This window comes from Cygnus atratus, chromosome 2 (assembly GCF_013377495.2).
Source record: "Cygnus atratus isolate AKBS03 ecotype Queensland, Australia chromosome 2, CAtr_DNAZoo_HiC_assembly, whole genome shotgun sequence".
NCBI lineage: Eukaryota > Metazoa > Chordata > Aves > Anseriformes > Anatidae > Cygnus > Cygnus atratus.
In genome coordinates, this window is record NC_066363.1 from 159,122,226 (window position 1) to 159,191,414 (window position 69,189).

The 69,189-nt window shown below is 52.5% G+C and overlaps 2 protein-coding genes across 4 annotated transcripts; one reads left to right on the plus strand and one right to left on the minus strand.

The window, feature by feature from the left end:
• Window positions 1-5,863: 5,863 nt before the first annotated feature.
• Window positions 5,864-20,153, minus strand: TOP1MT (DNA topoisomerase I mitochondrial). Of its 2 annotated transcripts, none has more exons than XM_050708908.1 (14): window positions 19,590-20,153; window positions 17,175-17,290; window positions 15,074-15,195; window positions 14,245-14,367; window positions 13,526-13,713; window positions 12,631-12,775; window positions 11,603-11,746; window positions 10,896-11,081; window positions 10,236-10,304; window positions 9,184-9,298; window positions 8,593-8,720; window positions 7,739-7,833; window positions 6,677-6,826; window positions 5,864-6,299 (listed from the first exon to the last, which is right to left on the minus strand). In XM_050708908.1, the coding sequence occupies exons 1-14, from the start codon at window positions 20,060-20,062 to the stop codon at window positions 6,197-6,199; spliced, it is 2,157 nt and encodes a 718-aa protein (XP_050564865.1). In that variant the 5' UTR covers window positions 20,063-20,153; the 3' UTR covers window positions 5,864-6,196. The 2 variants fall into 2 exon arrangements, with proteins under 2 accessions (XP_050564865.1, XP_035422285.1); XM_035566392.2 differs by lacking the exon at window positions 19,590-20,153 and adding an exon at window positions 18,412-18,851.
• Window positions 20,154-29,399: 9,246 nt separating this feature from the next.
• Window positions 29,400-56,209, plus strand: RHPN1 (rhophilin Rho GTPase binding protein 1). Of its 2 annotated transcripts, none has more exons than XM_035566378.2 (15): window positions 29,400-29,610; window positions 37,959-38,074; window positions 41,863-41,991; window positions 44,075-44,150; window positions 44,542-44,619; window positions 45,757-45,881; window positions 46,168-46,334; window positions 46,809-46,996; window positions 47,118-47,274; window positions 48,624-48,743; window positions 50,692-50,886; window positions 51,052-51,128; window positions 52,361-52,507; window positions 53,459-53,617; window positions 53,942-56,209. In XM_035566378.2, exons 1-15 carry the CDS (start codon window positions 29,509-29,511, stop codon window positions 54,134-54,136), a joined length of 2,031 nt encoding a protein of 676 aa, XP_035422271.1. In that variant the 5' UTR covers window positions 29,400-29,508; the 3' UTR covers window positions 54,137-56,209. The 2 variants fall into 2 exon arrangements, with proteins under 2 accessions (XP_035422271.1, XP_035422270.1); XM_035566377.2 differs by having other exon boundaries at window positions 29,509-29,610; window positions 37,956-38,074; window positions 53,942-56,198.
• The last annotated feature ends 12,980 nt before the right edge of the window (window positions 56,210-69,189 follow it).

Consider the following 69,189-nt stretch of genomic DNA (forward strand, 5'->3'; position numbering starts at 1 on the left):
CCCACCCAATTCTCCTTCTCTAGGGCAAACCAAGCCTTCAGGGGTTGAAGAGTCCAACTATCCCTTGAGAAATGGATGGAGGAGATTACACAAAAAATAACAAGTTTAACAAACAAAGAGCTCATTCATGTGTAGATGACCTCTGGGAAAGGATCAGAGACTTCCTCATCTGACCCACCCTGACAGATAAATAACCTGCCCTGTGTGCAAGAGTAGGGGTGGTCTGTATGCAATCCACCAAGCTAGAAACAGCATTTTTTGGAAGGCCATCAGCTATCCACTTTGTCATCCCTCCTTTGCAAGCCTGCTCCGACACAAGACAACCCATTGGAAATTTCCCAAAACCAAGGAAATTACCCTGTTTTTGCAGAGATTTCACATCCTGCTCTGCCCAGGTTCGTGGCAGCAGAAGCAATACATGAGCCCTCTTGCAGCTGTGAAGGCAGTTATTTAAGGGCTTATTTCTGAGTCAAACTGATCACTTATAATTGCAGCCTAATCCAGGCTTGGATTAAGAATTGTAATTGAGCAATTTATTGGAATTCCTCATGCCCCAGCTTGCAGCGGCTCAGGATTAAGGTCTGGAGAAGCCTTTCTCAGAGCTTGGGATGGGCTCAGCTGGGCTGAGCTCTTCCTTAGAAGCCCTTTATTGTTCTTTCAAACAATGCATGTGCTCGGCTGGCCAACAATATCACAATTACAGCTAAAATGAAGCTGTAGGAAGAACTAGCCTATGTGCCATCTACTCATTCCCTGTGGGACACCAGCGTTGGGCAGCAAAACCTTCCTCTCCCTGCCCCAAGTTGCACTCCATGCCAGCAAGTCTCCTCTGCAATGCACAAATCCGATATCCTGGACTTTTATCCTCACAGTAAAAGCCCTTCCTCTGCCCCTCATTAGACTGCCCTTCATTTTATCACGGGGATCCAATTTCTCATAGGTTAATCGTTTACTTTCCTTTGCAGCCACTCCCATTGGAGCCCGTCCCGCTGGAGCTTATTTTAAGTGGTCTGAACTTGGCTGACTGTCGATGGATGCAGAGCACAGCTGCGTAAGCCCGGGAGAGCTCCTTAAACACGTGTTTTATTTATGCCAAACCACAGCCGTGATCTCCTCCTCCTGCTAATCCAGGCTGGGAAAGGAAGCGCCTCCATTCATTGCACTCGGAGGGAGAAGCTCTGAAGCACAGCAGCAACAGGAAACGATAACGTTTAAGCAAGACTCTCACATTGACAATATTCCCCTTTAAAGTTTCTGTTTTATTTCTCCCAAATTTTGCAGTTTTGCAACATCAGCCCTCAAGGGAAGGATGTGGGGGAAGAGAGAAAAACCCTCCGGCAACCCTTGGGGTTTCTCTTCCCCGCGTCCCCGCAGGGGGTTCCCACTTCTCCCACGTCTGCCTGGCTCCAGCTGTTTTGCTTTCTCCTTAATTTGATGGCTCACCGGGGAGCAGACGCAGGGGGTAAGGAGCAGTTCAGCAGCAAACTCCTCGCCGAGGAGCTCTTATCACACCCGCTTGCCTCTCTGCACCAATTAAGATGAATCATCCGAAAGCCGCTGCTCCCACCCACCTACAAGCGAGCGACAGCCCTGTCATTAAGTAAATGAAAGAGCACCCGTGATGGGCACCCACCAGGTCCCCTCTCCACCCCAGGAAGCCGTGGTGGGCAGGGGAGCAGTGCTGCCCACCCTAAAACCAGCCCCGATGGACACAGAAAGCAGGAGGCAGGTCCAGGGAACGGGAGGCCGATGTGCGGCCTTTGGCAGCGAGGATGGATAAGGTTGGCCGAGCATCAAGACATTGACTCATCCCCAGGAAAAAGCACCGTGTGGGAAGGTTTCTGATGAGCAGAGGCTCAGACCGAGGGCTTCGGTTCCCGCAAAGGGTGCCAGCATGTCAGCTTTCTGTTCCCATCTCTCTGGGATGGTGACACAGAAGCAACAGGCAACCGGAGCCCCGTTAGAGCCTCCAGCCTCGGGTGGCTTCCCATGGTGGCAGAGGCACTCCTCGTATTCCCCCAAACTGTAGGATGAGGTGGTCCCAACACCTCCAGCCACCAGATGCCACCCCACGCAACAGGGCAGGCTGGAGAGGAGCAGGCTAAGAGGGAATCAGGTCACTGCCTTCAGCCATTTAATAGGGGGGTGGTTAGAAGGAGGGCAGAGCCAGACAATCCTCAAGGAAAATTATGAGGAAGGACAAGCAGCAGGTTAGAAGATACAGCAAGAGAAATCCCAACCAGGCATACAGGAAAATAAATAAATAAATAATAAATAAAAGGACAAAAAAAAAAAGTTTGCCTGGGCAGCGATTAAACACCAAAATAGATACTGAAGGAAATGGAGGAGGAAATCTCCCTCCGTGGAGATATAAAGTTTGCCCTAGAGCAACCCAACCAAAGCTCGCCCTGTTTGAGCTGGAGGTTGGACCAGAGCCCTCAGAGACCCTCCCAGCCTCAGCATTTCCACGGAGAGCCTGGGAACAGCAGATGTCAGTGCAAGAGAAACTTCTCACCGCCTCCTGCCACCCACAGGCTTGTTTTAAGGAGCAGCCACTGCACCAGTGCTGTCCTTCAGCCATCACACAGCATGGGACATCCCAAGCCTGCAGGCAGGGAGACTCCGGCCACCAAGAGGCTTTTGAGCACTGTTATGAAATGAGAGCAGCCCTGAGCCCATCCCAGTATCAGCGTGAGCAGCCAGCTTTGTTCCCGGTAAATTTGCCTTGAGGTCTCCTCCCAGCCAATATGAACAGCAGGCTTCTGTGAAAAGCCCATTAGCGGCCCAAAAAGTTACAGGGGAAGGCACCACTTCTGGTTTTGCCTGAAACCAGATCTTCCATTTCTGCATTTTTTTTTCCCACTTTTTTTTTCTTTTTAAGTGATTGCAATGAAAAACACTGAAGCTAACAGCTTTTTTTTTTTAAAAAAAAAAAAAACAAAACTTTGGGCTACCAAATATCTTAGTCATCAAAGCACAGGGTTTTATGTGCCTACAAAAAAAGTCACTTCATTGGAGAAATTAAGCTGAAAGCGTCCCTGGAAGGACCAAGACAGGCAGGGTTTACTGAGCATGCAAGCATTGCTTTGAGTCCCCAGATAACCCCAACCTGGTGCCTGGAGGAGAAGGGTCCTGCTCTTATAGGCACATGTGATGGGGTCAAGTTCCTGCTCCTCAGGGGTCCTGAGCAGTGGAAAAATCCCTGGCAGAAGGGGAACTGGGCCAGATTGCTGCATTACATGATGTCAATAGTGAGAAACCCAGCTTCTCCAACCTGTGTCTTCCTTGGGTATGGCCAGAAGCCAGGAGGACCCTCCCCAGTCTTATCAGCTTCTCCCTTTAAGGCTGGTTCTGACATATTGCATTACTCAAGCCAGCAAGGAGTAAAACACACAACCCATCCAACCTCGCCTTTGCTCCCTTGGCTTTCCCATTTTCGTTTCACTGAGCTTTCTGACAGAACTGGTCACGCTGTAGATTGTAGTGCAAACGATGGAGGTTAACACCCTCTAGGGAAAAACGGAGCTGCTTTATTTAAGCTCCTACAGAATAGTCAGTAATTATTTAGCTGACACTGACAGCTCTTTCACAGCCCTGACTTCCAAAGCATGGCCAAGGAGCCTTCTGTATGACACGGAGCCCATGAGCCACCCTGGTGCTCCTCAGCTGCTGCAGTGCAAGAGGAAAGCGCGGGGCTTGCGGCTGCATTCACTGACGTCTCGATGGGTTTTGCTCCAAGCACAGCCTTTTGGAGAGAAGCAAGATGAATGGAGGCAGCCAGGGGAGCTGCCAAGGAAAGCAGAGCTGTGTAAGCAGGCAACACAGCCAGCATCCACTGCATGGCTCCACCATCCCACCAAAAACAGGATGAAGGAAGACCAGCCTTTCCTTCACATTAACTGCCCCAGGCAGAGGATGACGGCACTGATAGAAACCTGCCCGAGGAGAGACCACAGACCGAGTTCCTCGCTTCCCCCCAAAGCTGCAGCAGAATTTGCTTCCTTGGCATGATTTTTCCACTGCTTCCTCAGCAGCTATTCAGATTGCTGCAGCTGTTCTTACAACTCCTTCCCCTCACATGGCTCCTGAGCGACTTTTTCCTCTAAAAGATACTTTTAAAAATGGAAAAATCTACTGGTCCTATGGAAACACCCACAGTGCTCATCCACTTACATCTTGCTCCTTTTTCTGCAACTGAAAATGAGTGTTTTTCCCTCTACGGGCTTGCTAGATGGGACCTTTCCCCCCCAGTTAGTGGTGATTAATCACTTCAACACTTTTTAAAGCCAGAAAGCATTTATAACAGAGCGGGCAGGAAAATATCTCCATGCAGTGGATCCAAACTAGGTCCCTTGTGTTCACAGGTACAAATCCAATAGAGGGGTCAATGCACGCTGGGCAGCTCCTGTCCAGTTGATAACTGGTTTAGCTTCGTCAGAAAAAGTAAATAAATCCCCTCTCACTTCTGCCATCAGGTTGTTTCAGATCCCTGTTGTAAGATTCACTTGTCTCTTCAAACCCTAGATAAGCACTTACGGCTTGGAGAGACAGTCCTGGTTATCAGAGTTTCATAAGCTGCCACATCTCAGCCACGTGGCAGAGCACTGCACATGCACTCCCACTGCAGATGCAAGATAAAAAAAACACACATTGGTTTCCCTCCTGCATTTCTCCTCGTACTTGTCCCATCTCAGCTAACGCACAGCAATTCTAGGGCCTCAGCTTCACATATGGGCCCTTAGGAACTGACCACAAATTGTTTTGGAGATCGGCAGGTAGGATTTTTGCTTGAAGGCAAAGCACTTCGTATCAAAAGCCTAATCCCTGCGGGCAATTGAGCATGCACGCACCCATTCCAGAGACCAAATTCCAGCTTGGACTCTGTGCATCAGCTCTCAGCAGAGCCACATCTTGGATGAGTTGCAAGAAAGCCTCTGGCCTCCAGTCTCCCATATTCAGACAGATAACTTCCAGTTTTAATGACTCCCAACTGAAATAACAATTTAAAACAAGAACAAGTGGCTGGAAGTGAACACATGGGATGCACTGACTGCTTTGGACTACCGCAACCTGAACATCAGCCCTGAGATGCAAGAAAATTGTGCTGCCAATGCGACAACTTACTTACGCCTGAGATTTACTGGCAGCTAGGTTAATTGTTGCCAGGTACATGCAGATCTCACCTATTTTTTTCCTCCTCTGAAAAGCAGCCAGCTGAGCAAGAACCAGCATTTTATGGAGCTGGTCTCTGCCTTCTCCACATCCATGGCAAGGAAGCAGCCCCGTGATGGAGATGTCATCCCACACAGGCACAGCTCCAGCAGGACTGGTGCCGCTCCCCAGCACACCCGTGTCCCACCGTCGCCTGGTCCAGCCCCACAGCCAGCACCACCCTTTCCCAGTGTGAAGTTAGTGGCTAAACACAGCTTATTTCTAGACCCAAATGAGACCTTCTCTCACAGACCAAGGTTTGACCGTACAGGAGTGGGTTAAGGTAGATGTCGCTCATGCCAAGGGGATTTTTAGCCCTCTATCATGAAACCCACCTTCTGACCCAGCACTTCCCATCCCTCCTCCCTCTCAAGGATGGAACTCCTTCTATAGCAACACTGGCTCCCTCACACAAAGTGTCTCCCTTTTGATTATGTTGGTGCAATCGCACAATCCTCTCTCATCCTGAGGGCAAAATGGCACAAAATACCCTCAGATTTTTCCTTTTCCTCCCAGTGTATCCCCTGACCCAAGCCCAGGCCTTATACTGCAGCTGCCTGTTTCAGTGCTGTCATTGCCTCATATTTCCCCATCAGGCTAATTCAGAGTAGCTAAAAGTGCAGCACATCTCCATTACAGCAAGGAGATGGGATTAGACGCTGTAATCTCATTTATTGGCACTGTTAAGGCTCTCAATCTTCTTCCCAGACTCTCAAGGAGGAGGAAAGAAGAGATCCACCAGAGCACTTGGCAGCTCTGGAGAGGAATTAAAAGTTCACAGCAACGTTACTGCACTCAGAACGAGTGTCACAAGTCAGTTGTTTTAAAGATCTGGTTTCTAATTTTTATACAAAAAAACAATATGAAATACATAGATCAAACTCCCTTTAGGCAAGCACCCCACATCCGTAACAACTGCTGCAGCATGTAAAAAAAGTTATCAAACAACACCTAATGAGCATGAGGTAACAGGAAAGGCGCTTTCTCAGAATTCAAAGTCCTCATCGGCCATGTCGATCGCCCAGGCAAACTTCTCCCTTTGTGTCTTGTTGTAGATCTTCTCAATGGGCACACCAAACTTCTTACACCTACAGAGAGCACAAGGCAATGAGGGGACATCCCAGGGGCTGCACAACCCACCCTACCTGGCTCCCACCATGGTAGTCCTCCCTGTTCACCTACACAAACTCCTTAGCTCCCCTAATTACCTTTTCACCTTGCCACTGTTCATAAAGACATGCAAAGTCTTTCTTGCCCTAAACCCAGAAGGGACATCCTGCAAATAACTGTTTGCAGGGAGGCTGCAGCTTTGGACTTCGCTCCAACATCTGCAGAGCTTGGACAGGTCTCTCTGGCCAGCTAGAGACAAAGTTTATTCCTTTTCCACAAAGGCTCAGACACGTGTTTGTTCCCCCCCAAACAGATTTTCTGCACATCTCTCTACAGCAGCATGCCCAAGGCTTACCAGGCTATGCTAATCCTGGGGTCCAGGTAATTCAGCTTGGACGTGCCCAGAGCTATCTGCTTGTTCTCCTCCTTGTCTGTGGCCTGGACATTCAGCTTGGCCAGCTGCTCTTTTAGACGCTCCAGCAGCTTTTTTTTCTTCTGTACATTGCTGAGGGCAGAAGAAGAGCAACACAGCAAGTTAAAGGGAAAAACAAGTAGCAGAGGCAAAACACAGCAGTTCTCCTGGTTTGATGCTGCCTGGGAGCATGATAGGAAGCTAATGAGCTTCAGCTCAGAGCAGTCTCTAAATTCACTCTAAGTCCTGAGCCTAGAAATAGCTCCAGAATGGCAAAGTGGAAGATGTTACGTAGTACTAACCTATCAGGTGAGAGTACTTGAGGGAAAAAAAAATAAAAATCACATCTTAATTATTAGTACCAAAGTTGTGCAAGCACAAAAGCCTGCAGCCAGCAGAGACCACCTCCTCAGATCCAGAATCCGTGAGCAATGACCATCTCAGGCAGCCTGCTCTGCACCTTAGCAGCACAAGCCAAAAGCAGAAGGACAAGAAACCCCACAGTACAACATAAAATACGAGCCTCATTTCTCTTCACCAGCTGCCCTCTGTCTCTAGGCAGAAAGTCACATTTGGGCTCCGGGAAGGGGCATAAATTTAGGCAGTCCCCATGCAATGACTGTTGCAGAGATCAGATGTGTGACAATCTTCCACCCAAAAGTCTCACAAGAAAACTTGCATTAGGGCCAGCTTCAACCCCAAGTCAGACATCCTATGCACCACGGCATTTGTAGGACAACCCAGCAGCTTGGGCTGAAGTCCAAGTATTCAAAGAGATGGGCCCTATCACACAGAAATGCCCCCGCAAGGAACTCTTTGCAGTCCTACTGTTGCAGACAACCACAAGACCTCCACCCATCCACTAGACTCCCCTAGGACAGGAGGCACCCAGTACCCAATTCAGTTCCCATGAGCTACACATAGGGTGTTGGACCACACCATTCCCACCCGCAGGTCCCAGACAGACCCCTCTGCAAACAGGAATTGTACAGAAGATTCACTCACGCCTCTGCTTTGGCATCTTTTGTCTCTTCAAACTCATTTTCAGCTTTTTTCAGCTCTTTTTCAGCTTCCTCCAGCTGTTGCTTCTTGGCATCAATCTGTGAACGCAAACACAGAGTGAGCCCATGCTCCTGTCCTCCCTAGGGATTTCAGCTGCCTCTCCCTTACCATACCAAATTGCTCCTCAGCTTCTCATCAGCCCTGATCCAGACCCAACAACTGCCTGAGACACATGTAGATGTAGAGCTCAGGGACATGGTTTAACAGTGAGCTTGGCAGTGCTGGGTTAAAGGTTGGGCTTTGTGATCTTCGAGGTCTTTTCCAACGTAAATGGTTCTGTGATGTCAGAAAAACTCACAGCTCTTTATTTGTTCATGTTGTGCAAATGCCTGAGGTTGACTGGCTCATGACAATACTGGACCCTACTGCAAAGTCCCAAGCTCAGTGGTAGAGCGTGAATAAAAGATCTGAGGACAATTAAAAGTCAGTTTGTGGAATTTCCATAGGAGACCCATTAAATTTCAGCTGATTCTCCTACAAACAGCCAAATAGGAAAACTCATTTCCATAGTCCTGAGCTGTGGCATCACTAAAGGCACCCAGCTTGGTCTGAAGACACCAATCAGTGAGAAGACCTCAGTGCCACATGTGCTCCAACCAGCACTTGAGCTTATTCCACCCCTCTCCTAGGTTGTGATGTCTCCACACCACCACTACTTCTGGTACATTTCCTAGATGCCACACTTGATCAGTGCAATCTCTTTAGACATCAGGTTATTCACCCTCCCTTCTCCACATCCAAGAAAGAGATCAGTGAGGTGGGAGCAGGGTAAGGGCTCTCAGTTTGATACTTCTCACCTTACTCTGGAGGTTTTGCATTGACTTCTCAAAGGTTTTTGGCGTGGACCTCTGATGGTTGCACAGGATGGCCACAGCTCGGTTAGCTCGGTTGTAGGAGAGCAGCTTTCCTGCAACGCTGTCTTCAGCTGGAAATAAAGTGCAGGATCGTTATTTGTCTCCGCTCTGGGAGTTGAAAAAGACAGAGCAGACCAGAACAACAGCAAGATGTTTGTCTTTCCCCATCCTTTCTCAGGAGAGAGAAATACTGGCTGTAGAAATTGGTAAAGGACACCTGAGAAGCAACAATTTGAAGGTGCATCTCATCGCTAGAAGGCAGGACAGAAATAACACAAACAACACAAAGAAGGGGAAAAAATACACTCCTATCTTGGCTGTCAGACTACCATTGAGCAGGTAATTTGATTTTGTCACTCGGCATGGCTCCCAACCTGCTGCATGAACCCATAAGCTACATACCCCCCTACAACATGGTTCACGACCAGCCAAGGAGGAGCAGGCAGTTACGGGGACAGCAAGGCAACGGATGGACATCTGAGCCCACTGCCCCCACAGGGCAGCTGGGAGCAACACAAACTCTTAAAAACTCACAGTTAGTGAGGGCCTTGAGCTGCTCCTGCAGTGTGATGGAAGCGTTGTAGGTCCTGAACACTTTGGCAGTCAAACCGTTCATCAGATTCTGGAGGTGTTTGTTCAAGATGACCGTCTGGAGGAAGGAGGAGAGGACAAAGTGAAGAAAAAAATGAAGAGAACAAGCAGAAGCCAGGACAATAAATCACTTCTCAGACCATCATATTTTTGCCTAAACAAACCCATTAGGCATTTAGAAAAAACAAACTCAAAAACCCCTCACAGATCTTATGTAACTTGCAGATCTACCTATTGGGTCAGGCCTTCAACTATTGAAAATTAGGTCAAACAACACTAAAATTGACAAAACTTCCCTCAAATTCAACAATTTCTGCCTATTTATGTCCAAGAGGACACATCTCACACCCAGTATCACATCTCACACATATCAAATCCGATATCTTTATTCTACAGAGCACACGGGGCTGCAGTCAGAGCAGAAACAGAAGATGCTAAAATGACTCATTTGGGGTTTGGTGGAAGCCTTCCTTGGAAGGAGAAGGCCCACATAACCATACAGGAGCAGCTTCTTTAGAAGCAAGATGGACGAGTGGGTTTGTGGGCATGTGACAGAAGGGGAGCACAGGGGGCAGCAGCCCATATTTCATGCTAAAGAGGAGGTAGACATTTTTCTAAGAGGGTTGCCTGGGAGGAGAAGGCTGCAGCACATCTCTCCAGCACCCCTATGCTCCAGCAGTCTCTCTCCCTTTTTTGTTGAGCCCCAGCAAGGCATGGAAATGTCAAGCAGCTGAGATTTGACACCTCCAGTAATGCCCTGGGCAACATGCATGTGGGCAGGTCTTCCCAGGCTAAAAAAAACCCAAGCAGATCGGTTCCAGGAGGGAAGCAGCAGAAAAACACCTCCTTAGCAGGGATATGGGTTAGCCGTGGGCACAGGCAGACAGACGAGCCTGCATTTGGGAAAGGAGAGATGTTGCCAATGCTGAGAAGTGGGGATGTTGTGACTTTTTTTTCTATCAGTGGGGTTCAAGAGAAGAGAGGTGACAACTTACAGTGAGCCTATCAAAGAGGTCATCTCCTGGGTCCTTGTTCTTCATGAACAGCTGCAGGTTTTTGAACACCTAGAAAGGAAGAAGGGATGGTCCTGGTCAGGGACAAGGAGCAAACTTCTCTCAGACACCTCCCTCATCTCCATCTGTCTCCTCATCCCCTCATCCAGGTACACTGATTTGTACGCATGGAGCATGCATCCTACGATAGCACCAGCCTGCTCAATTTCAAGGACTTCCACTGAGACCTCAAACACTGGTGCCACAGACATCTCTCCATCCCTGCTACCCCTGGCACTCCACTTTCCCCACAAACACCATTATCTCACAGGCAAAACAAAAAGCAATAGGAACATTTTCAAGCCTTAATACCCACTCGGTCAACTGAGGATGCTCCAGCAGGAGGCAGGACTTCTCTCATAGTTCATGGGCTAAAACAGCCTTGAAAGCCCTACCCCAAAGTTTCTACTGCCCCCTCTAGGCTAGGATCAACATGCGTGTCCTCATCCCACAGCACCCTTGCATCTCCTGCACGTGCTGTCACAGTGGGGTTGAAACACAGGGTTCAGAGGCAAATTTGGGACTGATGACCACCAAATGAACCAAGGCCCCCTTGCACCACATCGCCACAATGGCCATGACACCCATCTCTGCCACGCTCACCGGCTTCTCCACCGACACTTTGTTGTAGTAGCGGATGGAGTCTTTCCCGAGGAAGTCAAACTCCACCACGTGCTCCTGCCCGTCCAGCTCGGGGTGCAGCTTGATGTGCTCCACGCGCAGGGAGCAGCAGCCAACTGTGTCCGCAGTCTCCCCTTCCTCTTTCTCATTGCCAGCTCGCAGGGCCAGCTGGAAGGAGCCACAGGAGACCGTGAGTCACCCACTCCGACCCACCACAACTCCCCTTTCTAAAGTGGGCATGGACATCAGGAAGAAAGACAAACGAACCAAAAAGAAACCACACCACTTTCTCAGACAGTGTCTCACTGAACAGCTGCTGGGACGCTGGTGGAAACCAAGCAGTGGCTCGCTCCAGCAGGAGGTTGTTTTCTTATTCTATTAAACTCTAAGATATCTCCCCAAAGTGAAGCCATCCAGCTCTCATGAGGCCCTTGTCAGCACCCAGAGAACACTGGTTAAGCCCAGGGAGGACAGCACAGCTCCTGCACTGCCACACAGCTGTGTCCTCACACAAACAAACATCGGCAGATATCGGTAGTCATCGTCCTCCTTGATCGTTGCCAGATTCCCTGCATGGAACAACTCCAGCTAGTAGTGACCAGAAGACACCAAAAAAAGAGTTGGGTGGATCAGGTGAGCTAAACCCTTGCCACACCAGCAGTGGGGGGCCAGGGTGAGGCCACAGGTACCTTATCAATGAAGTAGAGGGCCACTGCTCTTTGCCGCTTCTTCATCTCCTTGGACTTCCAGTCAGCCTGGTACTCAGCACGGATTTTGTGGACAACGTCCTTTAACTTCCGGGCTACCTCGTACTTCTGCCAGTCCTTTTCCCCCTGGAAAAAGAGGCCAAGGCATTCCCACTCAGTGCCCCATCTTATTTCCATCTCCACCAGCCAGACCCCACTGTAGAAAACACAACCTCCAGGGTCTAAATATCACTCAAAACCCAGTGCTTTCTTGAGAAAAATCCATGAAATGAAAAATAATTAAAGCAGAAACAGCTCAACTGGGGTTTCTGTGCCCTCTGCTGGCTGCACTGGTCTCAGGATCCTCACAAAATCTGAGCTGTTCATAGTCTGGATGAGTCTTCCACCAGCTGGTGGCCAGCACAGGGCACGCAAGGAGCCAACTGGTCCAGCACTGCACAGCCATGGCCACTGATGCTTGCACACCACTAGCCCTGACTGGCACGATGTGCTTGCTTGGCTGTGCCCAACTTGCATGCGGTTTCCTTATTTGCTTTGAGGACTGGAAATAGCTTTAAGTCACCTCTCTCTCCCCGCTGTGTTCGCTCCTGCTCTCCCACAGGGCTACAGATGGTGATCCCACCTCCTCCTGTGCTCCGTTTGCTGGCACAAATGGACCAAACCCCATGGGATCTCGTACCCTGCAGATCCCCTCTGCCCCTGCCTGGCTTTTACCAGCCTTCCCAGGATGCACACGAGCAGCACGGCACAGGGACAGCTCTGCCAGCAGCAATCTGTCCCTAAGAACAGGCTCAATGCTTAAAAAAATTTATCCTTTTTTCCCCCCCAACCACAACCAAGGGCATCCCAATTAATCTAGTTTAATTAATCTAGTTTACCTCCTTTTTCTTGGAAAGGAAAGTATGTTTTTGTTGACATGCCACATCTCTTTTTCCCTAGCCTTTCCACCTGGCAAAAGGCCCGTGGCCCACAAGGCAACAGCCCTGCACAAATGGCAGCACCTCACTGACCTTCAGCTTGGAGCTGGGGTTCAGCATGATGTACTTTAGGGAGTTCTGGATGTTTTCGGTCCACGAGGCCAGCCAGGTGACCGTGTTGTCAAAGCGCACCTCCTTCCATTTGTGGCCCGCAGGCGGTTCGGGGATCTTAGAGTCCCTGGGGACAGAGCAAGAATAGAGCCCTCGTACCAGAGAGACCACGAAGGAGAAGAAACGGGTCAGCATCTCAACCATTTCTTCACAGCGAGCAAAGGATGGTCAAGAAGCTGCAGCGCTGCTTACAGAAAGCACACAGCCTGCCCCAAATTGCTCGACAACGCAATCGGTCTGTAGCCTTTGGATGCTGAGGACAACGGGAGAACTTGCAGGGCTGGTGGGGACTGATTTGAATCAAGGCCATGAGGTCTTCCTGGGGGTGCATTAAGACCAACCCAACCAACATCATTTATAGCAAATACACTCTTAACTGATCGCTACTCTTCCTCCCTCCAGTGAGAACAATCCCAATGCTTCCAGCCAGCAAAAAGAACCCGTGAAGTCAGGAAGAATGACTTTTTTTTTTTTTTTTTTTTTAAAAAGAAGCGTATCAGAAGCAATACATAGTTGTCCCATCTTCAAAGAGACCACAGAAGCACTGCTGGGCTTGCAGCTGATATCCTGCTAAAGGTGCTGGCACCAATGAGAGATGGGACTGCTGACCAGCCTCCCTAGCCACCGTACATCCACGGAGAGACTAAGTCAGACCTGACTGCAAAGCGGATGCCTGGAGGTCCCAGGAGGTTATAGGAGGGCTCCAGTTGCAGCAGACAGCAAAATCCCGTGGCAGCTCCATGTAGAGGAGATGTGCTGTTTATCCCAGTCCCAAAAGGAGCCCCCCCCAACCTCAGCTCTTCTCTTGGCAACTCACTTGCTGCAGTTGATGACCACATCCTCTGGCATGATCCTCTTCTTGAGCATGCCCATTTTGGGGTGGTCACCACGGCCACGGAAAAGCCCCGGAGGCTCAGTTTTAAAGTTGCCTATCTTCTCCCGGTGCCCATCGAGGATGCAATACCCGTACTCTTCCTGGATCTTGTCTGCCGCCTCCTTCAGTTTCTGAAACGAGCACCATGCCACCATCATCCCACAAGACATAGCTGAAACCCCATGACTTGTGCTTGCCCACCATCCTCCCCCTGATGAGAGCAAGGCAGGAAACACAGAGCTCAAAGGGCTGGAAAAGAGTCGAGCACAAGCCCAAGTTCACTCCAAACACACAGATTATCTCCACCTGCTTTGCAAACCCTCGTCATGATGCTGTCCCAGCATGAGATGCTGATGAAACAAACCTTGGGTTTCATTAGTACCGTATAGCAAGGGTCCACCACCTCCTGGACGGGCAGGACCCCAAACCATGGCCTGAGGATGACTGGCACTTTTCAAAGCCAGGAAGCATGCACTGTCTGCAGAAAAGCTCAAATGAAGAAGGGTGTGATGGCCCTGGAGAGATGGAGCTGGTCAAATGGCAGAGAGGTCCCACGTGAGGACATAACCCACCAAAAAAAGAGCCCAGCAGGGGATAGGACACCTGAAGCTGGTCCCAAAGCATATCAGCCAGCCTCAGATATCATGAGAAACAGTCCTCACCTGCTTCTCCTCTTTGGGGAGTGCTTTCCGTGCCTCGTTTTTGTCTACAAAGTACTTGTGGATCTCTCTGAAGTCACACTTGTCCAGGTGCTTGATTATCTTCTGCTCCTGAGGGGTCATCTCCTGAGGGAGAGATGACAGGGACTGGGTAAAGACAGTTGGCAAAAACAGCTCTGCACAGTTCTGCTGGCTACGTCCCACCCCAGAGAACAGGAAATACAGAGCTGCACACCAGTTCTTCAGAAAAATCATAGGGAAACAGCCACACCAGCCGCATCCACCCAAGGGTAGATAAAGCTGCCCCAGCAGGTGGCCAGGCTGCTCTGGACACCTGAGCTGAGAAGCAAAACACAGCCAGCTTTGGGGTGGAGCAGCCTCAAACCTCTGCTGCAGGAACAAACAGTCCCAAAGGTGACTGCACGCAGATGTCAGGGTCTGAATAAGGGGCACTGAAAGTTGAGGTAAGCGCTAGGAAGGGTCTTGCTCGTGCAAGGGGACTGAGCCATGGTGCTGCAGGATCTCGACATTAATCCTTCAGATAAAGGCACACCCCCAAACAGTTTGCAAGGCTGTTTGGTAGACCCCGTGCCTACTTTGCTAGATGCATCACTTAAACTCAAAGGGAGCTCAAGTGCCAACGTGAAGTGCTCAAGGATTCCTGTAGACAGCAAGCCCTGGCCCAAACCCACAAGAAGCACGGAAATAAAGAGCTAAACCTCCAAAAAAACATCCCCTTCCTCCCATGCTATGCCTGCAGATGACAGTTTTAATGCTGGGGGGTTTAACGTAGAGGATGGACAGCAAGAAAGCCCCCCTGCAGGGAAGGTACCTTCCTCCAGTCATTAAAAAAGTTGTTCTGGAAGATCTCCTTGGTGGTGTACTCGTGATCAAGCATTTTGGCATAGAAGGTAGCAATCTCCTCCGTGGCCAGGCTCAGCTTCAGGGGTTTGCCTGGGAAAAGAGAGGAACATTAGCATCAGCTCTGGGGACAGCCCCACACCGCAGCCCCAGGAGGTCACTTGGTCAGTCCCCAACGCTCAACATGGTGCCAAAAAGGGACACGGGCTGAGAATGGACAGTGGCACCTCCATACACCAAGCAGTCTTGTCTGTGGATCAATCCCCTGAGCACTCAGCACAGCAGGAGGCTGCCACGACTAATTTGCAATCACATTTCATTTTGTTCTCCGTGAGAGCCCAGTTTACGCCGAGGTCACTGAGCCACGAGGCTTTCAGCAGCTGTTGTGCAACGACAAGTCCCAGATTCTCGGCTTAACAAGGCAACACAAAGGTTTGTTTTCCAACCGTGATCACTTCCAGGACCACGCTGAATAGTCAGGATCCTACTCATGGCAGTTTCATCTCAAAGCATTTCCTGTGCAGATGGAGCAATCATGGGAAGCTCAAAGAAAATATGCACGAAATGGATACAGGTGCAAGATCCTCTTGTGGTTGTCCAGTGAATTTTGGATCATTTCTTGGAGGTCACAAAGCCACCACCAGCCTCTCCTGAGCTTTTTGGCTGCAGCAACTAAGCCCAATGAAGCCAGGGAACATCCTGGTTCTTCCTGGGAAGCACACCTCTTTAAAATAGCTTTTCTAGGCAAGCCACGGGAAAACTACCCTTCAGAGCTCCAGGGATGGTTCGGATCCTGCCCACGCCAGGCGCTGATTTCGGGGTTTTGACCTCCACCTGCACTGCAGAGCATGGTGAGTCACAGCCTCACCGCAGCCTACGTGCACCAGCTCCCTTCCTACTCGGGGCTGTTGCCTGGGCACAAACACGGGTTTTCATCCAGGAACGGTGACACCTTTCAGCAACCGAGCCAACGGTTCCCCAGCTGCCCAGCCAAAGCCACCAGCCCGGATGCACACAACACAGACGGGTCTGCAAAGGAGCAGAGGCCGCAGAGGAGGTCTAAACCCTACACAAACTACACGCAGCTGACAAGATTCCTCCTCACTGAGCCAGAAAACCACAAGTCTCCAACAGCCCCATCGATATCCCAGCAGTGCCCTCTGCTGACAGCGTTGCCACACACCTCATTTTCCCAAATTGGCCTTTTCCCACCCGCTATGTATAAAAAAATGAAAATTTAAAATTAAAAAAAAAAAAAAACACAAGGAATAGGAAGCCTCTGGGAGAGCCTGAGAGGGAGCAAGACTCCATCGGACTGTGGTCCCTTCCCATCTCCAGCATCCCTTGGTTGAGTCCCATGGTCCTTCTTGCCTCCTTCCCCCACTCCAGAGGGAACAGTTTGGGGCTGGAGACAAGAGTGGGGAAGAAAAGAGCCCAACAACCTCAATGAGAAACCCAAAAAGGACAGCAGAAGCCTGGATCCATCCCGCCAACCTCTCAGCCCCTCAATGATGCGCTGGGTTGCAGTAAGATGAAACATGGTGGCTTTGGGGACAACACAGGGAGCCGTGACCAGGAGCTCAGAGCAGCCTGGCCAGATCCTGAAGTGTCCCAGAGGGCAAGTGACATGTCACTGAGACCATGGGACAGCGAAGCTGCAGCTCTCATCAAAAGCAAAAACACTTCTTCCCCCGTGTGCAGAGAAATAGTGCGTCAGCTGACTTAAAGCTCAAACCCAGGAAGTATGTTAATCAGGAAAAAATGCTATACATAGGCTGGGAGGGAAAAATATATATATATATATATTCACAGAACGTACACAAGGTCTTCAGGTGATGGCATCAAGATGCACTGCTTCCCCTTGAGAAACTCAGGGTCCATGGCTGCACACCCCGCACCAGAAAAAGCGGTGAGCAGAGGAGCAAGCCTCAGCCACGACTGAGGATATTGCAATATTTCAGCATTTAATGATTCATCCTCTGCAGTATGCCCCCCTTTATATAAGAGGAGATAATCATCTCCTTGGCCGTGCAGAGGGAAACTCCACGTGCCTCCTCCCAGGGTGGACATACCATCGTAATAAAACTGAACATCGTCAGGCAGCGGCTCGTAGAGGGGGGCGAAGTAGGGTCCTCGGTGCTCCAGCTGCGTCCACTTCACCCCGTCGGCTGTCTTCTCCTCTTCCCACCTGGGACAGAAGCACACAGACCCATGAGAGGCACACAGACCCATGAGAGCATCTCTGCTTCAGGGTTTGAGATCTTCTCCTGAGCGCTGCCAGAAAACTCAAGTGAAATTCCATCACCTCTGTCACTGCCTCAGTTTCCCCACTCTTTCAAACATGGAAAACAACGACCTAACCAAGGGAAAAGCATCCTAAGGAGGGAAGGGATGTGCTCACTGGGACGTGGAGGGACTCAGGGGGAGAGCAAAGGGATGGAGCCACCAGACAAACCCATGGGGACAGCCACCAAGATCCCACCCTGGCCCACAAAGGCTGCTCAGTTTGTACTAAAGAGGCTGCAAGGGTTAAAACACACCCCAGCCCTCACTGCCTCCTTTAAAAGGCACCAAAAAAAAAAAAAAGGGTTCAGGAGCATCCACCACCCTGTCCTGCAATCTTAATGCAAATAAGATCTTAAAGCACCTCTCTCCACCCCCCACAGAGCAGGTAAGGTTTTAAAGGCACCATAAACCTCGGCTGCAAGATAAGGATTTAAAAAATAAAGAAAAAAAGAATCAAGACACCCACCCTGAAGAGCATTTAAAAACATGAACACTTTAAACATGAAATTAAAAAAGGTAACCAAGGTCTGTGGCAGAGGAAGAAGTCTGTCGGAGCATTTGGGGACAGGCAGGGGATCTGCAACCCACAGCTCAGCACCAGCTGGGTGGGCAGCGGCAGGACCCAGCCCGTGAACCCCAACATCTCCAGGAAAATGCAAGAGAAGCAGAAAAATTTTACCCCCGGGGGAAAAAAATAAACAAACGTGTTTCTCATTCAGCAGTGCCCCGGAAGTATTTCAGAGCTGTCTCCTCCCCGCAGGAGGAGATTGCATCAAAAGGTGGGTAGATTGCATCAAGAAATGCATTGCACTAGGAAAAATATATTAAAAAAAAAAAAGATATTTAGGAAAATATAAACGTATTATTTTATAAAATGCAACAGGCTGCAGAAAACATAGCTGGAAGCACCTCTGAAAAGCAGGCATCTACAAGAGTGATTTGTGATGTAAGGAGCACTGGCAAGGTCTCCATCTCTCCTCCCAAATCCATGCAATCCTCCGCCTCAGCACCACCTGCACTTACCTGCTGCAGATCCCCGAGCCTGCACGGAGGCCGGGGGGGACAATCCGGGGGCGAGGGACCCCCCGACCAAGCAGCGAGGTGGTGAGACACCAGGACATGCCACCCTGTGCCCCCGGAGCTGGCGAGGCCGGTGGGTGCCACGGTCGCCCCCCAGCATCCCACCCCAGCACCCCACTACCCGCCAGGGCAGGGTGGCATTGCCCAAAGCATCGCCAGGGAAAGCCACCGGCACCGTGGCCAAAAGGTCCAGGTTGTGGCACTCCCCACGTGTCAGGGCTGTGTAGCCTTATGGGAAGTGTAGTCCTACATGTGTTTCGAGGCAGTTCTACCGCAAATTAAGTTTATGTAGCGGCATTGCTTAAAAAAACAAAACAAAAACAAATACAACAACAACAAAAACACTCTTCTATTTTCAAAGGACCCTATGCCCCAAAAAAGCTGTCCCAAAGGTCCAGGATGTGGGTGATGCCCATAAGCACCACAATCTGGGATAACTGGGATAATGCCCAGCAGCCCCGTGCTGCCCAGGCTCTGGGGTTTGTGACAGGCTGCAAAGCATCCAGCCCCCCCTAAATGCCCCTTCCCTGCCTCAGGTATTGGGGGTGCTCTGGGACGCAGTGACACCGAGTGGCTAAAGCCACCAGTCTCCACCTTGAAAAAATATAGCAAAGGGACAGCATCTATCAGCCCCATCCATGTGCTCTTTTCTGATGGTCTCCTAACCAAAAATCTTGCCTGGAACATCCAAAAAACAATGCAAAGAGGAAAAACTGCAGCCCCTTTATGACCTCCTTGACATGGTTCCCGTTGATATGGAAGTAGTTTTGTTACACAGGGTTTTGTGGGTTATCTCCTTCCACCAGCTGTGAGCACATCCCTTGCCTGGCCGGACACCAGCAAAGCCAGTTGAGGAGGAATTTATACTCTTATAACAGCACACATCATAAAAATACCATATAAATACTATTTTGTATTTGGGACCTCCCATTCTCTCTCACCCCACTCCCTCCTCCTGCTCAGAGTGCTCAGCTAAGTTCAGGGCTTAGGAAAATACACCAAGCAGTTAATAAAAGGATTAATATAGTTTTTACAGTTTTATCCTAAGAAATAAAATTAAAAAAAAACAATTACATTCAAGTTAAACCTGCCCACAGGCCAAACGCATGCAAGACATTTACCATTTCCACTTCTTTTCTGCCTCTTTCTTTTCTTTCTCTTTTTCCTCCTTTTTAGCCTTTTTGTTCTTCTTCTCCTCTCCTTCCTCCTTAGATTTTCTTTTCCGGGTTTTCTCTGGGATCTCCTCATTTTCGCTCTTCTCTTTACTTTTCTTCCCCCTCTCCTTTTTCTCTTTTGGCTTTTTCTCCTTGGTTTTCTGCTTTTTCCCTTCCCCTGGCCCATCTCCCTTCCCTGCCTCATCTTCCTCCTTCACCTCCAGCCCAATCTCCATGCTCTCAGCCTGTCCCAATCTCTCATCCCCTTGCTCATCCACCTCCTCCTCCTTTATTCCTTTCCCATCTTCACTTTCCTTTCCCACCACATCTCTCCCCTCCATCCCTCCTGGTTCATCTCCCACTTCTAATTCCTCGTCTGTCCTTTCCAACTTTTGCTCCTCTTCCAGCATTTTTTCCTTCTTTATTTTCTTCCTCCCCATTTTCTCCTCCCCCTCTGTTTTCACCTTCTTGCGTTTCTCTGCTTTCCCCTTCTCCTGCTTTTCCTTCTCATTGCTCCTTCCCTGGGCACAGCTGCTCCCTCTCTTGGCTCTTCCTTGTTCCACTCCCCAGTCTCCACTCCCATCAGCACCATCCTCACCCTTGAATCCCTCCATCATACCCCCAAGATCTTCCTCAAATTCATCCATCTTGCTCCCTCCTTTTCTCTGCAACCCCTTCTCCCTCTGCTTCCTTTGCTCTTGCTTCTTCTCTCTCTCTTTTTTCCTCTTCAGGTCTCGGGCAACCCCTTTCTGCTGTGGGACAGAGGGGTCCAGCTCCTTCTCCACCTCCTCCCTCACAGCAGTGACCCCCAGAAATAACCCTGAACCCCCAGGCTCTCCAGAAAGGGATGCAGCCATGCTAGCAACACCACCACTTGGTCTCAGGAGCTGTAGGAAGCAATGAGAAGGGAAAAAAGGTTGATATTAGGAAAGGAAGGCAATTATCCTAAAGTCCAGGCGCACAGAGGAGATGCTAACGGATGCATCCCACTGAAAACTGTGTGTTGGGAGCCAACTGTACCCCCTAGGTTTCCTACCCCAACTCTGTCTTTGGTCTCCAAGAGCTGCTGTCCCACTGCAGGTCCCTCACTCCAGATTTTGGGCTGTGACCTGTAACAAATGCACAGACAACTCTCATCACACAACGGCCAAGGTTGGAGGCACTTCTGGAGGCCACCTGGTCCAATCCCCTGTTGAAGCAGGGTCACCCAGAGCAGGCTGATCAGGACCACGTGGAACAAGAGGCTGAAAAGCAGCCCCATAAAAAGAGATCTGGGGGTTCTGGTTGGCAGCAAGTTGAAGATAAGTCCCGTGACAACCATATCCTGGGGTGCATTAAATATGGCACTGAGAGCCAGTCAAGGGAAGTGACAGTCCTGCTCTGGTGTGGCCTCACCTCAAGCTCTGTGTGCAGTTTGGGGCACCAGTGTAACAAGGACATAAAAACTATTAAAGAGCGTCCAAAGAAAGGCTACAAAGTTGGTGAAGGGTCTGAAGGGCAAGATGTATGAGGAGCAGCTGAGGTCCCTCGGTTAGTTCAACCTCAAACAGAGCAGGCTGAGGAGAGGCCTCATGGCAGCCTGCAGCTCCCTCACGAGGGGAGCAGAGGGGCAGGCGCTGAGCTCTGCTCTCTGGGGACAGTGACAGGACCCGAGGGAATGGCTTGGAGCTGGGACAGGGGAGGGTCAGGCTGGGTGTTAGGGAAAGGTTCTGCACCCAGAGGTGGTCGGGCACTGGGACAGGCTCCCCAGGGACATGGTCATGGCACCGAGCTGCTGGAGTTCAAGAAGTGTTTGGACAGAGCTTTCAGACACAGAGCCTGGTTTTTGTGTGGTCCTGAGTGCAGCCAGGAGTTGGACTTGATGGTCCATGTGGGTCTGTGTCTTTTGAAAATCTCCAGGGAGGGAAACTCTACAACCTCTGGGCAGCCTGTGCCAGGGCCCCAGCACCAGCAGTGCTGCCTGGGGGCCAGGGGGAGCCTCCCGGGCTCCAGGCTGGGCCCGCAGCCTCCACTGCTGGCCCCGGGCCCCCCTGAGCAGAGCCCGGCCCCGGCCTCTCGCACCTCCCTGCAGGGCCGCAGGGATGTGGGGGAGCTCCCCCGGAGCCTCCTCCTCTCCAGGCCGAGCAGCCCCAGCTCTCGCAGCCTCTCCTCATGGCAGGGGGGCTCCAGGCCCTGCCGCCCCTCAGGGCCCTGCGCTGGACTCTCCCCAGTACACCCAGGTCCCTCTGGTACTGGGGGCCCAGAACACTGGCAAGCAGCAACCTCCACCTCTTACATGCAAAAAACAGGGGACTGCTCCTGAATCAGTCTACATTTCCCTTCAAGCACAGCAGGACCCCCTGCTGCAGCAGATGGAAATATCCCAAAGCAGCCCCTGTAGAAACGTGGTGGTCCCAGGCTGTAGCTCATGGCATGACAAAGCTCAAATAAGCAGGACCACGAGGTCTCCAGATCAAAGGTGGGAGGCCCCAAGGTAACATCCCCAGGGACATTCCTGCCCAGAGAACAGGACAGGCTCACAGGGTTTGGTGATTAACAGCAGGACATGGAGGTGGCATCAGGCTGAGCATCACGGACATGGATGAAGAGGCAGTCTTTGGATGAGACATGTCTCCTGGGACTGTGTGGATTTGGGGACAGGCACCCTCATTCCCCTCACAAATAGGGGACCTGAGATTCAGCACGTTGGGGAACGATGCAGCCCCTTTATCACAAAAGGCCACAGGACCAGAAACATCCAGATTTGTAGCCACCACTGGCAGCAACATGGGTGGGGAAGGCATGAATATTTCCCCAGTCAAAGAGGCCAGGTGAATTCTGGGGAGCTTTGTGGCTTGTGCCAACACCATAAAGCACCAACCTTCCCCTGTAAAATCACTTTTACCCAAGATTTCCTCCAAGACAATGTTTTAGTAAGGAAAAGAGTTTTTCTACCCCTTTCTAAAAGGATGATGCTAAATTACTGGGCTGCAGGACTTGAGAGCAACGCAAGCATAGAACCTTCAAACTTGCTCAGGATGGAGCAGATTCCCCAAAAAGGAGCAGCTCAGGGACCAGCATTGAGAGCCCATTCAGCATTGAGAGCCCATTCAGCACCAAGCAGGAACAGCCTTGCCCATTCAGAGCAAGCCCTGGTTGCTGGCATCAACAGTTCACCGTCACATTGAGCCATCAGATGTGGCCCTATTTTCAGACCCCTATGCAGAGTCATCAGTCCCAGCTCTTCACCAGAAGCTCCCCATGGCTCTCAAGCCCTATTAAACTTCTAAATGGCCCCTGCATGTCCCACCGGGCTCCTCCATGGGTGAGGATCAGACTTGAGCCAAGTTGGAGTATGGCTTTGCGGTGTAACAAATCCCTTGGAAAGAGCCCATTTTCCCACAGCCCAAGCCCCAAAGCAGCTTTGAGGAAATAATGCCAGGGAGATGGCTGAGACCGGATGCTTTTTTGGAGCGAGCATTGCACAATTTCCACTAAACTCATTAGTGCAAATAGCTTGGCAAAACACGCTCCAATCTCATTAGGAGCCAGTAGATTTGTGACTCAGAAGGCAAAGTCCTGCAGCCTTTTCGGACCAGCTCCTTCCCCAAAAGGTCTTATTAGAGGCTTCTCGTTGGACATGAAAGCCCCCGCCTCTACAAGGTGGAGAGGATTATCCTGCTAAAGGCCAGCATAATGAATTCAGGCTTCTATCTCTGCCCAGATCTAGCACAGGGCGAGGGAGAGAAACACCCTTTTCCCAAGCTTTGTGGGGCTGGTTGTCCCCCCTAGCATTTCCCCACCGCCTACCTCTGCATTTATGTAGGTATGTGCGGCCAAACGATCGCACCTTGCTGACTCGAGCATCCTTCTGTGTTTCGGGAGGTTGGATCAGGCCAGGAGCCTTCCTCACCCACCCAAAACCCAGGATAAAGGCTCAAATCCCAGTTGTGATGTTTTCTGGCAAGCTTTTGGGGTCACCAAAGGCACCAAGACATGGCCAAGCCCCATAAAGGCATCAACAGGGGGATGGTCTCAGTGATAAATGAGGGGCTGCACAACCCCACAGCAAGAAAAAGTATAAAATTCCAGTTCTTTAGGCAGAAAAAGCCATCAAGAAAGTGGCTTGACTTACCTGGAAGAGTCCTCCAGCCCTACTGATGACCCTTGGTGAAGGCTGGATTCAGTCTCCTCCTGAAAGAGATTCATGGCATTGATGCAGAAGTTCAAAAAGCAGAGCTGGCACAGGTACCCCAACAGCAGCATCACCCCCAGGAAATCACCCAGCCAGGTCATGGTCCCTGCATCCCAACAGCATCGCCCTCCCCTTCCTCAGCCGTGAGGAAATCAGGAGCTCAAAACAGCAGGCCTATACTAGCCTGACTTCCCCAGCCACGGAGGAAGTTTTAAAGTTTTATGGGGTTCAGAAACCCATATCTTATTTCATCAACGCTAAAAAAAGTTTTTGTGGATTTGCCCTACAAAATACATCACCCCCCTCAACCACCTGTTCCTTAGATATGCTGTTGTTATTGGGGACACGGGGCCAGGATGCCAAAAGGACGAGAGGGCTCCAAAAAGATGCTTCTAATCACAACTCATGTGCATCCAGGCCAGTTTATTCCACAGGAGATTAAATGGCCATTGGAGCAGACGGCAAGAAGGAAAGAGGAAGGAGGCAAAGCCATCGGTGGGAAATACAACAAGAAACAGCAGGGAAGAAAGAGAAGGAAAAAGAGCAAGAAGTAAGGAAAATGGGGACAGGATCTGGAAGAAAGTGAGCTCAGATGGGATTTGAACAGAGACCCCAAAAGCTTCCAACCAACCACGCAGTGCCCTGAAACCCATTCCAGCCTCCTCCAGCTTTCACCAGGCATTGAGGCTCTCGTTAACAAATTCTGACTCCCCGAGTTTCTCTTTCCAAGGCTTTCAAGGGAGGCCAAAACCACACAGGGATTTTTCTTGAAAGCTGCTCATGAGAAGCAGCTGGGTTAACTCATTAAGTGGAAAAAAAAAAGCCTGAGTTAATTATAGGTTGGCTATGGCAATGTGCACTTTCGTTCCCTGGGAATACTCCTGCTCTCGGGTTCACAATCCTTCAGCTGCTGTCAGCAGTCAGGGTGGGCCATTCAGGAGCCACATTCTTCCCGCACGCAAATGCCACCAGGAATGGTGGCACTACCAGGGCACCAGCCACAATGCCCTCGGGGGGTTTCACGGCTGCAGTTCAGCTCTGATCGCATCGGGAGAGATCGCTGATGTTTCCAGCGGCATTTACAAGAAGGATGGATTGGACAGCCACCTCTCCTAGGAGGAAAGTTTGAAAGCTGGGGATGTTCAGCCTGGAGAAGAGAAGGCTCTGGGGAGACTTCTTTGAGACCTTTCAGTACTTAAAGGGGTCTAATAAAAAAAAAAAAAGACGGAGAAGGACTCTTTGCTTGGGTAGATAATGATAGGACAAGGGAGAATGGTCTTTAATTAAAAGAGGATAGATTTAGACTAGGCATTAGGAGGAAATTCTTCACTGTGAGGGTGGTGAGGCACTGGAACAGGTTGCCCAGAGAAGCTGCGGTTACTCCATCCCTGGAGATGTTCAAGGCCAGGCAGGATGGGGCCTTGGCCAGCCTGATCCGGTGGGTGACATCCCTGCCTATGGCAGGGGGTTGGAGTTAGATGATCCTTAAAGTCCCTTCCAACCCAAGCTAGCTCATGCTCTTGGTCCAGCACCAAATACATTGGATTCAACCCCAACACCACCCCCATCCACTAGCAGGGCACCCAAGCCTCAGTTAGTTTGCTCTTTAATTTAATTCCAGATGCCCAAAGGATCCCTTCTACGGGCTCACACCAAGCTGCAGGACACCACCCCCACAGCTCCCTTGGGAGCAAACCACGCGAGGACTCTTAAATCCCTTGGCACAGAGACCACCACCTACCAACCCAGATGCAGCTGCCTCCTTCGCTCGGATCCCATCCCACTGGCTTGGGCTGAGACCTTTACCTTCCACAGCCTCGTGCTTTAGGGAGCTTCCCGGCCAAAAAGGAGAGAAAAGGCATGGTTTTCCCATCAGTAAAAAGCCTTTCAATAACAAGAACCCCAACAGCAGGTGGGCAAAGCCCCGCAGCTCCCATCTCCTTCCCACAGCCACCTCCAGCCCTTCCATCCCGTTGAGGAGTTACCTGCTGATGATGTTCTCCTGCAGTGGTTTCTCCTTGACTTTTGCAGATTTCTTCTTCCCTTTCAGCACAGGGGGCTTCGTGCCAGGAGAAGGGAAGAGAAGAGAGCTCGTGCAATGGGTTTGATGACCACAAAACACCAAGGCAGGCACAAGGATCATCTCCAGAGCCCAAACTGGAAGAGGGCTGATGGTACCTGCGCCACGCACGGAGTTTCCTCTGGCTCCTTCTTCACAGCCTTCCCCTGGGGTGCCTTCAGCACCTCCTGCCCCTTCTCTGCCTCACTCTTTCGCTTCCTGGGGACAACAGCAAGTTCATCCCACCAAGGCCAAGCAGGCAAAACCCCTGCAGCCCCCTTGTGGTAAAAAAAAATAAATAAATAAGGTATACTACATAATCTTTATGCCCAGCAGCACCAAAAAAAAAAAAATCACCAAAATCTCTCCCAAAAGGAGATTTGGAGGGTTTCCGCTGCTGATTATTTTAGGGATGTGCTGCCCAACACAGCCACCAGCAGCACCACAAAGCCAGAGGGTCCCCAACCCTCGTACCCCCATGGTGCCCACCGGTTGCTGCTGTCCTTCGTCCCACGGGCCCTCGAGATCCCCATGGCTTTGTCACCCGCCGGCTCTGCAGGAGGGGACGTGGGGTTACGGCGGTGGTCCTGAGGTCAGGCACTGCAACGAGATGGAGATGGGGGGGGCAGCACCCTGGGGTCGCTCCTGAGGGAAACCCCCACAGCTCAGCCCTGAGGTCTGGAGCAATTCATGGGAGCAAGCTCAGCTTCTGCAAGAGCCCAAAAGGAGCACTGGGTGCAAAGCGTTGAGCTCAGCACCTAAAATGCTGTTAACGTAGTAAAAATAAGGCTGTCCTAAAATAAAAGGGATCCCCAAACATCAGAATCCACAGACCCATATGGGTAGATGAGGGCTTTGTGCTGGGGTGGGCTTGCACCCTCGAAGCAGCCTGGGTGGGTTATGCACTACCCAAGGCCCTTACTACACCCTGAAAACGAGCATAATGAAGAAAAAATACTAGGTCACAACAAATAAGTAATAGTAAAACTGAGAATTTGACTCCCCCCAACGCACACAGCTAGGCCACCATCATCCAGCAGTCCTCTCCCCTCCTGCGCAGGGCTGGGACAGACAGACCCTTCCCCAAAATCACTCTGAATCCCCCCCCCAAAAAAAACCTCAAAGCCTGAGAGGACGCAAGCAATAAAGCTCAGATTTAAGCACCACGACAGTCCTCATCCATAAAGGTCCTTCCCCACCAAGGAAACCAGGGGAATTCCCAAGGATCGAAGGGCAAGCTGCAAAGCACCACGAGATACCCCCCACAAACTTCGCAAGGAACGAGAAACACGTTGAAAATTTCAGTGTTTTACCAGCTGGCGGTGGGACCACACTCACCCAACGCACGGTGACATGCTCAGAGCCACCCCTGGCTGGAGAAGACCTCCCTGCCTCCCCAGGGGAAATGTCCTCCAGCAGGCAGTCTCCTTAAAGCCTCCCTCGGTGCTGATTGGAGGCCCCCAGCCCAAGGTGGGCCCTGGGAAATGAAGTTTTAGCCCCAAATCTGAGTTTCAGGAAAAACCTCATAATTTTGGCCAAGGGATTTGCTGGAGGGGACAAAACCCCTTTGCGGTGCTCAGCTGCGTTGCTTCAAAAATAATGCTGTACAAACACCTCCCTCCCAGGGGACACCACCCCTGCAATCAAGCGATAAAATAAAACCCCAAATCTGACCTTTCTCACCTCCTTCTACCCCATCAGAGCCCCATGGCTGGCTTCGGAGGGGTCTTTAAGCCCAGGGAGGGGGGGGGGGGGGGTAGAGAGGCTGGATCCCAAATAATGCTGCCCCCCATAGCTCTCCCCCTACAGCACTCCCCCATCCTGCCCCTCTCCAGCCCTATTCATGCGGGCGACCCTATTGCTTTCACCTGCCCTAGTCCCCATCAAAACTTTCCCAGCTGAGCCTCAGAAGGGTCTCTTAACCCTAACCAGCTGCCCTACAGCAGCACCGGGGCTGGCGCAAAGGGGCCGCACCGGCTGCAGGGCCCATCCGCCACGGGAGCTTTGCCTAATTGGAAGAAACACCCCGCTTTTCCCCCCCCAAAAAAAAAAAAACAAACTTTGGCTTTTGAGGGAATTTTGAGGCATCGCCCCGCGTTCGGGGCGAGTTAGCGGGGCCACGTGTTCCCTTGGGAAGGTGCCGGAGCGGAAACCCCCCCCGAGGCAGGGCTGGCTCGGGGAGAACCTCTTTGATCCCCGTTGCGCCACCCGGGGAAGAGGCGCCCAAGCCACCTTTCTGGCTGGATGAGAAAAAAAAAAAGAAAAAAAAAAAAAGAAGTCGTCAGGGGGTGGGAGCCGGCCCCAGGGCAGGAGACGGCGGCGTGCCGGGCCTTGTTTGCTCTCCTGCTCTCCTGCCAGGCCGGGGACCGGAGTATATTTGGTTTCTTTGGGGTTTTCGTGGCGGTCCCATATGGGTTTGTTCAGCCCCGGTGCTGGTGAGGGTTGTCCCTGCTGGGAAAGGACGGGGTTTGCACTGGGAAAAGCCTGTTCCTACCCAAACTCGCTTCGGTTTGCACGTACATCCCATCCAAACCCAGCCTGGGTTAAAAACCTTAATAATCGAGGTGGGTTTTACATCTTTTCCCTTTCTGGGCACCAAAGCTCTTTGCAAGGTGGGAGCAGGACGGCTCCGTATGAGGCTCTGCACTCAGGAAACCCACACCATAAAAGGGGTCCTGCATGGTCCGGCGATGGTCCAGGACCCTATTGATACCCATAGGATTTACGGCGCACAGGAGCAGTTTCATCCACCTCGTTATAGGATCAAAGCCAGATCCTGGGGCAGACCCCAGCCCCGTTCTGGGGTGACCCATGCAGTGCCAACCGGCTCAGCATCCCTATGGGGGCACCGCACCCCAGGGATCCCACAGGCACCCAGGGAACTGGCGTTTGCCCACCCCTGGGCTTTTTTACTCTTTTTCAGGATGGGAATTTCCTGGAAATTCCCCCCAAAATTCCACCCGGCTCCTATTCGGGGAGAAATCCTAAAAGCCAGACCCCACCGGGGCTCAACAGGATGGCTCAGGGGGGGCGAGGGCAGGGCGGGATTTGCCCAAAAAAAAAGTCAAAAAGTGGCTTTTAGGGTTATTTTTCAGGGTATTTTGGGGGCTATTTCTCAAATATTTTGTATTTATTTTTTTAAAATTAAAATATTTTTATACATTTTTATTTATATTTATTTATTTATTTTTATGTATTTTAGTTTTTTTATTATTATCATTTGTGTGTTTTCCCGCACTAATGGCTGTAGGCAGAGGCGCCGCAGCCCCGGACGTGCCCCCCCCCCCATCCAGATGTTTTCGGGGGGGGGGGGGGGGGGGGCGCTCCCAGATGTGGAGGGGGGCGTGGCTTCCAGCGAGGCCACGCCCCTCCCGGTGACATCACCGCGTTCTAATCCCCACCGTTGCCACGGGCGACAACCCCCCACTCCCCTCCCCGATCTCTCCCCCTCCCACTTTACCGCGCTCCCATTGGTTAAACCCCACGCCCGTCCGCGCCGTTCCCCTTTCCCATTGGCCAGGAGCCCTCTCCGCCCCGCCCCGCCGCCCTGCTTATGCCCCGCGCCGCTCCCGGGGCCCGGCTCCGCGCTCGCTGCCGGGGCTGCGGCGGGGGGGGGGGGACCCTGAAAGGGACCGCGGGGGGGGTCCCTCAAAATGGTGCCCCCTGAGGACGACGAGAGGAGCCCGGCCGGGGCTGGGGAGGGGTCTGGGGGCTTCGTCCTCCTGCGAGCCCCCAGCTGCGGCAGCGCCAGGAAGGTGAGGTTACGGGGGGGGGGGACTTTGGGGGGGGATTTTGGGGGGGGGGGGGGGGTCAGGGTGAGGACCCCCACCCCAAAGTGGTGCCTGGTGGGATTTGGGGTTGGGGTCCTGCTGGGGTCTGCGCTGTGGGGATGGGGTGTGTGTGGGGGGTGTCCATATGGACCCCCCCTAGCCTTTTTTTTTTTTTTGGGGGGGGTCTTGATTTTTTGGGGTCCCCCCCCGGATGTCTCCCCGCTGTTCGTCACCCCCTGGATGCCTGTGAGGCTTTTAACCCCTTTTTCCCCCCCCATTTTACCCATGCCACTTGTGGGAGCGGGTCCAGCAAGGCATCAGCTGGGTGCTCCCCCCCCCCCCCCCCCTCCAAATCACCCATCAGCTGGGTGACCCCCCCCCCCAAAAAATCTCTGTACCCCCCAAAATGGGGAACGATGACCCCACTGGCACCCCTTATTTAATGGGTGACAGGGGGTGCACCCGGCAGGGACCACCCATGGGTGCCACCGACCACATCACCCCATGGGTGCCCAGCTGGGCTTGCACCCTCCTGGCTTTGGGGCGGGGGGGGGGGGGGGGGCACAGCAGTGATTAAAAACTCCCCAAAAACCTTTTTTTTGGGGGGAGTTTTTAGGCGCCTCACTTGTTAGGTCCATCCCCTGGGAGCCAGCTTTATGAACCAGCAGCGGCTTTGCCCTGCAACCGCAGCCCCCGTCCGAGGAGGTGATCTCCCAAACTTGTTCTTCGGCAGGGAGCCGCTGCCTTTCTCTTTAAAAAAAAAAAAAAATTATAATTATAATAATAAAAGAAAAGCTCAGCCAGGCTCTGGAGGTGGCTTTTCGTCAGCAGGGGTTGAAACTGCAGCCGGTGCCGAGCAGGGACCGAGCTGACCCCGAGCTGTGCCAGGCTGCGACCCTAAACCGGGCTGCACTTACCCCGCTGGCAGGTGCCGCTTGCAGGGCTCCCTTTTCCTGGCTTCTTACCCAGATTTTCCATCTGTGAGCCCTCGGTTCATTCTTTTTCCATCCGTCGGACGGTAGAACGGGAGAGGATAAGGCAGGAAAGCGTCCCGAAGCTTTACCAAGGTGGGAAAAACTGGCAGAGGACGTGCGTTATCTGTGGTTACACAACTTATTAAAACCACCAGCCTGGTTGGGTTTCCTATTGCTTCTCTCAATTTCTATTTAAAAGGAACCCTCAGCGTACCCTTTTTCCAGCTGTTTCGTTTCACTCTGGCCGCGTGGGAGGCCGTGGACGTGGCCCCACGTGTTTATCCTCGCTTTTGGGCGATCAGAGGCGCCGCGGCGGTGCCCGTATTTGCTGGGGTTGGCGTTGTGGGGCCGGAGGTTTCACACAGCTGTTTCCTCCTGGCTCCCTGCCCCGGCTCCCGGGACACACAGGCAGCCTCGCCGCGGCTGCACCTTCCCAAAAATACAAGCTTTGGATCAGGTTTATGGGTATTAAGCCCTTTAAAAATCCCAGTGCCCCATTTCCCCTGTTTTTTTCCCCCTTGCTGAGTGCATTAGCCGACGGTCGGGGCACTCGGGGAAGTTTAAAACCTTAATCCTCTGCTCGTTTTTTTTTTTTCTTTTTTTTTAAAGGCCGTGTGATGTAACCATATTCCCAATAAAGGTTTTAGGGGTTTTAGTCTCCCACAGAAAACCAGCTTTTGGCCGGAGTGCTTCATGAGATTAATTCCGTGATAAGGACTTTTTGGTATAAATAGACCAGAAGGGAGCAAAAACCTGGGAAGTGACCTACCTGTCGCCTTGCTCTAGCAGCCCACGCTTTCTGAAATGAGCTTTAGCTGGCAGGAAAAGGAAATTAACGATGCTTTCCTGAAAATGAGCATTTTAAAGTCCTCTTTAGCGAGTGCAGCGGTTCCCTGGGGTTTGTTGTCTCTGTCCCACAGGCCAGCTAAGCCGGTGTCACTTGGCCCGGGGCTGGCCTGATCCGTAACTCACGGGTTGCAAAGGGGGAAAAATAATGCTGGCTGACAGCTCTGCCTCCAGTGAAATAGCAGGGCTCTCACACCGTGGCTCAGAGTTATTTTGGAAGTCAAACAGAGCTTGCCCTATTCCCCCAGCAAGCTTCGTGGCCCCGCAGAAATGTCTCTTTTTAGGGACAAGCCTGTGTGCGTGGGTATGTTAGGAAAGGATATCGCTCCTGAGAGCGGATGGAAGCTGGTACCTGGCCTATTTGTGTGCTGGAGCTGCTGTCAGCAGGTGCTGGAGAAAACTCTGAGGATGAGGGCGGCTGGAGGCTGTGCTGTGTGCCTGGCGTGCAGGGTTGGGGTCTCAGCCCCGGGTGCCTTGGCCTGAATGTCTGTAGGATTCAGTTGGTTTTTGGCAATTCAGTTTGTGCGCAGGTATCTGGCTCTGGTTCCTACTCCCGAGCAAATTCTGCAGCGCGCCGTAAGGCGAGCTGGCTGTGTGCACCTCCAGCAGGGAGGCAGCTTTACGCTCAATAACTCGCACGGCGTCACCCCCTGCCTGCTCAGTGCTTCCAAAACAGCTCTTTGGGGTCAGCAATAAGGCAAGCCCAGCACCGGCATGGCTTTGGTACTGCCTACAAATCCTGGTCCTGCCTGGAGGAATCCCTCTTTGGACAAGGGGACAGAACCGCAGCAAGGCATCGTGAGCTATCTGGAGCGTGTGGCTATCGGCTGTCGGGCCAAGATATCACAGTCTCATTTTGGGGCCTCGCTTGGCTTTGGCTCTGACACGCTCTTTATTTCTTTTCTTCTGACCCTGCTCTTTTAATTCTGACCCTACAGCTCTTGGTGCGTGCAGAAGTAGAGCCTGGGGTGGCTTTTTGAGTAGAAGGCGATGAGATGAAGGTGGGTCACGGAGAGCCAGGCTCCTGGCACTTACACCCTGAGCCTTATCCTCAAGGAGAATTTGGTGCGGGGAGGGAATAGAACAGCACTGGGGAGGTCAAGGGATTGAAACCTCCGCGGATCATCCCAGTGAAATCAGCACGGATCATCCAGCAGAAGTCAAACCCTGTCCTGCTGCTCCCCTGGGGATGGGTCGAGCGGTAACACTCCCGGTGCCTTCTGGCTTCCTCCCTTAAATGTGTAATCTGTTCCCTGGGAGGGATAATTTATAAAATACAGAAACTTAAGGCTTTAAGGAAGGTATGCAGCAGCCTGGGATAATGAAAATGCTGAAGGCAGCCGAGACCTCAGGGCATGGAGCGGAGCAGGATGTGCATCACGGGTCGCTTTGCTAACTGCAGCTGGGCTGGGCTTTCTGTATTCCTGCTATTTGACATCTCCTGCCTTGGTTTAAGCAGTGCAAGGGTCTAATCCTGCCGTTGGTCCAGGGTCCTCAGTCGTATGCCTGCCAACAGCATCGCCCTGCAGTGAAGGGGTGGATCTGAGCCTGTGTTACCTGCCTCTGAGTACTGTGACTGCAGCAGGGACGTGCTGCTCATTTTTAAGCTTGTTTTAAAATACTTTTAGCTTTTTCCTGCTGTTCTCTGGTCCATGGAGAGCCTCTTGTGATCCAGCCAAGCTCTCCTGGGAGCTGTTGCTGCGGTTCCTGTTGGGGCTGTACCTAAACTCGCGGCCACAGACCCCGTTCCCACTTCTCTTTTTGACAGATCCACGCCTGGCTTGTGTCACCGTGCTCTGAGCTCCTCTGGACGGGGATGCAGCAGGATCTGCCTTTCCTTTTTTCTTGCTCGTAACGGTACCAGCACATCCTAGGGCTGTCTTTTTCCTTTCTGACGGTGTCACGGTGTCCTTTGATCGCTTCATGTGCTCTTTTTGTTCTTCCCCAGTCACTTCTAGCTACCAGGCTCCTGTTCTTTTACCCGAAATGAAAGAGAAATTAGTCCTTTAGCACACGCCTTTGTTCTTTGGACTTGCTGGCCTCCACCTCTTCCCACAAGTGCTTGGTGTTGCCTGTTACTGTCTGGAGCAAAGCTGGCAGGCAATAGCCCTGGTTTTGCACCCAGGTCACAAAACAAAGCTCTAGGTGTGCCCTGTCATCCGAGACACATCCAGGCTTCATCTCCCGGCGTTTATTGGAGCCACGAGGAGCAAAGTGAGCAAAGTGCACCCGATGATCATCTCCAAACAAACTTTCCCTAAGGACTTGCTGCGAGGAGGCAGCCTAACCGCGTAATTGCCCTATTTAACACCCCGTATGGGTGCTCGTGAGCTGAAAGGAGGAGTTGCTGGCACCTTTACACCACCCCTACGTGTTCCCAAAAACCTCGACATCCCTCTTGGGGGGAGCTTCCTCTGTGCCTCCATGTTAGGAGGCACGGGTCGAGCGCTCTCTGCCATCTTTGCATGCTGAAGGTTGAACGTGATGTTATTTGGCCGATGACTTCGAGGCATAAAATGCCCTTGCTTATTATTATTGCAATAATTCTGCCCATAATCCTGCTTTGTCATGGGCAGTGATCTTTGGAGCGGGACACAGCTTGGGTAATTCGGTGGCACGCACCTCGCTCGCCTTCAGGGCTTTCGCAATGAGCGCTGCGCTCTCTGCACCCGCAGGCTGTGCCGTTCCCGGGCTGCTCCGTGATTTATAGCCCCTCGTTGGAAGAGCTGTGTGCTGGCTTCCTCTAGTTTAAAGCTTTTACAAAGAAAGGCTGAGAAATCCCACGTTCGGCCTGGCTCCCTCTTAGGCACCCAACTTTGCCCCGGCATCGATGTCCCTGGGCGCACCCAAGAGGAAAACTGAAACACCCCCTCTTTCTTCCGACCTTTAAAGGGTCGATCTCAAGAGCTTGCGCAGAGAATTAAGCGAGGAAAATCCTTTTTATGACTTAACAGTGGGTTTTGGGTTTCTCCTTGTATGCCCTCTTACGTAAGGCATTCTTAAATCCACCCCGACTTATTTAGGAACTCCGGTTTTAAGCCTTCGGGTGCAGCTTGAAGAGGGCAGGCACAGCTCTGAATGCCAGCTGTGGCTCCTCGTGCCAAATTCGCAAAGGGTGAGGAGGAAAGCAAGGCACGGGGAGGCCGGATGAAGTCCCTAAGGGCAGCGAGTCTCGGGATCCTGACCTGACATCCGCGCGAGGCTTTGGTGTTACGACAGGGGCCCCGGTACCTGCCTTTCCTGTACCTTTCTGCAGTTGGAGAGGAGCCCGGATGGGAACCGATAACCATCTCGCTAAATCCGATCGAGGAGACGGCATTCAGGTGGGGGGGGGGGAAAAAAAAAAACCCTTGCGGCTGTACAAACGGCTCCGTGTCTCGCTCGGGGAGAAGTCTGGGCAAATCCCGACGTCCGGGCCGCCGTCGGAGCGTGTTCGCTCCCCGGCCACATCAGGGCTTGCGAGAGTTCCTGGAGAGCTCCTTTGTTCCTGGGTGGAAAGCCAAAAATGATTGATGACTGTCAGGGTTTGCTGCTGTGTCTGCGCGCTTGAGGAAGGTCTCGTTCATCAGCTTCGGTGTCCCGAGCTCTGACACGGCGGTGACTGGAATTTTGTCCTGTGGGGTTGTCTCAAGCTTGACCTGGGAGAAGCAGGGAGGGAGCTGCCAAGCCAATTAGTTACACCTCCTAATTACGTTTTCAATTTCTGAATGTCCTGTAGAGCCCTCCTAGCATCTCCTTATACCACACCACATCTCACTACTTGTTTTTTTCCCTAATTTCTTCTCGTCTTGCCTCCGGACAAGGTGTCCCTTCTGCAAGGTTTTTGGGTGGTCCTAGTGCTTTTCCTCCATCCTTTCTGCTTTTTCCATCCTTTCTCAACCGCAGTTCCTCTGGCCTCCTGCCCATGCAATTCAGGTAGTCCTCGCTCCTCTTTTCCCCCAGCACCATCTGAAAAGCCTCTGGCTAATTTCAGCCGAACCTTTGAAGGACGTGGGGGCATCTCGAAGGTGATGGAGGCTCCTGGAGGAGGAAGAGCTCGAGGCAAGGGCGAGATGCTTTCCGCCTCCCTCCCACACAGAGGACAGGACGGGATGCTCAGCCCTGGTGCTTTGTCACCTGCTGCCAAGGCTGCTCATGTTTTGGGTGGATTTTTATGGCTTTAGAGGCTTAAAACAGAGGGAACCTGCTCACCAGTGTGTATTTGGAAATATTTACTAATGCTTTCGGCTGTCCCTGGTGCAACAAGCGTATGCAGCTCTCATCTGGAAACCCAAGGGGCTGTTGAAATCTTAAGCACCACTTTTCCTTTAATGCTTTTTTTTTTTTTTTTTTTTTCCCGGACATCCGATACACAGGGTAGTGCCTCGTGCTGTCTGGAGAAGCAACATTTGCAGGATCGTGGAATATCCTGAGCTGGAAGGGATGCACGAGGATCATTGAGCCTGACGCTTGATGTTTGTAATCAGCCCTTTTTTATCAAAAAAAAAAAAAGGCAAAAAAAAAAAAATGAACAAATAACACCAGAACTCATAAATTATCTTGGACTTGGTCTGCGCAAGCAGCCATTTCCCCGCAGAGAGTTTGGTGCTGTCTCCTTTGCTCTGAGAGCCTCTGGGTGCTCAGATTTGAGTAGTTTTCGCTTATTTTGCAGGACGGGTGGAGAGAACTTCCCCCGGGGAGAACCCAGAGGTGGCCCTTTCAGAGCAACCTCTTGTGTTTGCTCCTGAACGTCTCAGACCTGGGATTTGTGCAGCTGTCTTTCTTAACATCCCCCGTAATTTGCTTTTGCAGAATAATCGTGGCTCCGTGCTTTCGGGCCGGCCCTTTAACTTGCACAAATTTGTGGATTACTGTAAAGGACTCAGCCTGCAGATTTACGGACCAGACGGAGCGGCTCTGATTCCTCGGTCTCCGATGTATCAATTAGGAGCTCAAATCTATCACTTAAACGACAGAGGCGATGTTAATCCCAGGCCCTTTTCAAACTGGGCACCTGTTATTGGATGTCAAATATGAGAAATGAGTTCCCAGAAAGCTGAAATCCATGAAAATGCAAAGTTTTTCATTCCCTGCTTGCCAGTCACAGCTGCTCTTGTACTGTTTCCCCTCTTCCGTGCCTTTCTGGCATCCCAGAAAAATAATTTGAATAAAGCATTCCAGAAAAATAATTTGAATAAATACCTTGGAAATAGGTTAGTGTTACCCAGGGAAGACTTAGAGTGTTTTATGGAGGTCTTAGCAAGCGTCGTCCTGGCTTGCTGGATTAAAGACTGCTGCGACCCATCCTGGAGGATGGGGTGAGACCTGGGGAAGCCCCCCAGGATTTTGGCTACGTGGGGGGAAAAAAATGATCTGAGAGTTTGGGGCAGGATGGGAGCAGGTAGTGTTGGGGCTCTATTGAGTCCCTAGGGTGGCAAAATCCTCGTGTAGGGATAAGGGGGCCACCAGCGGTGGTGGTGCAGGTAAAGCACAGGGCAGCAGGGTAAGGCTGCAGCAAAGGGAGGTTTTCTAAATTAAGGGGGTGAAGTAGTGGCTCTGAGAGATTTCTTTGAGTGGGTCTTAGCTGGTCTTGGAGGAATCTGCCTGCTGCTAGAGGTGGGTCCTGCAGCAGGATGGAGGGAAGCTGCTGCGTCCCCGTGCTTTATGCTGGCTCTGGAGTCTCCATCCTCTTAAACTGCCCAGCCTCGTGCCTTTTTCTATTACGTATATATGATTTTCCACCCAGGCATCTCTTAGTTTCATCCATCTGAGCCATTCTTCTCACATAAAAGCCATCTCCGGGCAGATTTTTGTGGTGTTGGACGTGGGGATGCTCCTCGGGGCATCCCTTCTGCCTGGGGCTTCCCGTGGCACCCTCCTGGCCCCGTGGGGCGCAGGGGTGCTGCCATCTGCTAGCTCCTGAACTCGGAGATTAAAAGTCTGAGGAAAGCCTGAGGAAGGAGGCGGGGATGGGATTAATTCGCTGCTTTGTGCAGCTCGTGTCTCCGGCCTGCGAACTTTCGACTTGCTTCCACTCCATCCCCTGCAGCCAGCGGGCGATGGGAGCTCTGGCAGACACAGCGTCACGTCTGTTTGTGAGCTCGAGGGGTGTTTCAGCTTGTCTGCCCCCTCCCCGGGACATCTGGTTTCACTCCTGGGTCGCGTCCACACGGCCAGACCCCGGCGAGGAGCCGCTTCATTCCTCTGTCCCTTCTCTGTTGTACTTGAAGCCTCTGCTGAATAACTTAGGGGGAAAAAAAAATGCCGTAAGCAACAGGTTTTATTAGATACTAAAATATTTTTTCGAGTGGCTCTGCTGCCTGTCCCCAGGTGTAGCAATGACGCGTATTACCCCGTATAACAAATCCGATTTTTCTGTCGAAAAGCATCAGTCCTGGACGAACCCGAAGCCTCTGCGTGCAGCAGGGCTGGTGGGGTGATGCGGGACCGTGCTGGGGGGCATCTGGAGATGGAGGTGGGATGGGAACAGCTGCCACCATGCCGTGGTGAGAGCCTGTCCCTCTCTCTCAGCAGGGCTGCGACCCCTTCGCCCAGACCCAGCGCAGCAAACTGCAGCACCGCCGGGCGCGGATCAACCAGCAGATCAACAAGGAGATGCGGATGCGCGCCGGGGCAGAAAACCTCTTCAGGTGAGTCCCCGGAGCATCCCTCCGGCCCTGGGGCTTGGCTGGAGGTGGCAGTGCCGTGTCGCTGTGCAGGGGAGGGCTTACAGCTCTTTTATCCACGTCTGTCTCACTGCCGTGACCCATCGCATGTCCAGGAAGCACCTGCGGGCTGCTTGCTCCAAGGGATGTTTCTGGATTATCAGCTGTTTGTTTTTCCCCCTACGAGGCAAGTCCAAGGCTTTTAGGACAAGGCTTTTTTTTCTTTAAACCTGTCTGCAAGTGTGGATCAGTCCCTGAATGGCTGCTTTCTGCCCTGGGGAGGCTTGTTCTGGCCATACCCTGCTTGGGGTTTGCTCAGTCTTCCCCTGGCTTTGCAGCTCTCGCCCTGGAAATGCCTGCCCTCTGCTCAGCGCGGTGCTGATGCTTAATGAAAAGTGGTGATTTAAAGCCCTGGAAGCCTGTCACAAGGCAGGGTGCAAGAAAGGGGACAGATGTTGGACTGGGATTGAGCTCTGAGTGCAGGCACCCTGCATGATACCCCCAGTAAGTGGGTCAAATCCAGCTTCATTTAAAAAAAAAAAAAAAAAAAAAAAGCTGTTTCAGTAATTCCTCCTGAGCAGAATCTGTCTGAAAACTCACACCTCATTGCATATTGATACAGCCCAGCAGCTCTCCCTCCTGCTGGCAGGATGCATTTATGGCACGGTGCAAAAACCAGTCCCTGTGCAGGGCTTTTAGGTTGCAACTGGTCCAGCACAAGTAGAGCCAGCGCATCGCTGCCATCCCCAGAGAGTGGTCGTGATGAACCATGATACACTACCCCCATTTTTATTTTGTATATATATATAACTTAGACAAGAGGTCTGTAAAATTATATGTATTTCTTTAACCTGCCCATGACCTTTTTTTTAGAGCTTTTGTGTGTGTATGTATCAAGTTCCTGTGGTGCAAGGTGGGCAGACTTCTTAATACAAGAAAATATCCTTCTCTTTTTTTTTTTCCTGCCTATTTTGCAAGTTTGGTGTTGATTTCTCTCCCCACCCCCAGCAATAAAATAAAACTCATTTTGAATTTGAATAATTGAATGTCAGTCTGTGCCTGTTGTACCTGATAGAAAAGTTATTGGTGCTCTGCTGAGCTACAGCAAGTAATGGGGTTTTATAGGACAGCAGGGATACCCTGGAGGACGGTGAGGTTCAAGCCCCGTTATCCCTCAGCTTTAGCCAGGCTGGCTGTTAGGGACCATAATTCATCTAATTAAAAAGGCCTTGACGTCCCCGTGTGTGCCACTCCGTGCAACTCCCCTTTGTTATAATAATAATAAGAAGAAGAAAGCCCTGGAAATGTGCTGCCTCAGCAGGAACGCGCCTGGCCGGGGTTTTGGTGCGAAGAGCGTGCATCAGAGCTGCTCTGCTTCCTCCCTCGCCGGGAAGCGAGCAAAAATGTGATGCAAAACCCATCTTAATTACTTGGCCAGGGAGGGGAGGGATCGTTCTCTGCCAGGGCAGAGGCAGAATGCACTGATGGAGCCCTTTTTTTTTGGCTGGATCAGCAATTTGAGTGTCCTTCGGTGGTAATGATGTTTCCTCCTTCCCTCCCTCAAGTCCATTTTGCAGCTGAGTAAGGGGTGGATTTGGGGCTGCTCTGGCTTTCAAAATTTGGGGATCTTGGGGAATCGGGGGAAAAAATCAAGTTTGTGCCTGAAATTAAAAGCCAGGAGAGGAGGATTATAAGTTTAAAAAGATTATTGCTCGAAAGCTGTTGAGTTGCACTGAGAAATTTCCTTGATATCTATCTGCTAGGTCAGTGATGTGCCCAGCCTGGAGCAGTGTTTGCAGCTTTGCCTCTGCACTTCCAACTTAAATAAAAAATAAAAAAACCACCCTCAGTGCTTTAAAGAAAGTAATTTTCTCAGCTGTTCTGCTCAGCCTGTCGGTCCCCTTTCCTGAGAGGCTGCCACGAATGGTGCGTTGGAAAAATGCACGTGGTGTTTGCTCAGCAGCACGAGGGGTTTGTTTGCTGGATAAATGCGTGGGCAGAGGCAGGGGAAACCCTTCCCTTTTCTTGCCCAAATACCGGGGCACGGCAAAGCAATCAGGAAGATAAAGGTGTCGCCAGTAAACCCATTTTTTCCAAATAACTCAAAAATCTTTGTTCAATGTTAGCTGAGCAAACAGGGGATGACTGCGCTGAGGTTGAGCAAGATCTGGGCTCTGCGTGCCCGTAGGGAGATCAGCGCCTGCTCCAAGGAGTACCAAAGCCTCCGTCAGCACGGGTTTGCTCCTGGCAAACAATTGCTTGTTCCCTAAATCGCCTCTCTGAGAGGTGCTGTGCTCTGCGTCGCTCCAAACAGCACCTGCGGAGTGCAAACAGAAGTGCCCCAAAGCAACACCAGGCTTTCAGCTGCTCGCTCTGAACCTGAACCAAGCAAAACTGTCCTGGAGAGGCTCACACGTGTGTGTAAAATCAGGCTCTGCAGGCTGCGAAGTCCTTTTTTTTTTTTTTTTTTCTGCAGAGCAGGAGTGAAGCAGCATTCAGAAATCCGTCGTGTGCGTGCAAACGTCACCTCGGTGTCACCAGGCTGCAAGTCAGCAAAAATCAGCTGTTGTAACTGAAGGGGGAAAAAAGAAATCTGGTGCCAACCGAGAGCGAGAATAGGAAAGTGTTCAACTATTTGGAGGAAAATCGTAGTGACAGCAGCGCTGCACCTCGGTCCTGGAGGAGTTGGGATGCGTGGAGGACTGAAACGATGGCGCAGTGCTGATGTATAGGGGAAGAGGGGGCTTGCTGTGCAGATGCTGTATGGGAGACTGCAGAAATGCCAAAGGATGTTTAAACGGAAGCGGCTGCGGAGATCTTTGGACCTGCTGTGCCTCTGCTTTGTTTGTTTAAAATAATAAAAAATCCATCAGTCTTGGGGAATCCCAGCAAGGGAGGTACAGGGGAGGAGACCCTAAAGTGCGATCACCCTAAAGAAAAGCAGCAGAGCTCCTTATGGCCAGGTCAGGGCGAGGCCCCTGAAGGACGCTGTCAATTAAAAATCAATCAAAAGCAACGTGCTCCGGAGAAGCTGGGGGAAAAAAGCATTGTGGTGTGTTTTTACTGCGGTGTAAAAGCCGTGGTGTTTTTACTGCGTCCCTTGGGGGCTTGCCGTGATTTAGGGCGGGCAGCCAGAGCCCCTTTCGGCCAACAACTGCACGTTGCTGGCTGCGTGGCTGCTGGGTTATCTCTCCCTGCTTTCCTTGGGAGCTGATAAGGAGGGCATAATCAGCCTGGGAGTTTGGCTTGCTGGGAGCAGGCAGCTCGCTGCAGCTGAAATCAATCCTCGGTGTTTACATCTCCTGCCGTGCACGAGGAGGGAGGGGGGGCAGGTCCCACGCTGCTAATGGGCGAGCACAGCAAGCCTGGCTCTTGCAGAATGGTTATTTCCACCCAAAACGAAGTTTTTCCTCCGGTCTAACCATAAAACATGGATTTCATTTGGTGTGGGAGGCCAACGCTGAGCGCTCGTAACCAAATCTGAAGCTGCGCTGGAGGTGGGAGCATGGATGGGGCTCATGGAGGGGCTGGGTGAAATGAGAGCGGGCACCCCCCAAGAAAAAAACACCCAAAGACCCCAAATTCTTTTCTGCATCACAAAGGGTTGGATGGAAATAGCTGGTCGTGAAGGCCCAGCCCTCTGGGATGGTTTGGGTGGATGCACATGGCAGGGAAGAGGCGATGGTGTCATCCCTCTGGGTAACTTTATCCCTGTTTATCGACGCAGCCAGGCTTTTACGGGGAGGTTTGATCCATGCTGTGTTGTCCTGCAGGGCCACCAGTAACCACAAGGTCAAGGAGACAGTTGCCTTGGAGCTGAGCTACGTCAACTCCAACCTCCAGCTGCTGAAGGAGGAGCTGGAGGAGCTGAACAGCTGCATGGATGTCTACCAGAACGACAGGTAGGCGCTTTGTGCACTGGTGGCTGGGGAACAAGAGAGGGCTGGGGCATGGGACAGACTGGCCAGGAACAGTTTTTCAACCTGGGCACAGCCACATTTCATCTACGAAGCTTCCAGGAGACCAAACTCAAGAGCTTTTCCCAGAAGATCCTTAAAGGAGGTGTTTGGATATTTATGGTGTGTCCTTTGGATGCAGATGTCCCAAAAGCAGGAAAAATAGATCAGAAACAACCATCGTCCCTTACCTTGTCCAGCTGACCTAAGCATCCCCCACAGCATGATGTCTTCCAGCAGGGGATTTAATAGCAATTAACACTTTGGCTGCTCCTGGGATGGTTTCTTTTCCCATCAAGGGTAGGAGTTTCTTCCCCCTCTTTCTGCAATTAGACCTTGAAATGCTCACCCAGCCACCTTGTGCTTGACTTGGGTAATCCCAGCACACTCAGCAGTGATTTGTGGGGTTAAAAAAGCAGAAATCCCCCAGGCACCAAAGCCCAGGGATGCTGCAGCAACGTGGAGCCACGGATATTCCTCCTGGTATATCCGTGTGATTTGCCCAGTGCCTGGTCCTCCTTGGGGAGCATTGTTCTGCTGCTAGGGGCAGAAGGAGGTGCGGAGGACATCAGTGGCTCCATCCTGCTTGCTGCAATGCAGGACGAGGGTGGTCTGGAGGTGTGAGTGATGCTTTAGGGTCGCAGAGAGCAAGAGCTGCCTTTACTATAGAGAAAATACCCTGGGATGCAAGGGGAAATGCATTTCCAGCAGGTCAAGGGGGGAGATCGGAGGTGCCTCCAAACTCAACCACTCTGACCCTAAGAAAGATCAAGGATCCGGTATCTCCACCACCCTTGGGTGCTTGCTGCATCCAGAGGGGCTTCTGCAGTCTCCTGAGTGACCCTGGATGGTTTTCCTCTTCCCCAGCAATGGGCTGGTGATGTGGGGTTGTTGGGTTTGGACTCCAGGGATGCTCAACTTTTGCAGCCTTCCACGTGTTTGTTTGCTGTGGTTTAAGAACAAAATAGCAGCAGCAACCCCAAAACCCTGCCCAGACCAAACAAAAGCTCCTTTCTTTGCTCTGGGCATTGGATTCGAGTGGAAATCTTGTTAGAGAATGAGTGATAATGGCTTTTCAGCACTAATTATAGCTCTCAAAGCTGTTTATTCGGGGAGTATGAATAGACCAGAATGTGGGTGCAACCTCTGCGCTGCTCCCCAGTTTTTGCCCTCCTTGGCCTGTGATGTGCTAATGCACGTTTCTGCTAACGTGCAGTTTCTGCAGATAACGAGATGGGCCTGTTGTGCAAACCTGGGCTGGTGAGGGCCTGATCCTGCCCGACCTGCCTCTCGTCTTGCCTTCAGAGAGCCCAGTGCGAGCTGCGGATACCATCAAGGGTTCTGGCCTCCCGTCCATATACAGCAGCCAGATGATGGGACCAGCTCTGGAGCTCTTTGCAGAGCAATAATGCTGTAATTTTCTGCACATTCAAGAGCCTCTAAGACCATTTCTTTACTTATTGGCAGCAAAAACATCAAAATATCAGCTAAATCCCACAAAAGATGGTCCTTCCTGGTCGTCACCCTGCCGCCGTGCAGCATTCCTTCCTCGGTTTGGCACAAATGCCCCGTTTTAATGGTGGAAAACAAACCGCTCCCAGCTGGGTGTTACCAATGTCATCCTAATCTTCAGTGTTTTACAGTATCGACCTGTCTGCCCGATAAGAGCTATTATTAGACGGCTGCTTTTAATAGCAAATTTCAATATCAGGCGGAGCTACGCTCCTGAGCCAGTCCTTATCAGCGACAGAGCCCAGATTAGCACGTAGGAGCTCATGAATCTCGTGACCTGCGCTCGCATCACACCCGTTTCCCAAGGGCTGTTAATTAAAGCAGCTACGTCACCGCAGCCTATTTGATTGCTCTTTTATAAAATAACAGCAGAAGGTAAAGTAATATGGTAGATTTGGGGTTATTAGCATGCTTTTTCCCTGCAAAGCGCGTCCTTCTGCTGTGCAGACTTGGGTTCTCTTCTAGTTTTGCCCTTCAAAAAAAAACAGCCACCAAAGAGGTTGTTGTCTTCTTCCAGTGAGTCCATCAGCGTCCCTATGATTCCCTTGGGCCTGAAGGAGACGAAGGAGCTGGATTTGCTGCTACCACTAAAGGTGAGCATCAGGCTTTGCAATGAAGGCCGATGAAGGGAAGCAGACTTGCACTTCGGAGATGTTTCTGCACGTGGGCATGATGGGGAGCTGTAGAGGAGATGCTGCAGCAGCTGCAAACGTTTTCCTTTTTGGAATGGTTCCATACTTAGGGGGATGAGGTGGACTTAAAACGGTGGAAAAAGGGTTACAGGGTCTGGAGCAACAGACAAGTCAATGTATTTTGCCTGGGTTGGAGAGCAGGAGCTGGGCGGAGAGGAGATCCCTTTCTGTGCTGCAGGTTTTCTTGCAGGGAGAGCTGGCAAGTCACTTATTCAGAATCGCCAGAAGTCACCCTTTAAATCTTGAATATCCTTTTTCAAGAATTGATTCAGGATTTTCTTTCCCCATCCAGGATTTCATCAGCGAGCACTACGGAGAGGAGGGGACCTTGTTTGAAAAGGAAATCAAAGAGTTCATGGAGCTGCGGCAGGTCGGTGTCCCTCGGCGTGCAGAGTCTTGCTTTGGCTTGTTGAGGAATGCTCGTTGGAGGTGCTGTGTTTTGGTCTGGGTCCCCTCGTGCTCCCTCCAAACTGCACGCTTGTCCTCGCGTCTCGGGGGTGCTGGAAGCCTGCGGCATGTGCTGAGCACCCCGGCTTCGGTTCATAGATTGCGAAATAGTACGGATGTTTCAGTAATTGTTTGCTGTCCCTGTGAGTGAGTCCTTTGATGACCTGATAACCTAGAACAAACAGCAATAAAAATACAGTGCCGTCCATTATTAATGTTTGATGAATAGTTCACCCCCGGCAAGGCTAAATGACTGCTCTCTCTCCAGCTAACACGCAGCGTAGCGCTTGGAGAAGAGGAAATGTAGAGCAATCCGGTAAAGGTGAACTTTATCCTTTCCTACAAAGCAGCTCTCCTAAGTAACCTCAGTTTTGCCTTGCCGTGCAGCTTTGATCTTAAGAGCGGAAAGGAAAAGCTTTCCCAGGCTTTGTGAAGGTCCCAATCCTGCTCGCTGGGCTGCGGGAGGGGTGCCCTGGAAAGGCACAAGCTGGGAAAAGGCTCGTGACTGAAACCAGGAGAGCTCTGGCACTCCTCCCCGTGTCGAGTCAAAAGCCCAAACGCTTTCCTATTATGAACAGAAATCGTATTTCTTCCCTAGCGTTAATTCCATCAGATTTTGCATGAGTTTGTGCCTTTAAAAAAAAAGGCAAATCCCAGCTCGGTTGAGGTGAGCACGGCTGGATCGTGCCCTGCTCCCGGGCTGCTGGCTCCGGTCTGGGTGCCCCAACCCGGTGTCCCCCCCAGCCTTTCCCGTGCCAGCAGTCAGGCTGTCTCCTTTCAACCTGCCGAAAAGCAGGGAAGCCACAGAAAAGGGGCTTCTTTTTCAGCGTTAATACAATCCCGCCCCTTGCCTGCTTGTGTTAGGGGGGTCCGGACGGGCTCAGCTCCAGGCTCTTCCCCCATCCCCTGCAATCCTGCACCCCTTTGGGTCACATTTTTCCCACCTGACCTGTAGTTCATAGGGTTTCCCAGCATGTACAGCTCCCTAAATCTCATCTTTCCCTCCTGTTCTCCTCTCTCCCCCCCTGACGTGTCTCTTCCCCCTCTCCCATCCCCGCAGGCGATGCGCACCCCCAGCCGGAACGAGGCCGGGCTCGAGCTCCTCATGGAGTATTACAACCAGCTCTACTTCCTCGACAGCCGCTTCTTCCCCCCCAGCAAAAGCCTGGGGGTCTTCTTCCACTGGTTGGTGCAGCTTTTCCCATCCAGCCCCTGCTAACTCGGGGTTGAGCAGGGAGGGAAGCGCGGCCGGGCTCCCTCCCCACCGTGCCGGGGTCTTCATCTCGGGCAGGTCCTCCTGAGCTCCATCGCCAACGTGAAGAGCTGGGTTTCCGTCTTGCTTTTGGCTCAGTGACGTTGCCTTGGGTGGATGGGTTGAAGGAGGCAGGGCTTAAAAGCTCGTCCTCAAGCGGGAGCAGTGGGGGGACAGCCGTGATGCCCTCGTCCCCGTGTTGACTCTTCCCTTCCCCAGGTACGACTCCCTGACGGGGGTCCCGTCCCACCAGCGGGCGCTGGCCTTCGAGAAGGGCAGCGTCCTCTTCAACATCGGAGCCCTGCACACCCAGATCGGGGCACGGCAGGACCGTGCCACCCTGCCGGGGCTCAACCAGGCTATCGATGCCTTCCAGAAGGCGGCCGGTAGGTGGGCTCCCCTTCCCAATCCCCTTGGCGGAGCTGACATTTCCCTGGGGCAGGAATAACGTCAAGAAGTGGAGCTGTTGGGCAAAGAGGGTTGGGGGAGTCTCCAAGGGACTGCATTTGGGGCTTTCGAGGAGAAAAGCTGCAGGTCCAAGGGTGGGTTAGATGGCAAGGTAGCACCCCTTGGAGTTTTTCCAATAGCCAGTTGCAGTGAGAGGTTTGAGCTCAGTGAGCATCTTCGTGGCTTTTCTCCTGGTCGAGGTGGGAAGGGACCTCTGGGTCCATCTGGATCAACGCCACCTCCAGCAGGGTGCCCACCACCAAATCCTGGTGGCTTTTGGAAGATCTCCAGGGATTTGAGACTCCACAGCCTCTCTGAGCAACCCGTGCCATTGCTCATAGAGAAACCTTCATGCTCCGAACCCTCCGCGCTTGTAAGCCCAAGAGCTCCCAGCAGCTTCTCTCCTTGTGCAGGTGCCTTTAACTACTTGAAGGAAAACTTCTCCAACGCTCCCAGCCTGGACATGAGTGCGGCTTCCCTCACCATGCTGGTGCGGCTGATGATCGCCCAGGTCCAGGAGTGCGTCTTCGAGAAGGTGACCTTGCTGCGTGCCCAGAAGGACTTTCTGACGTGGTTGCAGCTCGCCCAAGAGGCAGCCAGGGTAAGGACGCCCCATAAAACCCTTTAAAAAGCCCAGGGGCGACAACCTGCTGTCACTGCCACCCAACAGACGAGCTGGACTCCAACCTTTGGGTCATCAACTTGGGTTTTGACTCCCGCAGGTGGAAGACGCCTACTCGCTGGTGCACCAGACAATGACCCAAGCCCACGTGAAGGATTACGTGCCCTTCTCTTGGACCACCATGGTCCAGGTCAAGTCTGAGCATTTCAAGGCCCTCTCCCACTACTTCTCTGCCACCGCCCTCTGCGACTGCCCCGGTGAGTGCTGTGTCTTCTCGTAGCAGCCTGGCATTGGCAGAAAGAGGGGAAAAGGGGCTTCTGTAGAATACCAGGATGCCAAACCTAGAGTTTTTGGGATGCTCTGAGCTGCTGATCACGCCAGTTGATGCAGTGATTCATACGCAGGGCAGCTGTCCCCCATATTTCTCCTTCTGGCTTGCACAGTGCTTGCAAAGTCCTTCCAAAGAAGCCAACAAAAAGGTGCTGTAGGGATGTCACCCCCTGTCCCCTTTGGGGCTGGGTGGCTGTCCTCAGCCAGGCAGCTTTCAGAGCCACCTGGTCCACGTGATAGGCCAGCCAGGGGCTTCAAAGACATAAAAATAAGCTCTCCCGTACCAGGAAATTGCTGAACTACTTGAATTAAATTGCCAGCTTGTGGCTGGCTGCCCTGGGTGTCTGTGTGCAGCGTGGCTGTACCCGAGCTGGGTGACGTGGCTCCGGGGAGCCAGCTGGAGCAGGATGCGACCCATAATCTCCATCTGCTCTGTCACCACCGCCCGTACGAGCGATTTTGGGTCAGGCTGAGGGTTTGGGGGCGGGCAGCTGATGCACGCAGCGACCTGCGGCGTCGAGCCACCATGTGGTGGGGTGGCTGGGGACGAGCAGGCTGGAGGGCTTCTCGAGGTCGTCTTCTAAGGTAGGTTCGTCTTTTTGGCCATCTTCGTCTCCGTGAGCCTGGGAGGGGTGCCGGGCTCGAAACCGCCGAGGCTTGTGCATTGCAGAAGCAGGGGTGAGCGAGCAGAGCTGCTGGGGGAGAGATGGTGGGACACCTGGGGATGGAGACAAGTGGCAGAGGATAGTGGTGGGTCCAAGGGATGGGGCAGACCTCTCCCCTGAAACTTTGAAGCTCTTTGAATACCATCAGGCACTGGGGGAAGCACAAATCTGCAGGGGATCCCTAATCTGGGGGGTTTGTTTTGCACCAGCACCCTGTTGAGATCTCCAGTGCCCACTCACTGCCTCTCCAAGCATGCTCAGGCCCCGTTGTTGAGAATAATGAATCCTTTGCCCCCGTGACTGGCTGGCAATTAACCCCTTATGCTGAAGCTTAATTGTCTGGAGCTGCTGGGTGCCGATGCCAGGGATGCTCACTGGGCTTTGGCATCTCCTGTAGCTAGGACCAGCAAGTCCACGGGGATTTCTTGGTTGCTTGTGCCCAGGAGATGAGGCTGCCACGTAACCCTGAGCTCCCTGCGAGCCCAAGGAGATGGGGAACAGCTCTGGATGGAAATAATGGTGTAAAAGTCACGCGCACAGAACCCGGAGCGGTGCTTGGAACAAAATGCCCTGACTTTTCCCTGTGTCCCCCTCCCCTTCGTTTCTCCCAGCGGCATCCGACGCTGAGCTGCCCGAGCACGAGAAGGCTTTTATCCAGTTCCACGTCACCATGCCGGAGGGGCCGTCGCTCCGTGTCCTGCTGCAGGATCCTGAAGAAAGAAGGAAGCTAGGTAAGTACATCTATCCCTGGGGCAGAGCACAGGTCTGGGTGATGAAACCCCGAATCCCTGTAGGAACGGGATTCATAAAGGCGCCACGAGGTTTTGGGGGATCTCTCTGAGCAAAGACAACTTTTATTGGGTTTTCTTTGAAAAGAGCCTCTCCTGGAGAGGCGGGAAAGCATCACGGTTCCCTGTTAAGGTGCTGAGGACAGCCCAATGTGCTCGTGTTGACCCATCTGGCCAAATGTGACAGTAAAACCCCGGGCACCGAGGTATCCTGAGCCAGGTAACATCACCCAGCACAGCACAGAGAAATCTGTTGGGACCTGGAGCTCCTGGAAGAAGCCTGGCTTGGGCTTGCAGCTGCCTTGACTTGACAAGGAGAAGCAGTGACGGCTGGGGGTGGTTTTTTTAGCTGCATCAAAAGGCTTGGGAGACGAGAGCTTCCTCCCACGCGGATTTTCAGCTTCGGGGAAGAGACAGAGCATTGCTTATTCAGCTGAAGTCGTGTTTTAGCAGTCCTCCCGAAGAGGCAGGAGCGAGAGCGAGCTCAGTGCCCTGCTTCTGGGGCGTCAGCTTCTGCTTGCCTCCTCCACAAGCTGCCTCTTGGGCTTCTTTTTCCAAACAATCTCCATTCAGCTTGTGAAAAAATGAACGTGTGCAGGTCCCAGGCTCAGCTCTGGTTTGAATCTGGAGGGAGGGAGGATACTTGCAGCATTAAAACCATGTCCCTAGAAGGATATTTTTTCCCCTTCCCTGGCCTTATAGTTTTATAACATCATGCTTTATTCCACCATCTTCAATAAACTGGAGCCAGCAGCTTGCACAACTTCTGTGCCTGACCTGCATTTCGGTAATCTCTTGTTATCTTATCTCTTCATTATCAGTGTAAATAGCAGCAGTTAGCGAGAAGCCATTAAAACCTCCTTGCCGTAGCGTTTTCTTGCCCACGAGTGGGGCTGGCTGGGGGTGCTTGGATAGAATATGATTGATGCGTGAGATGAGATTATTTTGGGGAGAGTCTCTTCCTCTCTCTGTTTTTCATCCAGCCTCGAAATGTTCCCTCGATTGCGACATCTTGCACAAAGCAGCCTGATGGGCTCTGGTCCCCATGGCTCTGGAGCAAACACCATCATTTTCCCTGCCTTATGTTGCCACCGTGTGTCCTAAATCTGGAAATGCTACAGGCACACGTGTTTCGATGATACATCCATCTATCTAAATATATTTATCCTTTTCTCTAGCATTTAGAAGCATTGGGTACGGGTGCCTTCGTCTCAGTCTCTCGCAAAGGGGATGTTCGTAGGATACTCATAGGTCATTTATTCGCGAGTCTTTGGGATTTCATCGATTCTGGTCGTGTTTTGGCTGCTCTCTCTTCATAATTTGTTTTCGCGAGGGTGGAAACACCTTGAAGGCTGGTGGAGAGGAAGGAAGTGAGAAGAGGGTACTGGAGAGGGTGGAAAGGACCTGCAGGGCAGGGCGAAGAGTGTGCTTAGCCTAGAAAAAAGGGAGCTGAACGCTGTCACCGGGAGGACGGGGCTCGATTGTCCTTTGTACCCCCGGGGGATACAAGGTGATGGAGAGAAGTTAATTTGCGGAGATTTAGGTTAAGCGATAGGAGGAACTTCGGGGGCGGCGGAGCCCGGTGCCAGCCTCCCTCTCGCTCCTTCGGCGGAGGTTTTTTGGGAACATCTGCCAGCCCCGTCTCCGGCGCCGGGGGAGCGAAGTAGGTCACCCTTCAAGGTCCCTTCCCGGCCCTCCGTCGGGGGGCTCGAGCTGACGGCTGGGACCTACCCCATTTAGAGCCCGTTGGCAGGCTGCGAACGTGACGGGGCCGTCCCTGAGTCACGGCGGGTGACACAGCCGCGGAGGCTGCCTCCGTCCGTGGGCAGCCGAGCGAGCGAGAGCGCCGCCGGTCCGCATCCGGGCTCTGCATCCCCTCCGCTTCCCGCAGGCAAAGCTCACCTGAAGAAAGCCATCATGAAGCACGAGGAGGCCATGAGGATCCACGGCTTGTGCAAGATCCTGCGGAAGATGGACATCCTCCAGGAGGTCCTCTCCTTCGCCCACAAGCGCTCGCTGAGCAAATACTCCGAAATTGACCACGAGGAGGACTTCTTTGAAACTGGGGATGCTCCAGATATTCTCCGTAAGTGTATTTTTATTTTTTATTTTTTTCCTTGCCGGTGGGAGCGAGGGCTGCGGGATTTTATGGCTTGCACCAGCCCCGCTCGGGGAGCGGGATGTGGAGGCAGCAGCTGCCGCTTTGCTCCTGCCTGACGGGGTGTTTGTGCGCTTCTCTCCTTACCGCTAGCCAAAACGCATCAGAAGCCAGAGATCAAACCGCCCAACTTCTCCCAGGTGAAGGTGACCGACCTCTTCCACAGGCTGGTACGTACGGCTGCGAGACCGGGTGGCCCCGCGGGACCAGGTGTCACCTCCTCCCCTGCATGCTCTGCTTTCCTGCTCCCCTTCCTCCCCGTGCAGCTGCTCTCCGAGCAGGACGAGCTGTCTCCTTGCACACAGGACCCAGGCAGGAGGAAGGGTGGAAGGGCGCGGCTCTGTCTATGCAAGACTAAATGGGTCAAAACTCATTACGTTCCCCGAAAATCTTCCTTGCACTGTGATGTGAAGCTCCTCTGGTGCTCGGGAAGCAGGCATGGGCGCTTTGGGTGGGCTTTGGTCCCACAGGACCGAAGGGACTGTTTAGTGGAAGCTTTTTTTGGGAGTAGAGGAGGTTGAGGATAGAGTTACCCTTGGGGTAAACACTGCTCTGTCTTAGGTATGTGACCAGCACCAGCTGGGAAGCACTGGGAAAATCCCATGGGGTCTTTATCCCTCCCTTCCTAGGGTTTATAGGGTCCTGGGGAGCAGGGCTGAGCTTTGGGGCTGCCGTGGCTGTGCTGTCCCTGTCCCTCAGGTGCCCCAAGGACACACAGCACCCTGGGGAGAGGCTGGGCTGGTTGGGATGTAACCAGGATCTCTGCTCTTGGGCAACCCAAGTGTAGGGCAGGCGGGTATATCCTGCTCCTGAGAGAACAGGAAAGGTTTTTGGAGTGGTCTGACCCCGAAGAGGCGACCGACCCCAATGCCTTGCGCCCTGCTGCATCTCCCAGAGCCAGGCTGGGGTGAAAACCTCACCCCTTCATCCCCCCTTTGGTGATGAGTTTTATTTCCAGAAGGGGGGAACTAAGGGTCCTGCTCTGCACCGTAGCTTTCTGTTTTGTTTGCTCCAGGATTGCAATGTCTAAAATGATTCTGGCTCCTTGACCACGGTGAGAACCCCTCCTCCTGCCTTGCAAGGAGGATGTCCCGACCCAAGCTGGCTGAAGGGTTGGAGCAGAGACCTCCTGCGATCCTTTCCAACCTGCACAAGTCTGTGTTGCTGCTCACAAAGCCACCCTCTGACGAGCACTCTTAGCAGTTCTCACTTTATAGTGCATAAATCCGGTGGTTTTGATATGCAGGAAGATTAAAACGCTGGGCAGGCTCAAAACTGAATCTTCAAAGAAAAGCAAAAGCCAGGCTTTCTTGCTCTGCCTCCTCGATGGCAAAGGCTGCATGTCCCCGGGGCGTTGCTCTTGCACCGAAAGGTGCTTTCCCTGTTTCTGCTTTGACCCCAGGGGCCCCTCTCGGTTTTCTCGGCCAAAAACAAGTGGTACCCGGTGCGGAGAGTCCACCTGAGGAGAGGAGAGAACGGCTTTGGGTTCACGCTGCGGGGAGACTCCCCCGTCCTCATCGCCGGCGTCATCCCGGGGGGCTGTGCTGCTGTGAGTACCCGGGGGATGCTGGAGGTGGGGGACCCCCCATTTGGGGATGTGATGTTGGATGGAACGAGATGGCAAGCCCGAAACACGAATTATCTCCGTGAAAACTCACTGTGTGATGTATCAGGAGCGACCTTGTTTTCCAGCAGAGGCTCAGTGGAGCACCCTGGTGGGATGCCCGAGCGGTCCCCCACTCTCTTGGCGCTGCACAGCACCAACTGTGCCACCGGAGCTCAGCATCTCCATAACAACAGGCTCCTTAGCAGCAGGATCATGTCCCTTTCGGGGAGCCTAAAAGCTTCTTAAAGAAGATCTGAGCCCACAGCGTGTCCCCCAGGCCGCTAACGCTCGTTGCACTGAGCTGGGGTGGGATTGCACCCTGGAAAGACACCGAAATGTGGCCACAGGGACAAGTTTCCAAACCTCCACTTCATCTGGGCCAGCATGTCCTGGCTCGGGGTTGCTCCTGGCTGTAACGTCCCGATAGCTCTAGATTTGCCTTAAGCATTTCAAGAGCCTTGTTCAATCCTGACACATGAAACGGGTGCGTAAGACCTCGCTAAGCCTGCTCTGTTCGCCCAAGGCTCAAGGCTTGCAGGTGCTGATTTTTGCTTTCTGGAGACCTGTAGCGTTTAACTCCTGTCGGTGAGGCAGAGTCGGACGTGCTCTTGTCGCAGGGCTGGGAGTTTATTGCGTAGTGGATGTCAAGCGCGGCAGCTGCAAAAGAAATCCTTAGCCTGTGGGCATTCCCCCTACAGCAAAGCAGCTGTAAGACCATTAGGATGACGAGGCTTTGGCTGTCGGCTGAGGGCAGACCCCAGCCATCCCCACGGCTCGTCTCTCTGCAGGATTGGGACCTGCTCGGGGAGGGGGGGGGGGGTAGAAAAGCGAGCAGACCTGATGCTGCAGCATCTATGAGCAAACATGAGTGCACCCTCTCTTTTCCCCCCGCAGGAAGCCGGGCTGAAGGAGGGCGACTACATCATCTCGGTGAACGGCAAGGACTGCAAGTGGTCCAAGCACACCGAGGTGGTGCAGCTGCTGAAGAGCACTGGCGAGGAGGGTGTGGAGATCGGCGTGATAACCCTGCAGGGCTCGGAGGGGCCGAGAGCTGTAAGTCATGTCCCAAGCCTTTTTTGGGGGGGAAACTGCAGCTCTGGAGGGAGCTACGGGCTGCTTAAACCAGGCTCTGCTCCCTCTCCAGCGCAGCAAGTTCATTTGCAGCTGGCCTAGGAAATATAAAGCAGGCAGCAGCTTGCGGGGATGGCAAGCTTTGTCGTTTCACTCTTAGCCTCGAGCTAGGCGCCAAAGCAAGCTGCTCTGCAGGGGACAGAGGTTTCCCAGTGTCCCGGGGCAGGGCTGAGGCCAAGCCATCAGCGTTTGCACCCCCGGCTCGGTGCTGCCCTGGCTTCACGCCAGTCTCTGCTCCCCAAACAGGCGGAGAAGAAGGCTGCGGCGATGTCCTCGGGCAGCGGGCTGCTGAAGAGCAACAAGGAGAACAGCCGGAAGAGCCTGATGAACAGCAAGAGCGCCAGCACGCTGCTGATCTGGAACAAGAAGAGCAAGCGGAGCAAGAACAGCACTTACAGCGTCCCCTTCACCGCCGTGGGAGACAACGAGGCCATGTACTGAGGCGCCTGCCGGGCTAGGTTGTGTCCCACGAGCTCTGGGGCTGGCTGCTCGTCGACCCTCACAAGCACTGGTGGCCTCTCCGGGCTGCGCTGGTGTCGTGGCTGCATGGAGCACCCCTGGAGGATGCCGGGACCCCCCTGGGGACACGCTGCTGGTCGGATCCTCTCCGAGGAGGCGAGTGATGCACAGCCCCTGGCGCTGCTGATCGCTGGACTCCTCCATCTCCTGCGTTAAAACGGTCCTCGGCTAAACAATGGGGGGAAACGCTGGTTTATTATTATTATTTCTTCTTTTAAGGGGTCGGGGAGCTGTGCTTCGGTATAAAGCAGGGCCTGGTTTGTGTCTTCTGCTCGGTGCAAGGAGCAGCCAAACCAAGCCCAGCCATTAAAGCAAAAGCTGTAACCTTTTCTAGCGTCTCGTAGGCTTTCTCTGCAAGGTGGAAGGCAGCACCGCCACCGTGCCGCTCGCTGCCAGCAGAGCCAAGTCGTTCAGGAGCTCCTGCCCGGCGGCACCGTTGGAGGAAGGTGCAGAGGGTTTCAGTTTTGCAAGCCCCAGGTTAACAAAGCCCATCGGGGCAGGCTGCACGTGGAGATCATGTTCGAATTCCCAGTTTTGGGGAGAGTTTAGCTCGGGCACCGATGACAGTGTCGCAGGGTCTGGGACAGATCTGCCCAGGTGGTTCGGCAGCACCGAGCTGTGCATCCTTGCCGTGACACTAAGGGGTGTCCTAGCAAGCTGTTAAATCTAGGATGGGGTCGACATGTCCCCATCACCAGGTGGCAGCGTGTCAGATCCTCCATCATCAGCAGCAAGGAGGCAGCTCGTGGGCTGCATGTTCCCGTGAGTTTTGCAAATAGCATATGTTTGGTCACATCTAAGCGAGCTCACATAGAAGAAACACGAGCACAGGCTTGTGCAGTGCTGAATTAGGGCTCCTGTGCAGGGTTTTTTTTAACGGGCACCCAGCTTTGCCCAGCAAATCCAGCCTGGCTGCACAGCCTGCTTCTTTGGAAGAAAAGGGAAAGACTTAACGTGCATTTGTTGTCTCGCTTTTTTAATCAGTAGAGGTGGATTGCCCTAAATATGTGAGTAGATTAATAGCTAAGAGCCTTGTTTCTTACTTGGTATGAGATTAAAATTCCAGGAAGATAGCTCCTCCAGATTATTAAACTACTAAATTTGTGCTAGTATTGGATCTTGCACACGTTGCTAATACCCTAACACTGTGCTGTCAGCATTCATACCAGAGCTGGCCTGATGGATACATGCATCTTGGTAATTGTACTGGAAATGCAGGGAGACTCCGAATACGCACGAGATAGATTGGCAAAATTTTCTCAATCCCATTTCTGCCTTGTGCATTATTTTTCTGAAAGCTAAAGAGCTGTCTGGCCTTGAGTGCTTGGATGATCTTGGTTAGGTATAAAATACCCTTCAGAGATGCAATTGTATTTTTGTACTTTTTAAGTCGTGACAAATTCGTAGCGGGAGCTTAATGAAATGAGCTGAGCACGTGGGTGCCTTCGGGCTGGCAGCAGGACACTGCTCGGGGTCGCACGTCCGCTTCTTGGTGGCCCGGTGCCCACGTGCCAAGCTTTCGGCCCCGGTTTTATTTCGGGAGAACTGGAGGAGGGCTTCTAGCTCTGCCTTCCTTGCCGAGAAGCCTCTCCGCTTGCACGATGCAAGACCTAGACGCCGTCAGACGGGATTACGGCTCTGGCTGCCACCACGAGGCCATCTGCTGCAGTCAGATTTTCTGCCTAATCTTGCCAGCTGCTCGGCGCGGGGCGGTGAGACTCACAGGCAAGGGCCTTGCCATGAACACATCCCGGCAGCAACTCCACTGATCCTAAACGTCTCAGAGCTAGAGGTGTATTTATTTAAAAAAAAGCGTGCACACGCAGTGACTGCGGGCATCGCGGGTCCTCCTGCATCACCCGACCCTTCCGTCGGCGTTGCCGGAGGGGTTGCATTTCGTGCGAGCTGGATCTTTTTCCTAACACCAGTGTTTTGGTTTTTAATTTGTACGTGGACTCTCACCTTTTATGGATTAAAAAGCACTGCTTTGAAAGCACTTCACAGCGTGTATCTCTGTTGCTGATTTTAGGTGGAGTGGGTGCACCGGCTGTGGCGGGGGGATAAGCCCTGGGTTGGGCTTGTGAGTGGGTTTGGGTCAGTTTTATGTAAATCTGGAGCTGTTGAGGTTGGGAGAGGTTGTTGGGCTCTATTATGACCTGATCGAAGGCAAACCAAGCTATGAAGCATCCAGATCAGTCCGGCAGCCCTTGGTGAGCCATCATCTCCATCTCCAGCATGCTGTAGTGGTGGCCGGTGACTTTGTCACATGAGTTATTTCACAGAATTAAAGCAGGAGGTGGGGAGTGGGGCTCAGGCTGGATCCCTTGGGGGCTTTTCTCCTGAATCAAAATGGAAGAAAGTCATAGTTCAAGAAAATCATCTTTGCTTCAAAGCCCGTCTTCCTGGTTTTGGAAGAGCATGTCAGTGGGGATGAAGGCATCACTCGTGCTGGAGGAGCCAATGTGCCTCTCTGGTAGCTGGTAAACAGCAAACCCTTGACGTAGGACATATCCCACCCCTGCCCGTACACCCCATTTTCCCTTGGATGTCTCTGTTTCACTGGTCCCCACCTCCCCGATGGAGGAGGAGGTCACTGGAGGACCACCAAGCTCTGTCCAGTACCACAACCAAGTCCCTCAAGGAGCATTCACCCCAATGCGCCCCATGGGAGGTGGAAGGACAGACTAACTCCTCTTCTGAGACACAGAGGTGGGCTCAAGCCCCCTCAGATAGGAATGAACCAAGGTCAGTGCTTTCAACATCAGAGTAACATCTAAAAGGGTGGTGGAAAGCTACTTTGCTTGGGCTCAGCTTCTCCCATCTACCAAGCCAGGATTAAAACAGCACCTGACTTCTTTTGACATTTTTTTGGCCATATGTACACTTAGGACTTGTTTCTCCTTTGGTCAGGTTTTCTGTGCCCAGCACCAACCTCCAAGTCCTACCAGGGTTTTCAACCATGAAGCCCTAACAGTTTGTCAAACCACGAAGCTCCACCAGGTTTTTAAAGCCACCCACGGTAAGTCGTTTTGCCGCAGTAGATCCCCTTCCCACCTACCACCCAAGTGGATGTGGGAAATTCGTGATGCTGTAGGCAGGATCACCTCCTCCTCTGGCGACAGCTTTTCGGATGAGGCACGCTCCATCAGCAAGAGCTTGGTGCTCCCCGCTGAGCTGCTAGGGAGCTGGATCTCACCATGCTTGTCTTCTCCATCTGGACCGGGAGATGAAGGGGTCCTGTAGGATCTTGGCTGGGGGAAGAACATGGGCAGGAAATATAAGAAATGTTGGAAAAATAGCTTTAAGAACCTGAGGTCTCTCCAACCTCTATCTCTGCAGAGAAAAGCTCCAGGTGGGCTCAGGAGCCCAGGCCATGCGCAACACGCCTTGGTCTGAATATTATGTTTTGGGACCAGCTAACACGTCTCCTAGGAGCATCTTATGGCCAGCAGCGAGGGGTTTTAATCCCTTCTTGATTTCTAGGAGCCTTAAGGCAGAAAACAGTGGTGCCCACAGTCTTGGAAACCCACAGGGTTTCGACAGTTTCCTGCCTTGGGGGCTAATTTTTCCTCTTCTCCAAGCTGCGTACAGGTTATGGTCTAACTTGTAGGATTCCTGGGATAATGACTTAATGCCCCTGCACGTTCTGGGGAAAAAAAATGAGGGAAGAGCTTCTGGTCTGATGGTCCTCAGTTCCAATGCAGTTTGGTGCTGGGATGTTGCACCCTGGCAAGGTGCTCTCGCTACCTGCTCCCTATGCCGAATTTGCAACTCACTCCATCCCACAGAAGGCATCACCACAGAATCACAGAACGGCTGAGGCTGGAGGCACCTCTGGGCCATCTGGTCAACCCCTGCTCAAACAGGGACACCCAGAGCAGGTTGGACTTTGTCCAGATGGGTTTGAAGACCCCCAAAGAGGAGCCCCCAGCCCCTGGTCCCGGTGACAGGGCTCCGGCACCCACCCAGCCCAGCAGTGCTGCCTGGGGGCCAGGGGGAGCCTCCCGGGCTCCAGGCTGGGCCCGCGGCCTCCGCTGCTGGCCCCGGCCCCCCCTGAGCAGAGCCCGGCCCCGGCCTCTCGCACCTCCCTGCAGGGCCGCAGGGACGTGGGGGAGCTCCCCCGGAGCCTCCTCCTCTCCAGGCCGAGCAGCCCCAGCTCTCGCAGCCTCTCCTCACGGCCTGCCCGGGGCTCTCCCCAGTGTGCCCAGGTCCCACCAGTACTGGGGGCCCAGCACTGGGCCCAGCCCTCCAGTTGCAGCCTCCCCAGTGCCCTGAGCACCCTGCTGGGCGCTGGGTGCCTGTTGCCACTTTCCTTTCCAGCCTGAGCCCACTGGAGGGCAGCAGCACCCTGCCTGATGCACCCACGGACTGAGCACCAGCATCCAGTGTCAGCCTGGCACTCTTCAGCCCACGCTGCCACCCAAGGGAGAACCAGGGTGTCCCTGAGGTTCTTTGGAGACCAGTGAATTTCAAAGCATGGCATTAAAAGCAGTTTTAAACCCTATATTCCTATAGGGGAAGAGTGCAAGAAATACAGCCAAGCACTGTAGTGTGGCTGCCTCCTAAGTAGAGCTCCCTGAGCTCATAGCGAGCTCCATCCACTCCATAGCAGAAGGGGTGACATTCTACTGGGAGCACTGGGAGCCACTGCCGTGGCTGCAGGGGGTCTTGTTCCCCTGGGCTGATGCAAAAAGTTTTGGCAAGGTGCTCACTGAGCTTTGCAAGGTCCCCTCTTGTCCCTGGAAGCTCAGAGATGCAAAAGCCCTCCTGTGTGGCCAAAAATCATGCTGGGAGCCTGCTGGATGCGAGGCCACAAGAAGGAGTCGTGCCAGGGAAAAGCAGGGGGGTGAAGGCCGTGTTTGGGGTCAGGGCGTTGGGCTTAGTTCTGGGGCCAGCAGGTTCAGGAGCTGGGGATGTGAGCCGACTGTGTTGCACTAGAGGGCAGAGTCAGCACACGTCAGTCCTGCTCCCCAAAACCAGCGGAGCCTGGGGGACACCTCCAGCCCTCTGTGGTCCCGAGGGAGTGCTCCGTCACCTCCCCACGCCTGGGAGCCAGCAGATCCCATGTGGGAACTGCTTAGACCTGGCCCAGGGTGGAGCTGGGCCGGCCACGGAGCAGGGATGGAGAGGAGACATCCTTCAACGTTATTATTTTCCATGGGATGAGTGGTTCTGAAGGGTCTGTGCTCCAAAGGAGGATGCAGGAGGAAGCTGGTCCTCTATCAGATTAATCTAGACAAGTCCTGGAGTATTATGGATCACCTTTTATAAGCTGACAGAATTCCCACAACCCACCCTTCTTTACTTTGATTTGCAAGATTTTTGCCCCAGACAAAGATTTTTTGACAGAATTTTTGCCCTTCTGCTGGCACGGAAAAATGGGATACAGGGCCTTTGTCAGCTGTAGGATGAGCTTGGTTGACCAGGCTGGGGCTACACCATGCAGTGAGGTCCTGAGGGCCATGTTATGGGGCAAGGAGGTTGTGCTGTACTGAAGCAGGTTCAATGATTTTGGAACGTGGACATGCTATGGGGCAAGGAGGACATGCTGTGATAACAACGGGTCATGCTGTGGAGGAAGAGGGTCATGTTAGGAGGCAAATGGGTCATGCTCTGGGGCAAGGTGAACATGCTATGGGACAAGTGGGTCTTGCTAGGAGGCAATGGGGTCATGCTAGGAGGCAAGAGGGTCGTGCTACGGGGCAATAGGGTCATGCTATGGATCAAGGTGCTCATGCACTCAGAGCCCTTCCCTGCAGCACTCAGGGGCAATAAAAGCAAAGCAGCCCTTGGGGGGGGGGGCATCTCCCACCTCTGCATGGAGCAACACGGGGCAGCGATGCCAGCACAGCTGCCTACCAATTGATAAATGAGCCGAGGGCACCGAAGTCTGCTATCGGGCTGCTTTCTGTCCATTTACCTTTACCCCGTCTGCTCCCAATGAGCTCATCCCACTTGGTCCGGTCTCAGGAGCAGTCCCCCTCTTTTTCCCCGCACTCACGCAGGGCCTCCCTCCCTCCTTCAGCAGGGCCCCGTCTTTAATGGGAAGGACAGAACCGAGCCGTTTGGAAATGGCTTCTGAATCTTTAATAAAGCAAACATTGCTTGGGTCATAAACATATGATGACAGCAACAGAGGCTCTCAAGCTTATTGCCTGGCCGCTAGTTCTTTACTTAACTCTGCCATAATGGCTTTAATAGCCCGGGAGGGAGCTGAGGTGAAAGTCCTATTAAAAAATGTATTTCCGAATTTAATTGAGGCTCCATCTGTGGAGAAAGAAGGAGGAGAGGTCGCTCCACAAGAGAGCCATGAAAAAAGATCTCTCTCCTCCTCCACCTCCGCCTTTCCCCCTCTCCTGCCCTGGCTGCTTGGTGCCTGGCAGCAAATCCCACCCCAGCTGGTGGCCCTGGGGACACGGGACCTCCACAACATCCCCTCCCTGGGGGAGAGCACCAGCCCCCCAGGAGCACCTGCCGCAGAAGGAAGGGGCAGCCCCACTTCTGATGCATTCCCACAGGCTGCCCCTCTGCAATCAGTAGGGCCAAGTGGCTCTGGTCCATGGGGACCATCAGAGTGTGCAAGCAGCGCTGCCATCCTCTGCCTGTGTCCCACGGTGGCCTGGCCAGAGGTAACACAGCATGGTGATCTGTTTGTCTTCCCCCTCATCTGACCCACACGTGGCTCTCCAGAAATCCATCAGTCTGTCCAGCTATCCCTGCAAGCTTCCAGGCAACTGGTCCCATAAAAACGTAGGCATACTTGTACCTATGTATACGTATCCTTTGGACTAGATGATCTTGAAGGTCTTTTCCAACTTAGATGATTCTATGATACACAAATATATTTATACATATATATGTACCTGCACCATCAATCCATTTCCCCAGCTCCATCCATCCATCCATCCATCCACCCATCCATCCACCCATCCATCTCTATCATTCTACACATCTATCTATCTATCTATCTATCTATCCATCTATCCATCCATCCACCCATTCATCTATCCACCTATCTTTCCATCTACCTACCCATCCATCTAGCCGTTCATCTCTCTGTCCATCTATCTATCTCCCTGTCCATATATCTAACCATCTCTCTATCCACCCATTGATCCTTCTGGCCATCTGCCTCTCTCTCCATCTCTCCTGTCACCCAGCTTTCCTCCATCCAGGGAAGCTTGGTGCCTTGAGACCTCTGTGACCCCATAAAGAAGTCACCTGGGATGAGCCCAGCGTGCCAGACTGGGAGGCATTCCCATGGTCTCATCACCACCATTTGGGACAAGATGACCTGAAACAGGGTTATTTCACCCCAGAAAAGTGCCCGTTGGAAGGTGGATAAATAAGGGGACAAAGAGACAAGAAGATGGATGGATGACGGGTAGGAAAAGCAGGAATGAAAGAGGAAAGGGTTGGGATGGGGCTGGGAGATGTCCCTGTCTGCTCGCATCATGCCAGTGTGCGGGCTGGCGAACAGCAGCTCTAATTAGTGATGAAGAAGGGGCAATGGGAGAGGAGGAATTCATTCCTTCCTCCACCCCCTTCCCTCGTCCCCTCCTGGCGAGCATCACCCTGAGTCAGCAGATCTGCCGAGGTCACGCCACCCTCTCTATTAATTGGATTAATAAAGATGTACGTCATTGAGGTAATTACCCGCTAATTGGGGATGACAAGGTTGTCAGGGTTTGTCCCTCGAAGGGACAATTTCCCATCCCCAGCCCTCCCCTTTCCCAACACGCACCGAGTCAATTGCATTAATTAAAAATCAGAGAGTCCATAACCTTGTGCTGCCGGGCCCTGGGGAAATTGTCACCTCCAGAGCCACGCAGCAGGGCAGGGTGGTGGCATCTGCCACCTCTGGCCACCAGCGCCGGGCTGCTGGTGCTGGTGCAGGAGGTGGAGGGGCTTCAAAGGTGCCTCCTGCCTCCCCTGCATCCCTGCCATAACCCTGTGGTGATGCTGCGAGGTGCCAAGAGGAGAAATACAGAAGTTGCTACCAGGACCGATGAAAACGGTGATGTGCAGTGCTTTTGCATCCTCCCAGGGACTTGTAGTCCCAGACTTTTGGAAAGCAAACCAAACTGCATCCCTCTTCACCCACACCCAGCCCTCCCATCCCGTAACACACAGGTAACTCTTTCAGATGTGGAAACGCTCACTGGAAATGTTTTGTTAAAAAACAAGTCCCCCGAGGAAAGATCTCAGCCCGATGATTTCTTTTTTGGTGATGAAACCTTTCCATTCTGCCACAATGTTCCCTGCCCTTTCCCTGGAGCGAGTTCCTGCTGCCAGATGCTGGCCGTGAATCATCTCTGCCGTGGTGGGGAAGTCCTACATACACCCCGAGAAGGTCCCCTGCATGGCCACGGTGCCCCAAAGCAGCCCGGTGCTGAGCCCCGCACAGCTGGATGCTGAATCCGACACAGCTGGATACTGAATCCTGCGCAGCTGGACGCTTGGACACATGTCACAAGACTGTGTGGCCTCAGCACTTCTGCAGCCCTGAATAAATCCAGTTCCAGATAAGGAACCCAGGCTTAATGGTGAGGAAGCGGCTGTTCCCCCAACGGGACCAGAGCAGTAAAAATGCCAAGGGGCTTCCTGGGAATCCATCCTGCCAACACAAACATGATTGCCGCAGCTTTGTGTTATTGTTAGCAAGGCAACAAACCTAGCAGTGGTGAGAAAGTGATGGCTGCAGGATGAAAGCAAAACCGGTGCTTTGGTCCTGGCAAAACTCAAAAATTCATGGCAGGGGCAAGGATGGGGGGCAGGAATGGCTGGAAGGTGCCTCTTGGCTCTACAAAAAGCAGGGTGAAGTTTATGAGGCTTAAACCTCCTTGTAATGAATGGGCTTTTCCTAGGCTCAGTACTCCCTGCAACAAAAATTTGGCTTTTCTGTGTCTTGCTGGCTTGGATTTCCAGATGGAAACCCCAAATCTCATCACGGCTTTGGTTGATGGAGAGGGGAAACTGAGGCACTCAGGCTCGGCCAGCTCCGCTGCTGCCCCTTACCTTCTCTGATCGCCAGGCTGTGGGCTGGGAGGTGACGTTTCCTCAGCTGCTTATGTGACAGAACCAAATCGTTTAATCCTCGCTGAGCCGAAATCAGCCTCCCTGCCCGGGCGCCCGCGTGTTGGGGAGCACGGATATATTAAAGTGCATATTAAAGTGCTGGAGCAGCCATTAAAAATTGCCATACATCTGTAATGCTCCCGAGCTAATGTTGCTACAGAGACTTGAACTTCTTAATTACCCAATTTGGGGTGTGTTTACTTTCTCCTGCCTTTTTTTTAATTTTATTTTTATTTTTTTTTTAAATTTTATTTCAATCAGAGGCCAGCATAACCATTTCTGTGATCTGAAAGAAAACTGCAGCTGGAGGTGGCATCGTCACCGTGCCCATAGCCACAGCGAGGGGCTGCAGGTGTTGGGTCGTGCTGCTGGTACCTGCACCAAAAACCCAACAGAAAGGGATGGGGAAGGCAGCAAGCTGAATTTCTGCCCAGGTCCTAGGACAACTAGAGCAGACGATGCATCAGATGGGGGATTAAGAAGGGTTTCTAACCCCCACTGAGGACTGGGCTGTACAAAGGGGGCTGGACTCTCCTTAACGTGTTTTCCTCTAAGCAAGAAAGGCAAATGATGAAAATATGATTACAGCCAAGAGATTAGCACAGCTCAGGGAGCCTTTGAGCAAAGGCTCATCCCCAAATGATGCACCTGGTGAAAAGGCAAACGGCGGCGAACCGATGGCATCGTTTTCCCCAGATCCCTCCAGGGACACATACAAAGGACAAGGAGGCTGGTGTCACCAGTCCCTGGTGTCCCCAGCCTCATTTTCGTGCCTTTTTAACCCAAGAGCTGACTTTTTAACCCAAAAGCTGCCTTTTTAGAGCTCCGGTGCAAACCAGGCAGGCGACACCGAGCTGCGGGTGCGGGAGGAGAGTGATTACCTGAGCGATAAATCAGCAGCACGGGGCTGATGATATAATAATGGCGATATGATGTCATCCCAATCCTGCCCATTGATTTTTTTGCTTTCTGATTTTTTTTTTTTTTGCTTCCCTTCCTCTCGATGAACTGGCTTTTCCCATCCATTACCTTCCCCGAGCCCACGCTGCCGCCGCTGCTGCTGTGGCTCTTTATTTCCAGACCTATTGATTGAGCCCCAACGCCACAATAAAGCGATGACAATCGGTGCCTGCATGGGCCAGACCCTGGGGAACCTTGCTGGGGACACTGAGATGCTCCTCACGAGATGCCAGACCATCCCAGACCTCCTTTAAACCTAACCCACAGAGATCAGGAGAGGTTTGCTCAGGGATGAGCTGGGATTTTGTGCTTGGTGCACGGGTTGCAACCTTCCTCTTGCCCTCTCCTTGCTCTTCCTCCTTCTGCAGCTGCTTCAGGTGAGAAAGAAATGGCTCCCAGTCCTTGCAGGCACCATCTGAGCACACTAGTAGGGCAAAGGAGATGGGAAAAGGCTTCACGATGGAAGTGAACTAACCCATCCCCTTGGGGGAGGCATTTATAATACCCCCAGTCCCAGCTGGGGGTTTGGGCACCCATGATTTAGCAGCAATGTATTTTATTATTATTAGCACCTACATTATTTGGTGCTTCTCCTGGCCACACCTGCAGGCTTCACCTGCCAACCCACCCTGTCCATCCCTTTGAATGGATGGCCCAACACTGCACCACCAACCCAAGACCAGGCTCGTCTGGAGCCCCAAACCTTCCCCATCATCCTGAACACCCTCCTAGGGAGGCTTGTCCCTGCCTCAGCATCCAGGTTTCTGCAGGAGAAGCTCCAGGCAAGCTGGCTCCCCCGGAGCACATGGATTTCCATCGGAAGTGCAAGGACAAGCATTAATCCTCGGGCTCCATGGAGTCGGGGATGGGCTCAAGGCAGGAAGATGTTCCCCAGAGTGGTTCCCTCTCCAGTCCCTTCCCCCAGCCCCACCATCCCTCCCTGCTACCCTACAGCTTCTCTCCCAGCCCAGTGCTAATCCCCCCGGATCAGGTTCCCCAAGGGGGCAAGGGACCCACAGCCGGGGTGGTAACTGGGTAGAGTTTCAAATTATAAATTCCATTAAATTGAATTTTAGAATGAAAATTATGGACGTGAAGCTGCTTTCTGGCTGGTTTGCAAGCACTGAAACCACACCTGGAGGGTCCTTGGGGGTGGACCCCACCAGGATGTCTCTGCTCCCCATAATCCCAGCTCCTCCTGTCCCCGTCCCTGTCCCCGAGGTATCCAAGCCTCAGGGAAGGGCTGTGGGTCCAAAGCTCACCTGGGGAACCGAAAAGTGGTGAGCAAGGAGCAGCTGATGGATTGGCTGAGCTGCTGCCAGCAATTTCACGCAGGGTAAATCCATTTATCACCCCGGCACGAGGAGGGGAGGCACGGGCAGCTCGAGGCGCCAGCAGATGAGCCCATCTGTCACTGGGAGGCAAGGGGGGTCCAGAACCTGCCTGGCACCCTAAAAATTCAGGGGAAGGGTCTGCAGTGAGGGGTTGGGACAGGGAGGGACAGGGGTGTCACGATGCAAATAGGTTCTTCCAGTGACCTGGGAGCTCCCGAGCTTCCCCTGCGCTCTGGGGATACGGCACCCAAAGGTTGAGCAAGTTTTTAGGGGGATGTTTCTCTCCCTCGTGGGTCACAGGCACATGTGGTGGTGAGGTGCTGCTTGGGACTTTCCCCTCTGTAGCACCTTCTTGTCCTGGAAGTGGTTTCTGGGACCATTTCTCCCTGGAGGTCACCCAAACCCTACTATAAAAAAATAAATCACAACACAGAGAGCTTCGGGACACCCCTCCTCACCCCTTCGTGCGCTGTCCTCTGCCGCTGCTGCAACAGGCTGCTGTCTCTGCACCTCCCTGGGGATCTTCCAAGGGATAGGTTCAGCACCAGACTGGCACGGGGTGAGCACAAAGGCATCCCCATCCCGGCAGCATCTGAGCAAATTCCCCTGCAGCCCCATGTGTGTGCGTGCACAGCACAGTTTTGCAAACACACGGCATGCCGGGCGTTGCTGCAGGTTTGCATGTGTGGCTGCTGCCCATCTCCGAGCGTGCAAATGCATGCACACTCATTGTGTGCAAGTGGGAAGGTGCAGATCCCTGTGCAGACGTGCGCAGGGGTCCTGCGGGCCCTTCGTTGGGTGTTTTTTGGGTGCGCGGGCGCCCAGCAGGCCGGTCGTGTGCTGGGCGTTACAGCGCATCCTCCTCTAAGAGGCCGCCGCGTTTCGCGGCGTTAGCACTTTGCAGCGTGCAGTGTTAAGGCTGCAGTGGGAATTGCTCGCGGATATTGAGCAGGTAAATAAAGCACAGCTTGGAAAAAGCCTGCAGAAATGGGCTGCATGCGAGGCAGCCTTCCCCGAGGTGTCCTTAACCCGCAGCACACCCCCCCTCTCTGCCCCGAGACCACGGTGGGGGGCTGCCAGCCTGGCAGCCTTCCTTCTTCTTAACCCCTTCCTCCTCCTCCTGCATCCTGAGAGCATAAAGTGCCCATGCGAAACTCATTTTCCTTCTCTCCAAATAGGCGCAGCTCAACAGCATGGTGATGATCACGAACGGTCCTTGCACACCCCTGGAGCTCCCCGCTGTGCTTCCCACGGGGCTGCGTTGCTTTGGGAGCAGCACAGAGGGGACGGATTCAGGACTTCAGAGCCTGGAGGTGTCAGCAGAGCACCTCCACGTCCTGCAGCACCAGGGGTCCGAAGCCCCTTCTGCAGCAGGGTGGGGATGAATCCCATTTCCCAGAGCATCCCGAAGCAGAAGAGGGTCTGTTTTCGGTGGGAAATGGACCCCAGCATCCTGCCCTCTCCCAGTTAGCCATCCCTTCTGAGCCTTGTGCCCATCCCTGCTTAATCCGGGGCTCACCGGTGGACACCAGGAGGGATTTTTGTGGCATGAACAGATTTTCATTGGATTTAAGCTGGGAGAGACAGAGGCTGGATGGTGTCCCCCAGTGTCACCCGACAAGTGCCACCGCTCATATTCCTGCAACCCACAGCCAGAGGTGCCCCGGCGCCCGCCCCAAACCCCTCTAACCCCATATTTATGGGGCAGTGACGTGCTCATCCCAGGGCTCATCACTTCCCAATTTGCTCTCCATCTTCCTCCACGATCCTACCTGGTTGTAAAGTGGTTACATCTCTGCCGAAGGGGATTCGCGGCCGATGTATATCAGCATTTTCACCTCCCCTCGGGGACCCATTTGTGGCATTATTGCTGTAAGGTAGACGGCTGCCACTGCGCACCGGGCAGCCCTTACGTGAGGCATTTGGACAGATTAACGGTATCAGCATGGGGTAGCGTTCCTCCAGATATATGAAATGAAAAGATTATTATTTTGTTATAAAACAAAGAGGAGAGAGAGTGAAAAGGGGAAGGAAGATGAAAGCCGCCCGGAGCTCACATAAACCTACGTCTGGAGAAGAAGTTGGGAAATGGACTTTGCTGCTTATGAAAAATTTCCAGAAAAAGATCATTTCAGCGGTGTTTGGATGGTCTGCTTTAAAAGTGCGAATCCCAATGGTGCTTCAAGGTATCATTTAGGTATGTTTATTAAAAGCTCTCAGATAGGTTTCTCCTGGTTGCTTTTTAAAAAGAGTTTTCATTTATCAGAAATACGGAAGATGAGCATTTTCCACTTTCATTTTCTCATTGAAAACACGGAGAATTTCACCAGAAATAAACTGAAATGAGAGAAAATGCCACTTGCAATAAAGCCACAGATTTTCATGCACTTGTCATCATATTCACCCCTGAATTTGGTGCAGAAGGGATGGCTGCCTCGGTGCAAGGGCGTTTTTGTGATTTCATGCTGGGTTTTTCCATCCTAAACCCATGGGAAGGGATGCACAAATGTCCAGGGAGGATCATCTTCTGCTCACACCCGTGGTATCCTTTGGAGCTTGCTGCTCAATGTGCTGATGCACAGCTTTGAGTGTGAGCAGCTCAGCTCGTGGATAAGCTCCTGAACCCATGGGTGGCTGGGAGCTGGAGGCACACACATCCCTGGGCTTGCACCAAAGCCTGGCTCCCCAAAAAAGAGCCGCTGGGTGCCACCCTACTCACATCCCCATGCGTGGGATCCCCACGGGAGTGTGAAGACACTGCATGTGCATGGGAAGCCCTCAAAAAAGCTGCTGTTGCCTGAAATCCCTGGGACCAGAGCAATGGGAATCTCCTCTTGGATGGAAAGCACAGGTTCCCAGTGGTCCCAGCTTTTATGAATTGCAGGCTTCCAAGCTGGCGATGGAAGAAAGAAACCTCTGTGCCCTAGAATAGCTCATTTCTGAGAGCAGAAATCTGTTTGCTATTCCTAGGGTGATGCACATCAAGGTGGGGTTACCGTAAGGGGCAGGAGGCATGGGGAGAGCTGGCTCTGAGCTCGGCCTCGGTGATCCATCGCTTGGCAGCGGGATGAGGACTCCACGAGCTCCGGGGCTGGTCAATACGCCTCGCTGCGATCAATGGGCAAGCGGCAGTAATTACATTTCCAAGATCAAATGGGCGTATAAATGTTTCATCTGAGTAAACGTTGTGTTGTCGGGTGTGTTTTTTTGTTTGGTGTTTTTTTTCTTTTCTTTTCTTTTCTTTTCTTTTCTTTTCTTTTCTTTTCTTTTCTTTTCTTTTCTTTTCTTTTCTTTCCTTTCCTTTCCTTTCCTTTCCTTTCCTTTCCTTTCCTTTCCTTTCCTTTCCTTTCCTTTCCTTTCCTTTCCTTTTTCTTTTTTCTCTTCTCTTCTCTTCTCTTCTCTTCTCTTCTCTTCTCTTCTCTTCTCTTCTTTTCTCTTCTCTTCTCTTCTCTTCTCTTCTCTTCTCTTCTCTTCTCTTCTCTTCTTTTCTCTTCTTTTCTTTTCTTTTCTTTTCTTTTCTTTTCTTTTCTTTTCTTTTTTTCTTTTCTTTTCTTTTCTTTCATTTTCCAGTTTCTCCTTTCTGCACACTCTGCGGGCAACTGA

Bases quoted from the DNA above. Each gene is read 5' to 3' on its own strand.
- RHPN1 (XM_035566377.2), top strand. From the start codon at position 29,509: ATGGTGCCCCCTGAGGACGACGAGAGGAGCCCGGCCGGGGCTGGGGAG. The intron at 44,151-44,541 runs GTGAGCATCAGG...TTCCCCATCCAG, and splicing joins ATTTGCTGCTACCACTAAAG to GATTTCATCAGCGAGCACTA. The intron at 50,887-51,051 runs GTAAGTGTATTT...CCTTACCGCTAG, and splicing joins GGATGCTCCAGATATTCTCC to CCAAAACGCATCAGAAGCCA.
- TOP1MT (XM_050708908.1), bottom strand. From the start codon at position 20,062: ATGGGGAGGAAGAAAATAAAGAAGGAAAAAATGCTGGAAGAGGAGCAA. The intron at 11,747-12,630 runs GTCAGTGAGGTG...CTCTTTTTCCAG, and splicing joins ACCCCAGCTCCAAGCTGAAG to GGGGAAAAGGACTGGCAGAA. The intron at 9,299-10,235 runs GTAAGTTGTCAC...TCCTTCCTCCAG, and splicing joins ACCTCTTTGATAGGCTCACT to ACGGTCATCTTGAACAAACA.